Source organism: Malurus melanocephalus, unplaced genomic scaffold (genome assembly GCF_030028575.1).
Source record: "Malurus melanocephalus ecotype Western Australia unplaced genomic scaffold, MMel_1.1 scaffold_62, whole genome shotgun sequence".
NCBI lineage: Eukaryota > Metazoa > Chordata > Aves > Passeriformes > Maluridae > Malurus > Malurus melanocephalus.
The window spans coordinates 2,030,321-2,102,409 of record NW_026623294.1 but is presented as its reverse complement, the minus strand read 5'-3'; the positions used below and the strand labels follow the sequence as shown (position 1 = coordinate 2,102,409).

The window sequence follows — 72,089 nt, the reverse complement described above, 5'->3', positions numbered from 1 at the left end:
AAGTTTGGGGGGATTGGATATCCAGATTACGACACATCATTTATGAACACATGGCACCACACCTTTGAACTGGCTTCAAGAAAAGATACTGTACTGAGCACTGAACATCTCATAGAAAGATGAAAATCTTATATATGGGAACATTTGCAAGGTTYTTGCTCATTTCTGGCTAATTATGGTCATTTCCACTAGTAATTACCCAAATTGCTCTTGCAATCAATGTAATTGTGCTAAGTTGTTTAAAAATCAGCTTAATTAGATTTTGCCTGGTAAAATGTACTGGTTTTCAAAACCTAAATTTTGATCTTGTATTAGTTGTCAACAGGCCTTTAGAAGTAAATACATTTTCTTTTGTCTTCCTGCTCCCTTTCTTGCATGCTGGTGTGAGGTTTTCACATTCATTACAGACTAACTGTAGTCAGAAAATTGTCTATAACCTCTTGTAAAAAGCTATTAAGATTGTCTGCAAATTATTGTATGGTTCTCTTTCATTTTCAAAACCATAGAATCTAAAGCCTTTATGGTTTGGAATTAAAAGAATATTTCATTCTGGAATTAAAAGAATATTTCAGAGTGTGAATATTGAGTGTTTAGGTAATTCTACCTTGAGTCTGCGGTGGGCTGAAATAACAAATAGTCTCACAACAAGCAGAGCTGCTCACTGACTCCTGCTGCACCCACACAACCACGCTTTGGAGGAACAGAGCAATGTGCCAGAAACACGCTCCCTCCCAGCAGTTTCAATTACATTCWGTCTAGGATATAACACACCACCACCTCTCCCTCTCTGACCCCACATCTCTCCCAGGCCATCCACCTAGCTGCTTCCACGTCCTTCCCAAATGGTTCCTCTTTATTCAGCCATTTACAAGGAGAAGGTGTAACTGCAATAAGGTGCCCTCTGTGTCCTTCACTGAGCTAGGACTGTTTCAYAGGACCTGCTCATGCTGTTAGCAAGCTTTTGGATTGGCATCATAAGCATCTGCTGCTCAGGAATAGTGAGAAGTTGGGCTTATGCTCTGGAGAGAGAATGGTGCTGGGGTGAGAGGGAAGAGCAGCACTGAGAGGAGGCTGAGTCTGCCCACAGCTCTGCTCCAGTGATGCTGCAGAAGGATGTTCCCCCTTCAGTGGCACATTTAACCTCACTGTCATTCTCTGTGGTGGGAAAGCCAGCTCTGTACCAGCTTAGCAGCCCTGGGTTTTCTGGAGGTGGAAATTGTCAATAGGGTACAGCAAATGCCGAGTGTGAACATCCACTCGTACGCTCCACAATCCTCTGTCYGAAGCATACTTTTTCACATCATGTTTTCTTTTGGAATAAAAGCTWTTTGCTTATAAGTAGCAGGTAGCTGAGTCTCTCTTCTCTTTGATTTCAGCTATAATAAATCTCTTGTAACCCTAGGACAGGGTCACTATTTGTTCCAGAGAGGAAGACAGATACAGAGAGAATTTCATTAAATAGGACCTTGMATTTGGAATGGGACACAAACTGGGTAGCATGAAAGGGACTGCAGTATGAAAGGGGCTCTCCCTGGCTTCAGTGCTCAGAGGTGAAGGGGCTATCAGGAGGCAGAGCCCCAAACAGCCCCTCAGAGGTTTGTGTGGAGACAGGCTGAACCTCTCAACTCTCCAGCCTGCAGCAGTCTCTGGGGTGCAAAGCAGGATTGACTGAAGACTTCTTCTGAAAAAGTAAATTACAAGCCCTAAGCACAGTTTCAATAGATTTTTTTCTCTTATCTGAAAATCTCTTACTTTCCGTGCCTCCCTTTCATTGTAAAGGAGATTATGTCAGAGCCATCTGTAACAGCTGCACTGTAAAATACCTCAGTCATGTGGCTTTAAAGAACCCAGAGGAAAAAACACCCAGTTCTTTAAATAAAGATACATGTATTCTTGTGACATTTCCATACAATTGCAATTTTCAAGGGAACCMAACACTCATTACTACACAGTTCTTGAGAGGCCAAACCTGACCTTCAGTCAGAACAAATTCCCATTTGGCTTGGCTTATTCATACAGCCTACAGTTCTGTTTGAATTCTACATTGAGAAAATTTCARACTGGACTGGAGAAGTAATTAGATTAAGAGTAGGACTATTAAAAAGGCCTGCATTGCCAGAGTAATGGAATAAGATCCTTAGCCTCAGGTATATATTCACATAATGTCCCTGGGGCAGSTATATTCATTATTTCCAGGGAATACTATTTCCCCTCTGCTTTTACTGGRAGCTAGCAGCAGGAAAAGATGAGCAGCCAGCAACATATGATCAGACAAGTCTGTGGGGACCACCAGGCAGCTCTCCATAGCCACAGTAGGAAATTTCTAGACAGTTTGAAAAGAATTGGTCTCACCATTGCTCTGTGCATTGACACTGAGGCATCATCTTTAGTTTTGGCAGGAAAAACATTTAGTAATTATGTGAGTTAAGTTATGGTGGGTCTTTTTCCGAATTTTTCTATTAATAGTTTAAAGGCAGGTACAAACAAGAGGCAAATGAAGGTCCATAGCATGCAGTATTTCCAAAGCTGTACTGAAGTCTTGGCCTTTTGGATAAGCTATTAGTAAGCATGATTACTCCACTGAAAAACAAGAAGGGACAGGAAAAACCTGCAAAACACAGGGGAAAATAATCTTATTAAATCTTACATAGGAGTTGGGGAAGTGAGCAGAGAACTGGGAGTGCATGGCAGGGCTGTGCTCCAGCAAACTCTGGCCAAGCCAGTTGGAAAAAGTCCCCATATTTCCCAAAGGAAAGTAAAAGTCATCAACACTCTCCTCCAAGCCTATCTGTGCAAATGAAAGAAGGGAAGGAAAGAGTTTTTTTCCATGTAACTATTTTTAAASTGTATCATTTACCTGGCTCTAGAGGATGGCACTAGGATTAGATATATACCAAATGACCAGTTTTATTTGTTGTTTAAAAAGTTGTCAGTTTAAACATTATAATGTGAAGATATCATTGGCAATAGGGACGAAGGAACCTTGAAATGGAAAATGCCCAGAAGATAATCCAGATGCTTTTCTTTAGCAATACAAGCACTAGTCAGTTTGRACACCCAAAGATTTGCCTAGCTCCTGTTAAAATATTACACATGGTTTTCTTGTTGCCCTGCTACTTAATTCTATGTATGAATTATTGTGACTATTGCTTTGACATTGGTATATAAGTACCTTATATTCTGCCAGTATCCATTTCAGTTTCAGGAAACTTAATATTTAGATATAACTGATTATTTTTCTTGCACCTAGACTAGCTCAACAGGTTTAATTGCTTGACTTGATTAAGCTCAACTCCATTTGTGGCATAGAACTTCTCTCTTCTCTCCAACACATAGCATACTTTAGCAATGTTCCACTTGCCCTTAACTTCCCTTTTCTAYAGATAATAATCTATTTTCTCTAAGCATTCTGCTTAAATTGATTTCTCAACTGAATGCTGTGTTTTGTCATCTTCAGAATTCTGCAATATTGAGATGGCCAGAACTGACAGCCTCATTTCTCTTGTTATGTGTGTCTATGTGTAAAACAGAACACTAGATCTTGCAACAAAAATATAAATTCAAATTACAGATTCACTGGCATCATGTCTTCATACAGTGCTAAAATAATCTCATGCAGTCTATATTCAGTGTTTCTATTTATGCATCCTGTATTTTASTTAGCAGTAAGACAAAAAGAAAGCAGGCCATCATGGGCACAGCATTGAGAGGATGTTAACACTCTCCTCTCTGGGCTCTTCCTAACCTACCAGTATTGAGGGTGATTCTATGAAAAACAAAAATGACAGCTCAGTATGGTGCAAAGACCTATGATCTTGTACTTTCTCATTCTACTTATTCTAACCCTCCATTAGTCCTGACATACTTTAAGCCCACATGGGGCACTCTCAATGGCTGAGAGGCCTGGCTGTACAAGTCCTGTGGCTTGACCCTTACACATCTCTGGTCCAGCAGAAGCACTAAATCAACGTTTCATATGGAATAAAGAGGAATAAAAACTACCAACCAGCTAGCTCACATCTTTGCACAGAAAAAAAAAAAAAAAAAAGAATCCTGCAAAGAGGATCCCTCACTATTTCCCTTCAGTTGCTTGCTGTGATTTGGCTGACAGAATACTCCTGCTGTGGAAAAACTGGTTTAAGGGTCTGAGAAATGGGATAAGAGTCTATTTGCAAATTAAACTATAAAGATATCATCACTGACTAATCATAGCACTTTGCTTTTAAGTATGAGCATTTGTTACATCAAATAATTCTGCAAGAATCACTACCAAGATTTTTAGTAATGTGGAGGGAGGAGAAAAGGAACATTTGATATATTTTCTGATATTTGGCTAATTTCAGGACAGAATTCATTTTACCTAACTTTAACTATTCAAATGGCAAGGTTGAACCTAAGATCATAATCTCTGCTTTCTCAACACCAAAAACAGAAAGATACAGGAAGCCAGGAGATGATTCATACAGCTTCTTCAGAGACTAGCTGACATGAGGCTACTGTATGTCACACAAAAATGACCTGCCTTGTATATATGATAAAATGTTTACACTAACCTATGTCTTCAGTATCAGAATATAAACTGTTTAGGTATCTCCAGTCTTCAGAACACTMTGGTGCATCGTTCATGTCCTAATTGCAGGTGCTCAGTTTCCAAGTATTTTGTCTTACCATGGTGAGTAAAAAAATATTTAAAATTAGTCTTCACACATAATAGATGATTTGAACCCAGTTTGTGAGATTTTTTTTCCTTTTTTTTGTCAACAAAACTAAAATAAGCAGCATTCCTTCAAGCCTATGATAACTACATTAAATTCAGTTTTGGGATAGGTAGGTATTTCACTGGTGTCAATTGAAATCTAGAAAAATCTTAATGGTGACACTAGTTTCTAAATTCTAGCAGCAYGTAGAAAGAATTGCAAACAGGAAAGCAATCACATCAGAGCAACGGGAGATTGCACAGTGGAAAGATTATCCCAATAAATGTAGAACCCTGCAAAAAGGAAAATTTTAAAAATACAGAAAGCAAATAGGAGCTAGCAAAGAATCCAAACATTTCATAAAAATTAATTTATTGTCATTTTTTCTTCCCTTAGGCAGTGAAAATGTTTTCATGTAACCAAGCAGTACAGTTRTCCCGACGCAGGTGGGGAATCAGAAGGAGCGTGTCATGAGATTGCTGCTGTCAGGCTGTAATTCAGCACCATGARAAGGATTTCCACTGATGTCATTGGAGTATCTCTCGTCATGACTAAGGTAATCACTCCACAGAGCCCTCTCTCCAGTAGCAGGCAATATCAGAGGCTTCAGAGGAGCAGCTCTCCTATGAAGACCGAATACATGTGCAGAGGTGCGTGTTCCTCCCATCGCATCATTTGCTTGTTGTCTTCTTCAGCTCTGTAGTTACGTTTATTTCTTATTGATCATAAATTTATCCAGCATWTTGTATATGTCAGCTAAATATCTGGGTGTAATTAAAAATTCCAGTCCAGTAACTTCAGCTTCWATATTACATGGCCCAGACCTGACAGATAAATAGGTGGTGAACTGGGATGACCTAAAGCTGAAAACACACAGCTCTGGCATTGCAGAAAGATGTCCACATAAGCAGAGATGCGTGTTGCCACTTACTGTTGCAGGGAATAATTTTGCACCAAATCTCATAATCTCCATATTCCCTAAGGAAGTGAAGGACCAAAAAAAAAATAAAAATAAAAAAGAAAAATCAAGCAGCAGTGGCAAGACTAAGATCACAAAATCTTGACCAACTCAGTGTCAGCAACAACAACAATGCTGCAACAACACAGAACACTTCACAGCCTGGAAGGCTGGTGAGCTGTTGCTCTTCACTGAGCTCTGTGCTTGCCCAGCCAGCTGAACCCAAGTAGAACTGGCTCAAATGCATCTACACACCCTGCATTATAGATAAACCACACAATGACATCAGAGAGCCTGCCTACTGAGCAGTATGGCTGCTCTTGTTGCTTCAAACAGAAACCTGGACTATTTCAGTGGTTTAATGTTATCAGAACTTGAAATTAAAAAAAAAAAAATTAACAAGTTTCCAAATGTAAATTCTAACCCTTTAGGGGTAAATGTGGCGCAGAAACACCTTCCATAAAGCGATGAATAGCACTGCAGTCTTCAGGAAGGACTCACTTCTGCAGGTCTTATAGCAGAGTGCATCTGCAGTGAGTGCAGGATTAGGAAAGGGATCTGAAGGAGAAAATGATCTCCCAAAAGGCAGGTGAAACCCTAACCCTTCCTTCTAATCATCAAGACTTTGTGACTCATTGCCTTTGGGTGAGAGGAAATCTCTGTCYGTATATCTTGGCCAGAATTGAGTGCAGGGGGTGGAGCAGGGGGCACAGTGAGTGTAGTCTTAGGTATCATGTGTTTAGTTGATCTAATGCAAAAATAGAAAGGAATCAAGGGGAAAAAAAAAAATGTAAAAAAAAGCCAAAATAAAAGAAAAAAAAAAAAAAAAAAAAAAAAAAAAAAAAAAAAAAAAAAAAAAAAAAAAAAAAAAAAAAAAAAAAAAAAAGAAAAAAAAGGAAGCAACACCAACACACAGAGTATCTTTTGTAGAACTTGAGGCAGACACAGCTCTCAGAGAAGCCAAGTCCTCTGATCCCTGACGTGATTACTTTGGGACAGTAGGCAAATTCTAGAGGAAAATAAAAAAGGCTAGTTCTTGTGCCAGAAATTAACAATATGGCCTCAAACATGTGTTATATATATTTTAAATAAATTCTGCTTTCTTTTTGAGAAGGAGAGGCACAGTCAGCACACCATCCAAGAGCTGTAGCACTCCACTTGTAGCATGGCAGAGGTGAAGCCAGATGCAGTACCAGCTCCTGGGGACCTTGTTGGACAGCAAGGAGAAGAAAAGACGTGACAGCATTTTCCTAATTTTGACATCAATGCAAATGCATGCAAAGTCCCCCATGCAGRGCCATGAGGGGAAGRTGTACGAGGAGTGGCTGAGGTCAGTTGGGCTGTTCAGCCTGSARGAGACTGAGGGGWGACCTCAGTGCAGTTACAACTTCCTTGKGAGGGGAAGAGGAGGGGCAGGCACTGATCCCTGCTCTGTGGTGACAGTGACAGAACCCGAAGGAATGGTCTAAAGCTGTGTCAGGGGAGGTTTAGGTTGGATATMAGRARAAKGCTCTTCACCCACAGGGTGGYTGGGCACTGGAAYAACTCCCCAGGGCAGYGGTCACAGCAYCAAGCCTGACAGAGTTCAAGATGTGTTTGGACAATGSTCTCAGGCACAGGGTRTGACTCTTCTTTGGCTGCTTCAGACACTTCTCTTGCACGAGGAAGGGACAGTTGAGACCAGCAGCTCTCTTCCAGTCACATTGCATCATGGCCAATCTAGGCATGTCCTGGTATGCTGCCTACCATGAATCAAAACCATTTACAGCTCTCTGTCAAAGATTTAATTATATACCATYCCTGGGTAAACTCACAGCGCTGCAGTCACTGCCCTCTTTCTATGGCCCAAAAGAGGCTTGAAGTTGGAAGCTGTTGGAGAGTGTATTGGAATTGGGTGCTGCTGACCACAGGAAATTGCTGTTATTAATTTGTGTCTGGAGTCAGCTTCATGCAAGAAAGCAAAAGTTTCACACTTCTGGAAGGCCTGCTTCTGACTAGCCTGAGGAAGGACAGAAGACAGAGGAGACTTGTGGGCAAAAGGTAAAGGCCAAAATTGCTGCTTCATGAGGGTCATGCTGAGAGAAATCACAGTAAACAGCAAACTTGCCAGTGACATTGGCAGGAAGGATGGTAGGGTCACAATGCTCATGGCGAAATGGCCACCCAGGGCTGTCCTCAGTGCATAGAGGAGAGCACTGTAGTTGTAGGATTCATCTGCCYGTGCTGGGGAGAACCAAGCTGCATCAGAAGGCCCTGCTCATGTCCTCTGCCCTTGGCAGTGGCTGAGGCTGAAGAATGTTTTATTCTAAGTGGGAATTGCCAGACAATCTGGCTAGTTTTTGAGCAGTTTTTGCAGCTCCCCATGTAAAGCAAGAAACTCTCTTAYGGCTCATCTGCCCTGGTGAGGCCAGGAGGGCTGACACACTTCTGAAAAGCTCTCTGTGCTCTGAGGTCCTGTGTCCTACTGCTGCTTGTTGTTGGGTCTCACAGCCTTAACCATGGTATCAGGAAATAGGTGTTCCCTAAGCAGGGGCTGAAGGCAGCCCCTCCTCACCATCTCTGTCCTTTCCATCCACCAAGGTGACTGCACACAGCCAAGCCCCTGGGACAGAGCTCTGCTTGTGTGAGCTCTTCTTGAAGTCCACCAGAGGCAAAGCCATGTGGAGTTTCTCCATAAGGATGTGCTGGGACCCTGAGGTGCCCACCACACCYCAGCACCCTATTTCAGCCCTCTGGAGCCATCAGCTTTGATGATGGGTCCTACTGAGCCAGGCACACCTGTAGGCTCATGTCCCAGCCTGGCCAAGGGGAGTCCCTGGCCTGTGCTGCTCCCTGACAAGACGGTTTTGTGGCCACAGGAGGGTCAGAGGTTGTACACTCCATGCCCAGTCGAGAATGTCACCTTGCTCACTGTCTGTCCAATGTGTGCTTATGCTGGACATGTAACACCCAGCATGATTGCAGGTGACAGTGTGTGATTATGGGTTGTGTGGTGTCATGCCAGCCCAGAATCCCGTCCTTGTGCTGTCCAGGCTGGCAGCTGGTACCCTGACTGCAAACACATGCTGCCTCCAGGTCCACTGATCTCCTGGCCAWGGACTTGAGCCAGGTCAGCAGGCACTGGAAGGTGCTCTTGAGGAGAAACAAGAGCTTCTGCACATCCCACAGAGATGACAGAGGTCCCTCACTGTCACACAGACAGTTCGTATTTTTAAATGCCTGTGAGAGATAGTTCACTGTGGCACGAGGACGTGCAGAGAGAGGTCTTGGCCTCTTGGGACACATTTGGAGGTCTTGTACTGCCAACAGCAGACTGTGGCCACAGTGTGTCCTGAAGTRGGGGCCCTGTGGGCATCAAGCCCCTTCCTCACCAGCATTCCCAATCCCAGTTTATTTGTAAGGGAACCTGTAGATACACTGCACATGAACCACCCCATGAAGAATTAGGCAGTAATGAGGCCGGACTTTGGGGTGGAGTCAGTGTGTCACCATGAAAATATGGAGGAACTGTTTGTRACTCAAAGGACAGTTAAATCTGAGCAGATACTTGCTCTTCCTCTCAGGAAAGGTCAAGTCTAAATGTTCCCTGGCTCTGACAAAGATGGACTGCATATGCTGATTGAAGAACTGATTTGAGACCAAATTTAGAGAAAGTATAGGTCTTYCCTGAGCAGGGTTATTTCCAACATGACTTTCATCTCTTCATATCTCTTAATTGTGATGAAAAAGTTAYTTAGAAAACCCTAAAGCACTTTTACCTTTATGCAACAGTTCCCCCTACCCCACTGTTCTCACATTTAAAYCCAGCAAAAACATTCTTGCTCAAGCTTTCCAGAAACAATTTCACCTTTGGGCAGAGAATAAGCACACAACTTAGGAACCCAGAAAAACAGAAGTTTCAGGCTGTTCTAACAGAAGAGGAAAGCTCAAGAGACTAGAATGGAAACAGTGTTGTGCAACAAAAATGATAGTCTGCTGCTTTTTGCAGCGTAACTCTTACTTGATTTTCATTTATTTTTCTAACAAATTGAAGTTCCCTAAGGATACTGACATTAATAGCCAACTGACCTTTAACATGGCTAAGTCCAAGAAAATACACAGGTATCACTTGTGCATCCTGCAATTCCTTACCTCCAGAGCTTAAATATTACATCTAGGAGTAGAGTTTTAGGYATTTGAGAAATKTTAAGCTCACCTAGCAGTCTTTTGCAGACTTTTTTGAGTCTTRTAAGTTGAGTGACATCTTATAGGTGTTTAGGAGCCCTTTGTGGATTCAGGCACCCACATTTCTCAACCTAATTTTATTCTCTGTCATTGGGGCTGGAAATAAACCTATTTTATTCCCTATTTTATTTATTTAGACAGGTTTTCTTTCTTGCAGTAGGCATGTTTTGGGGACTGTAGTTCCATATATTATATCTACCTATGCTTTTTCTTCATTGACTACTAAACAAACAGATTAGATCATAYGATATAATTCTAAGATATCTGAGATTGTTGAAATGGCTATGGAAGCCTTCATCTTTAATGTTTTATGACATGCCAAAAGTTTGGAAAGTTCTCAGCTTGCACATTATTTACTGGTATCTTGCCACTTTGCAACTTGGATCAGAGAGATTGCATCTACATTAGATAGCTCTATTTGTCACTAATCCATTATCCAAGCCTTGTCATCATGGTACACTGGTATTATTTTTTTTTTTAAATCTACTGCAATCAATGCAATTCATGACGAGCAGTGCATGGCAAATAATCTTTCACAATGGTTAAAGAGAAATCTGATGGTATTCAACACTTATTCCTGTCCTGTGCAATTTGTCTCTTAGCTGAATTAATATACAATATTTATCAGTCATATAGTGATATTTATTAATATTTCCTATTTTTGCATGCCTGATCTCTGTTTTGCTCTCCATGGTTATTACACATATTTTAATTCATCACAGGCTTTTATCCTTTCTTTTTTAGTTGCAAGTCAGAATGCATTTCCATACTACATTTTTTCCAGTGGCAAAATTGATCCAGACAGTTCTCTTCCTTYCCTATGCCACTTTTTCCTGCTGCCACATCAATCTTCTGAAATGCTTTTTGTGCAAATGCAGCCATCTGTGGGGCAACAGTGTAAGACAGATCAGTAAAATCAAGGGTGCTAAAAATAAAGTCTCCAGGAAAAAAAATAAATTGGCGAGACAGTTGAGCTGGAAAATGTAGGAGAGTGGTGAATCTTCCAACAAAGAGTGTTCTTTCGAACAAGATGAAAGAAAGATCAAGGACAGAAATGTGTGTGTCAAAAGGAGAAGRGTTGARGACATGKTTTTCCCTAAAAATGWTGGACTGGAGACCAGATGATCACAGACCCTGCAGAAAACATGAAACTACCTACACAAAACTAGAGTTTGGCTTTGCCAATTTTATGTTGCAGATGATGGTTGAATATTCAGACAAAAGATTTCAAAGGGAGACTCAGATGTGGGATCAGACACATGGCAACATTTACCCATCATATTTGATACTCTTCCAACATTGGTTTTAAAGAAAAGACCACCAACACAAGAAATTCTGGCTCAAGGTGCTGATGTTACACTACCACGTAAGATAGCAGTGTTTCATATGTAAATATTGAAATTACATTGGGGCCTGCAATCCAGATAARCAGAGATTATGAGATAGATATACAAAATTGAGATGAGGTTGTCCATGTCATACCCTTTTCTCCATTCCCTACCACTGAGAGAAAAGCCCTTTCCTTCCTCAGCCCTCTCTGCTCACCTCTCTTCATGCTGATAGGATTTTTACCCTTCCACATTTGACAGCAAGATGTGTGTGCTTGAGCCTCCTTAGAACATAGCAGACACTTTGCTTGGAGGGCAGTATTTTTGCATTGTGATATAATACTTTGTACTTTTCTGTCAGCAACTGAATTAAATACCCACAAAGGTTAAATTCTAGATGTTCTTCAGAMAGTACTTTGGAAAGGCAGGCTAGTTTGCATTCTTAAATCTTGTATGCCTCACCAAATGCAGTGTGCATGAGGTATTTCCTCTCTGCTAAAGAGTTTGAGTAGCCTCTACTTTTCCTTAATACCTCTTTGTCATCCTGTTGTATAATAATAAGCTAACAAGCAAGCAAACAAATATATCTTCCTTACATATCAAAACAAACAACCGTCAGTTTGTACAGCTTGTGCAGAAAAGATTTTCTTTCTTTCCTATGCTTACCATTGTTAATTGACTATTTTGAACACTTCTGATGAAATGCGCCTATTTGGCTGCATTTGGCAGCCAAAGGCTCTGTACTGCCAAGCTCARGCGGGTGGCTGGCTGGAGGTTTGCTTTGTCCCTCATCAGCTTCAAGGAGAAACCATCTGACCACCACAGTGACTGCTCAATGTCCCAGTGMAGAATTTTAAAACACCTGGGTTCCATTCCTCTCCTATTCTCCAACATTAGCCAAGAGATTTCAGAAYATTTGTACTGATTTGCCAAATCCCTCTGGACATTTAGAAAGTAATACGTTACTGCATTGCCTTGCTGGCTGTTTTTTGTTTTATTGGTAGCTGCATATTTGAGCTGGTACAATGGATTGCTGTTGCTGTTCCAAAATTTGTTCACTAYCCTACTACGCTGTTCTATATGCTAATCTTTCTGTTTCTCCCTTTATTTTCTTTCCCTCACACACCTCCATTCTTGTCTTCCCTTTTTCTCCTCTCATTTTATGAACTAATTCCCTTTCTCTAATACTCTTTTTCTGTATCAAATCTCGTACATAACAAAGTGTCCAAGACTTTACTCTGCAAGTGGTTGTATGTAATCAACTTCTGTGCATTTTATCCAGCTGAACACAATGGCACCACTTACCTGCCCTAAGCAACATGTACATGTTTGCASTACTGGAGCCTGAACAGCTCACCTAGCCACTGGCTTTTACAAGCAAAGAGGGAACTGCCGTGGTTTGTACACAACATGCCAAAATTCCAGAATAATCTCATTGCTGTTACCCTTATTTTCCACTTCCCCTCCCTGTTTGTTGTAATTGCCTATTCTGTCATTTCAGATTAAGTATCTCACCATAGAATGACTTGTATTTACTTTTAATTTGATGTACTGGAAGTACCTATTGACTGAAACGGAACTATGCACATAAATAAAGGTAAGTATACGTGCAAGGCTTTAACTGATGGTACACTGCAAATCCCACAGGAAAAGCATGGCACATTTTATTCATTTTACTATGTTTGCACACGTTAAATGCAGGTTGGATGATTAATAACTTTTYCCAGAGTAAGTTTTCAGGTTTCATACCAGCTTAAATGAAAGAACCACTAATCATAAGCACAGGATTAGCTCCAGTTCCACAGAATTTTGAGATGACATGAGACAGTATGAATGGTTAACTAGGAAAAAAAAAAGACAGCACACGATTTTAACCCAATGTAATAGTAATGTATGCAGCGAATTCTCAAAACATGCCAGAGTAGATTCGGAATTGGGCCAGAAGTGGAGGTCAGGAGCAGCGAGAAGTCTGTGGGAGAGGGCGGCATCTAGGATAGGGCTGCAGAGGGAGGGAATCCCGTGGAAGACGGCATGAAGGTCGGTAGTAAAAGGAGACGGAGAACCCGAACTCAAGTCAAGGACAGGTGAGCGATACAGGTYGGCCGGAGGCAGCCCGGGGCTGCGGCTGCCGGACGCCGGTGCCCCAGGAGCGCGGGGCTGACCGCAGTTTAATGCAGAACAGGGACGTGCCACCAAGGAGAAGCTTGGTGCCACCAAGGGGGCTTCGGGGCAAAATCTGAGGCGGCTTCTGTTTCAAATGGCAAGGGGGCGTAAAGAAGGTAAACCTGTATCTTACAGCAGGGAAACAGGGTTTTGTCATTTTGGCGAGTGAATCAGCTTTCAGCAGCAGRAGCCTATTGGAACGCACCGGCAGTTCATTCTTCGCCTCGCACTTTTCCATTTCYATGGGCGTGAAGCCCACGAAAATTTTGCATACATACAACGCTGTACCTTGTGCTGCTATTCCAGTTRGCAGCGCAGCAGCGTCCCCCGCCAGGGGGGCAGAAACACCGCACCCACCCCTCCGGCTCCGAGCATGCCCCGCACCGCGGGCGGCAGCGAGCGGGAGCACGGAAAGGCACCCCCGGCCCCACCGCGGGGTGGGCAGCATTCCCTCCCGCCGGGGCCGCCCTGCCGGGGGCGGGCGAGGGGCGGCACCGCCGTGCGCGTTGAGCTCAGCGCGTCGCGGAAACCGACGGCTCGGCGCCGCCTCCCTCCCCGGGCAGCCCCGGCCCCGGCCCCGGCTCTGGCCCCGCGCCGCCCCGCCCCGGCCGGGCGGTGCCGCCCCCTCCGTTCCTCGCTCACACACAGACACACACACACAGACACGCATACACACACACATACAGACACACACGCACGGAGGCGCTTCCTGCGCGGCGCCGGGCTCGGGCGGGCGGAGCAGCGCCGCTTCCTCCTGCCGACTCGCAGGTACCGGGGGGTTGGGTCGGCGGCGGGGCGGGGGGCGCCGAGGGGCCCGGCSGTGGCGGCGGCGTTCCCCGGCTCGGGCCTCCGCCGGCGGCCGCCGCCCTGAGCGTGGCGGCGGTGAGGGGTGGAGCGGAACCTCCGAGCCGGAGCCGCCTCTGGGCGGGAGCCTGTRCCCGTGGGGGAGAGGGCCCGGGAGCGTCCCGGGGGCCGGGGGAAAGTCGGCGGCGTCCCCCGCTGCTCCTCACATTGCTGGAGGGTGAAGTCATCGTGCCCATTGTCTCCCCCCGGGCGGAGCGAGCGGCTGAGGACGGGGGTCGGCCGGCCGCGGGGCTCGAGAGCCCCGGGTGGGTCCCGCTCGGCCCCGGCGCGGCGGGCGCGGTGTGCGGGGAGGAGCTGCCGCACTCGGCCAGCCCGGGTGGGCCGCGGGGCCCCTCGGCCGGCGCCGCGCTCCCGCCGCCCGGCAGCGGCATCGGGCCAAGGGCCTGGGAACTCCGGCGCTTGAGCTTGCGGGGCACGGGGCGACCTGGCACAGGGAGGAGCGCTCCCGGGCCTCCAGCGCACCCGGGGGCACCGTTCGCACCCTTACCCCTGAGAGTTTCTAGTTGACCTCTCTGTGCTCTGCTGCCCACCCCGGATCCGGGGTTTGAGGGTGGCGGAGTTCGCGGGGATACTGCATCTCGGCTGTGAAGGTGGTGGGGGACAAGCAGTGGGAAYAGCCCGCGTCCTGCCGGACAAGCAGTGGGAATAGCCCGCGTCCTGCCCAGTGTTTTCCTTGCACAGGTCCTGCAAAGGAGTTTTCCACCTGGTAGTTTGCTCTACACACACAGCACCTACTGCCGGCTCACGTTCGAAAGATAGAGAAGAATTGGTAACAAATTGTGAAAGCCAGCGTGCATCTAAGTGAGCGGAAGAGGTGATGGCTGGCAAAGGGAAGGCGTCCTTGTGCCTTTCTCCTTTTGCTCCAGTACTGCCTCTTGACAGAAAGAAATGGGGCTTTGCCAGAGCGGTAGTAGTGTAGTGGAGTTATGGGGACATGCCAAACGGACAGTAGTGGAATGGTGTTATTKCTGAGCAGAGAAATCAAAATTTGAAACCTTAATGCCCTTGTGGTTACATATTGGTTATGTGCCTGTGTTTCTCCATAAGGAGCACAACAAATCTTGTTTCTSTTAAAATACTGTAGTTGGCATTCGTACTGATTAGTGCTTTATCTCAGTTGTCATCAAGGATAGCATTTTATTAAGGGCAGTTTGGTGAAATATGTCTTGTAGAGCTTAATTCTGGWGACAAAACGAATCATAAATTCATTTTTTAAAATTAATCCCCTCCATGGTTTTTTAAAGTAATTAATCTTTTTGTCAGTCAAAGAACTGTGTTTCAGTATCCAATTAAAATTTTCTTACTAAATTCATAGGAAAATAAAGTTTTTAGTATAATATCCAGGTCAGACTGAAGTAAAATTGTGAATTGTCCAGCTAACAGAATTAATTTGAATGTTTAGAAATGATGACTGTGTAACATTACTAGACAGTTTACAAAATCTGGTGCTTATTTAACTATAAACATTTAAATGCTTGTACTTAAAACTTTCAGAAAGCYGAGAAAGCACTTGTTTATTTTTAATTGCATATGAACTCGGCTTATTTGTTCAGAAAATGAAACTTTCACTTTTGCATAATGRCARTAATGCTGATATTAAAAATGAGTTCAGTAGAAGGCTTGCATATGTGTAACTCTTCTGTGTGCCTGTTTCTTGAAGTATGCCAATTTCAACTACATTTTATACAATTTAGCATTTGTAAAATGCTGAATTCTAGCTGTTAGGTTTATGTTGTCAGCTWTTTTTGAGTTTGTGGACATCAGATCATCATTTCTAAAAGAAGGAGTCGAAATGTTTTAAGTGTGGTTTTCTTCTCTCCCCTTCCCCTTAAATCTGTCAGATAAATGACACATTCCATATGGAGAGCTATCATCAGATTTTGATTAATTATGCTAGCTGAGGCTCAGGAGAAAAGAAGATGCTTGACAGATGTATTTGTTTACCTTCGTAGTGTGTACAAATTCTGGTCTCTCCATTAGTWAATGAATCATTAAAACTCCCTTAGCTATGGGATTCCCAGTTAGCATTAATAAATGCATTAGAAAAGTTGTTCTATGTGAATATTATCAACCTGTGAAAGAACACAAGCCCTTGAATTCTTCTGGTAGTTGGTTAGAGTCTTTTGTGGTGGAAAATCTGGTACATGCTTTTTTTTTTCATATTCTTAATTAACAGCATTTAGCTACTATCCCCCCTGAGAGAAACTTCAGACTGAATTTGTTCAGTGGATGGGTGATTCTTCCTAAGTAATCTAGTATGTAGGGGGTTTTCCCCTGTTTACTTATGCCTCTGCAATCTTGCTTAGTATTATTAAACGATTCCTTACAAAGATCCAACACACACACCACCCTCCTTCCTTCCAGGATGACAAAGTAGGATGCCTAAATCTTTTCACAGGACTTCTGAATCCTGSTTTGGAAGCACTAAGAAAGATCTTCGAGCTCTGAAGTACCAGTTACTGCTCTGGACTAATGTCCTCTGATGGCCTTTAGCCAAGCTTGTGGTCTCCATTATGGGTTCAGTTTACTCTGGCCCATGRTCAGACATCCATATTAGTTTTGTGATTTGTTTTCTGAATTGTACGTAAACACCGTGTACCGGCCTAGTAGAATAAATTTTAATACCTGAATTAAACTAGTTGATGGATACATGTTTTAGTTTCTACTSTTAGTGTGATTTCTGGTTTGTAGCTGAGATTGTGTCAATCCGATTGTTTCTGAGGGTCAGCGAAAGCTCTGATTGATTAATAAAAGTACTAATTCTAACACTGGCTTATCCATAAAGAAGTTGATTTCAGATTTTGGTCTTGTGTTTATCTTAGGTCTGTTTCCATTGTGCCTTCTGTGTTAGCTGATGGAAGATGTGTAGCTGAATGAATCAGTGTACCTAATACAGCTTCAAGAGACTGGGAATAGTGTTGGATCGTACTGCTGGAAGCATGTGAATTGTACCTGGAGGTAGACCTCTACCAAGCAGGTAAAAACTTACTCTTGGTCTTAGAAAACTGATTGTTTTTATTGGTGTTGCAATGTACCATTTTTTTCCCCCAGTATGAAGAATGTGGAAGAGGTGGTATCAGTGCCTTAAAGCAGTTGTTTGGGGTTTTCTCAATGTTACTGTTTTTCACATGAGKAGACTTCCTTTTATTTCTGAATCTCTCAAGTGGAAGTTTTATCCCTGTTTTGTTCTGATTTTAGTTGATTTCAAGTAATTTATATTTTAAATCATCTATGAAATAATCTTCAAGGAAAAATGTGTACCTTTTTGTGTGGCATACAGATTTCAGATACTGTTGTGCTCTACTTTAACTCAGAAAGAAAATTAYGAGTAGAATTTGAAGTAGAATTACTCTTCCCTCTTAAGTATTCACTGGAAGGATTACTTCAGCAGATTTCTTCAGGTACTTTTTTGGATTTATTTAATTTCTTGGTGTCTTGTGATAATAAGTRGGTATTTAGTTTATTGCTGATACTTATGGATTGACAGATTACTTCCAAACTTCTGTAAACTAATGTTAACCTCATTATCTAAGATTTTCCTGTAAGTTTATTTTTTAGTTGATGAAAAGAAGCTTTGTGGAAGAGACTTTGCTCATCTGAGTTTTAAGGTGGCTTAGTCTTTTCTTCAGTGATCTTGATTGTTTCATGTACATTTCTGGCAGTTCTCTGGCACTTCATAAYGGTGTTTTACCTTGGTTTTGGTTGCTGGTCCTTCTCTGGCATGGGTTGCTTGTTTTTTCTGTTGTTTTTTTTCTCTTAGTGTGTTGATTCAAGGATCSAAACCAAAGCAATGGGTATCTGAAAAGGTCTGTAAATGTTGTGTGGGACTAGAATATTACAGGGCTCTATACAAAGTTTTTTTCCTGTTGTGAGCATGTCTTATGCTAGCTATAGAATGGTCTTTGAGTTCTTCAAAGTAGAATTTGGAGAAGGAAGAAAAGGCCCATAGGTGAGTTGTGAGATGTCATTTGTGATMCTACCCTTAGGTCTTTTGTCATTAAGATGAGTGAGAAGGGCTTTGACYGTCTGTTTTGCTTTACCTTCATTGATGTCGTAACATACTTCTTAGAAAAATTAACCATACCTTGGRGCTTATCCATGGAACAAGAAAAAGTGGGAGTACTTCCATTTTAGGTTACTTTTTTTAATGGAAAGATTACTGTGGGCTTTTCTACTCTTAAACTGTGGATTGAAATCACTCAATCACCTGCTCGGCAACTGGTAGCCTCCTGTTGGACAAGTAACCAAAACTGTAATTGCCATTTACAAAGTAAGAATAGTTATTGCCTTTTTTTTTCTTCCTTTTGAAGGGCTAGTTTCCAAAGATCCACTTTGCATGTAGACATATTATACCAGTCTGGAAAACTGATATAAGAGTTATTTTAACCTAAAGCAACTTAGCAAAATGACCTTATGAAATTAACTTAAAATTTCATATATACAGGTGCTTCCTCAGGCATTTTAACTTCCTCTCTTTAGAGGCCRGCATATCCCCTAATGATGTCTTCAGCAAGACTTTTGAAGGGCATCTTGCAGAAATAAATGTTTGTACCAACTGAGTTTGGTATAGTCACTTGTGTTTGCTTCCTGTATAGAGCACAACTCTGTTAATGCAAATATCCTGTTATTGTTCAACACAGGCTGTCATTGTGGGACTATGTCAGTTCTGTTCTGCTTCCATATGTAGTTGAGACAAAGTGCTGTTAAGCAAACATATTTCCATRGGTCCTTTAGCTGCTCCCATAAGGCAGATTAGAGCTTACTCTAAATTGGAGCCCCTGGCTGTCCCCTTCAGTTATTCCATTTAGTGGATGAAGAACTGCTTCAGCAAAAGGACTAACTCTGGGGAAATTGTSTGCAGTAAGAATCACGTTGCTTTGCTCTCATTTGTGTTACACTGATGCTGCATATCCTTAATAAATAAAATTTTCACTTTTGAGTGTCTTGGTTAATGATTAGATTTTTCACCRAACTCTGTGAGCTACACCAAGTAATCAAGTTCTATTTTTATCCTAAAATACTTAATCTGTCAGACAGTTCCAGCTGTAGTGTTGAGTGCATTGTGTATGACTTAYGGTGAGAAAAATCTACCTTTTGCATGTTTTCAAGGAATGTGTTTTAGGGAGTGCAAAGTGGTCATGCACMTTGTGGGGGTCTTCTGAACAGTGGAGGTTCAGGTGGGACTGAAGGTTTTAGCTGAGGCGTGGGGCTTTTGCAGTGGGCCTGGCTAGGGTTTTGGATATGATAGCACCATAGCACTAGTGTTGCTGTGCCTTGTTTTTGTTTTTATGTATTTATAAAAAATAGCCTTGTTAACTGCTCTTAGATAAATAAGAGTCTTTCTTAGCACCATAACAGTTGCATTCCAGAGGAAAAAGCTATTGGTGTTTCCATGCCTAAATGCGTCATTCATCCATTTCCTTTGCTAAAAGTACATGGTGCTCAGAACTTACTGTATATTTCTGTGAAGCTGGACAAGGGAGGGATGTTTTGGCAGATCTTCTGCAGTATTGTCATTCAGAACTCAATCTGGGGAAGAAACATTTATACTTTCTTTTAGGAAATAAAAGGCTTTTATTTTGTCTAAATTAGGTAGTTGAGGAGTGCTTTGTGGTTTTTATGACTTGAAAATTTGGGGCCAAATGCCAAGCTCATATTCAGTGTTACAGCTCTTCCTTTTATCAAGATCTAATAGACTTTCACAGTAAATGTTTTAGTGAGTGTTAACATCTGTACAGGAACTGTGCATAATAATTGAAGATGCTGACAGAGAGTGTTTGTTGCAACATACTGTTTGGCTATCTTCTTCATATCTAAGTGCATTATGTAGGGAACTTCCAGGTATCCCTCAGACTTCTGATAGTACAACATTTGGATGGGAATAGTGATTGTAGTGACATCATCCTGCTGGCACAGGTGAAGCCTGATAGGAAACATTTCCTTCTGTTCAGCCACTGGGAAGTACCTTACTCTGGGTCTGCCTTTCATGTTTCTGTAATAAGCAATATAATAATACATTGATCAATGCAAAGAAATGTGTCTGGAAGGTGGAGTGTGTTCAAGGTTACTTTGGTTTTAGATTGTGTACTGGAAAAATAACTTTAATCAAAATCTTCTCCACTGTGTGTCCTGATAGASGTGCACTGATTTTGTGTTGTGCTGTGTTATTAAGAGAAATGTAAACAGAATAAACCCTTTTAAATTACTTTTTTTTCCCCTGAGTTGAAGACCTTGCTTCAGTTTACTGAGAAGAGCAGCTACCTTTTCACTTATATTTTACCTGTGAAGCTGTATCTGATACTTACTTTTTGTTTGACTCTGCTTTTTCAAGAGAATAAATTAAGCTTTCCTTTATACTGCTAAAAATATGTCTCRGGAGACCAAGAGCACATTTACTCAGGGTCAGAGATGGAGGTATCAAACTTCTAGCTCCTTTTTAAGCAAAGGGAACCTTACTGCTTTGAGTCTGTGGAGCCAGGCTGTTCCTTTATTGGAATGYAAGATTTTGGAGTCAGTGTGAGTTTTATCTGGGACAACACAGAGGAGAAACCTGCAAAGCTGTCACACTTATTCTTCATTTCACATTACCATGATTTTAAGCTATCTGTATTTTGATTGARGGGTTTTAGTACTTAATGACCAAAAGTATTTTCCTCTTTAAGTTCCTACCTGACTAGTTTGGTTTTTTTTTGTTTTATATTCTGTCTTTCTTCCCCTTCCTGTTCCTATTTCCTATTGCATTTTTTTCCCTTTATGTGCCAGTATGCTTTGTTTGGACTTTGTGGTGGTTGTGCATAGCTGAGGAAAGTAGACTTTGCCTTCTGTGACCTGACACCAGGCAGAAATTCAGCCAGGGCAAGAATAGAAGAGAGCCTGTAAACTCAGCACAGGAGTCTTGAGTCTTTCCATTATTAACAATTAAAGATGATTCCAAGATGAATTAGCTAGTGGATTAACTAACTCATGAAAAGAGAACAAGGATCAACAAAGAGAAATATCCTGCTTTGCAGGAATTTAGATTATTAGGACTACCTGCTGCCTGCATGTCTGGGAAAGGAAGAACAAACTTCCCTGTTTTCAGTGTTTAATTTAGTTAGTAGATAAGGTATCTGATGTGTCAGATTAATTCAACAGCAAAAAATAAGTTTAATCTTTGCAGGAGGTATTTTTTACTGGGGAATGGGTGAAGAAACAGAAGCATCCTGTTTAGTCCTACCCAGCAATGCTACAGCATTTTCTGTAAAACAGTAAGCAGTGAAAACGGTTTCCTCCTACCTCCTACACCCTGTCCTAATCAGCATAATATCGTGGCTGGATCTAGACCAAGAACTGTTGATTGAGTAAAATGTGAAGACAGTGACATGGTTTTGTTTTGACTGTTCCTTTTTTCTGTTTTGTTTCTGAGGTGTGAGGTATTGCTCTTTTTTTTTTATTAGGGCTAGACAGTCATATCCTTGTTCTTATCTCAAAGGTCATACAATACTACCTTTTTGTTTTAAGGGTAACAAATAATTTGTAAGTCACAGTTGCAACCTAAATTATCTTTCACAAGCTGTAGGGGTCTTTGCACTGTATACTTTTTTAAAGCCACTTTATGGAAAATTGCATGCGCATAACTAATGTAAAGCACGTGTGGAATGGATTCTCTTAAACCATCTGTAAGTTTGCTTTTGTTTCTCTCTGGTGAATAAAAATCAAAATAATAAAGAATATTGGTAATAAAGAATATTTATATGGTTTGTATTCCTCATGAAATGGTGAAAATGCACCTCTTAAGTATGCAGACGGATAGTTTTAGTGTGCTAAAAATCATTCTGTGAGAGAATAAATTAGAACTCTGAAAGGTAGGAGCTTCAGTTGGCAGGACMGTGAACAGAAGTGCATCACTTTATGGGAAGCCTGAGTAGATTGATGCTTTTATCTGTTAAAGYGCTGTGTAGGTAGTGAAACTCTCTCTAAAATTTTGTCCTTTTGAAGCGAGAGCTATTCACCTTTAAAGTTCATCTCTGAAATATATGCTTTGTATGGTGTTACTATAGGTTAGTGCCTGGATATGGTGATTTTGGAGTATTAGGTAATGAAGTCTTGTTTTGGTGATCTGATTTCCTTAAAAAACGGGTGTTTATTAGATTCACCTTCATTATTATGAGTGTCAGTTCATGAAAACAGTTGACCTGGAGTATGGCTTTGAGTATGTATTATTGAAGTCAGTACSTATTTGCAGTAACTTTTTACTTAACCTAATGTGCATTCTGCAAAACGGTGCATTTTGTAGGTGAAGAATGGCTGAGGTTTTCATAGTGTAGAGAATGCAAGAACTCTGTCTTTTGTAAAGACAGGGAAGATAGCTTTAGAACACCGGTAGTTTAACTGTTTCTCAGAAGCYATAATAATGAGTAGACTAGAAATATTAGAAAAGGCAAGGTATGGCTTCTGCAGCAATTATATAGCTTGTTTGCCCAGGCTTTGTGATGTGAAGGATTGCAGTAAATGAAAAGTGAGATTTATTCTGCCACCGCATGCAGTTCATTGTAATTTTAAGGTTTTAGGTAAAATTCTCAAATGTTAAGAAATGCCAGAATTAAAGTTGAAGAATCAACCATAGTTGGATTACRTTTTGTGCCTACCTTTATTAAGTTACTATTCTTAATTATACAGCTGTATTTTTCTGGTTATGTCTTCCCCTGCAGAAGCATTCCTCAGAATACAGTTGCCCTGTCTACTGGGACATCCATCTACACTGGGCAGAAATAAACCTAGTCTCTAGGGCAGTTATTTCCATTGACTAAGAGATATAATGCAAATAGTGCAAAAAAAGATTTTTATCTTGTCTGATAAAGGCATCTGAATCCTGGCTGTGTTTGGTGGGGGTGGGGATGTGTGTACACAGTTGATTCTGCAGTTATCTTTGAACATATAATTTGCTGCAAAGATGCCCAAGAACTTAGTTTCGTTTAGGCTATCTCAGGTCAGGCACCTGAGGTGGTAAATAAATTAATCCTTAATCACATTCTTAATCACATTCTACTGTTGTATCTGTTAACAGGGATAATAACCATGCTATTTCAGTGAAATTAGTAAGTTTTTTGACTATTTCAGCAATATTAATCTAACGTATTGATGCTCTGCAATGACATATGAGGAAATAAATTTCTGCTTTGAGTGTAGCATTATGCAGTAGTTATTTGGGATTTTTTTGGGAGGGGTGGGGCACAATGAGTAAGRACAAACAAAATCCTGACCAGTGACCTGTTAAGTGTGTACCAGGCAAAGATACTTCAGGGAAGAAAAGCGATAAAAGCCATGCAGTTAAACTGTCATAATGTTTATGACAGCAGTCCTTTCCAAATGTAACTTTATCGAGTAAAGAGAATTATTTCTAATGTAGTTTGTGTGTTGTTTTCTAGCCATTAAAAATAATAACTGCAGTCATATCAGGAGGTTTGGAAGCTACTCACGAGGCAGACTGCCGCTATTTGAGCTAGTAGTATCTAATAATGCTCTGTCGTGCTTTTGGGGATTCACCCTAGACAGTATGATCCATGTGCTTGTCTAGAGTGTTTTATGGATGTCTTTGGACTGTAGAGGATGGTCAGTATAGGAAGGTTTGCTTTGACAGTACAAGCTGCTTTTGCTGCCTTTTTTTTTTTTGCTCGCCAGCAATGTAACTTTTACTTTCTCCATAATTAATGGTGCTATATATAAATCCTATTCATATTTACCCAGTTCAGATTTTTGTTAGATGATACCTTAGCTGATCTAAAATCATACCCTTTTCAATATATAATCTGATATATATGGTTTTTCTCTCCTGGGACTTCTCTCTGTCCCCTGTTCAAGTACTTTGTGGAATCTCTTCCTTGCCTTTGTTGGCTTTTTTCCTCTAGTGTTTGTGATCAGCCAGTCCATTCTGTCTCTCATACATAATTTCTTATTACTTGTGCTGAAGTTCACAGAATACTTCCCCAAACAACAACTGTTGGTTTCGTCACTCTGTAATCCCCTTTTTTTTCTTATATTTTTCTCTTTAGCTTGCTCTGCTGGAGTTGCTGTTCAGCCATCCAGTTTTGGTGCAAATTTCAGTCACCTTTCTGGCAGCCACCACTTAGACTATTGTTAGAACTACAGCATGGTTTAGATTGAAATCTCACCCCGCTCCACATTTGTTTGAAGTTTTTCCTACATTTCTGCCACTTATTAGTTACATGTTGGAAAGGAAAGTCASTTTGCTACCTTTCTTTTCTGGTACTTTGATCCAGTATATTATTCACCTGGAAGTGAAAGGAAGATTCTTCTGTTCCAGGCTGGATCAAGTTTAGTAGAGATATTAGCACATAAAATATATGCTCTTTGCTGAAAAATTGGTCTCTTTTTCTCACATTCCCAAAACTTGCAAGCCTAGATATATTCACATTACTGGAAGAGTGAWAAAATGTACATCCAAGATACACGGGGTAGAATTCAAATTCTAGCTTCAAAGTGTGCAAGTGCTAAACACTTTCCAGAGAAAATACTGCAAATTTATGATTTATTTTCTCTTCTAGGATAATTTTCTTCATTAGATTGTTGTGGTTTTTTTAAGCTGTGGTGGTTTATTGGTATTGTCTTAATACTTTGGTTGAAATAAGAGTTCTGAAGAAGATTCTAGTATATAACTTTCAGCCCAGTTTTCTTGAGAAGATTATAAACCGGTTGGAAAATAGGATGTTGGGGTGGGAAGTGCCAGGCAGTCATAATAATAACTAGCCTTTTCTTTTAACAAGAAATTTCTKTCTTTTGAAGTAAATTACTTAGTAAACTGTAAAAATGAGGTGAGTCACAGTGCATTTAACTTACTATATTTCCTGTTTTCAATAGCATGGTKATATTTGTCCAATTTGACTTAATCTGAGTATGCATTTACATTGTCCTCCTCCATAACATCTGCTGTTTAACCATGAGATGCTATATCCATCCTTGCTTTAAAAGCCTGCTGCTGCCTTTTGTAGGACTGCTATACTCTTTTGGGTGCTGCTGGTATCTGGCATCTGTGGAGTGAGTTCTGGTAAATGATTGCCTTTGGGAGTTMGTTCCAAAGAACAGTGTACAAGCTAGTTGGGAAACTTGGCTGCTATTGGAAGGATGTTGGTAATTTAGCAAATAGGCACAGTGGTTTAAAAGGTCGTACTGGTTACAACCTTCTRTTTATTAATGCCCTTCTCTTAGAGTTTACTAACCTACAGCCATCAATACAATTCAATGAGTGTCCTTGCTCCAATTCAGATTTAGCTTAAACCTCTCCTCGAGGCAGTTTATATCAAGCACCTCACCTCACTGTGAAGAGTGAAAGATGGTTCTGTACTGGATTTCTGTTTCAGTGTGGGTTAACCTGCAACAAGAAATASCATGGGCCGCTGCTTGTACTGATTTAACCCTTTGAAGCTAATTCAGTGGGAGCTGCTTCTGTAGGATTCTGAAAATACGTGAAGCTTATTCTGAAAATACTTCTGAAAATAGTGAAGCTTACTGAGCATAAAGTCTGTCTATACCAGAGCCTCTTTATATGTTGGAAAAGTTGTATTCTCTTTAGTATTTAAATATTTTTATCTTTTAAAATGCATCCATATCTGTCTACCTACCTACATTCATGCACGCTTGCCAGTGTCTCTGTCCACACCGAGTTGCTTTGTGCATTGTTGGAAGAAATTATATTTAAATTAAAAAATGCTGCAAGCTTCCCAATTGCACATTAATATAATTGTGTAAATCTATATTTTTCCTGCCAATGCACTTCTTTAAGCTATATTTAGCCTAATTAGTCTTAAGTCCAGATGTTACTGTAACTKCAGTGATAACTGATTTATAAAATAGGTATGTTTGAATTAAAACTAAGGGCACACTGAAAATGAGTGATGTAGTATCTCGTGGAATTAGGCAATCTAGCGTAAAGGGGGGGTTGTGTTATTTGTTTGTTTGTTTTARCTGTTATGTCCCTAGGTATTTTACTGTCTTACTTTGGTGATGCTAAGGTTTTTCTTTATATACTTATATCTAGCAGTGATGTTGGTGTTCTCCTGTCACTGTGACCATTTTATTTTTGTGCTTGGGGCCATAGAGCAGTTCTTGCTAGTACTGTGAAATAATACCCTGTGGTTGCTTTTTAATAAAGTAGCAAGATAAATATTAAACTAAATGTTCTAGCAGGTAACATAAGGAAATGCCTCAAAGATCTCGTGTGCTGACATAAAGTTCATTTTTCAGAGGCTGAAATGGCTTTTCAATGAAATTATACACCTGCTTCCTCTAATGTATTTGTGTAACGGTTTTCTTTGGAACTGTAGGAGGAAATAAATGGTTTCAAGTAACAGTGAAGCTTTTGACTTCAAAGTACTTCCTTCAAAAGTGAAACATCTTCACTTTACTTTCTTAAATAAATAAAAACCAAACATAYCTTCCCATCTTGCATTTTTTATTCATTTATGTATAAATCTGAAGATATTTTCATCTTTACTCTTTCATAGGAAAAGAACTACTACTGTAAGACACCTCAAATTAGATTGTATAAGGGACATGGTTTAGTGGTGGACTTAGYGTTTGGTTGACACTTGGACTCAATGATTTTGGGTGTCTTTTCCAACATAATTGATTCCATGAATTCGCTGGAAAAGGTTTACTGGACTTATTCTAATTTAGCATATTTTTRCTATAGTGGTGTAAAAAGAAGAGTTTTCCATGGAGATGAGCTCCCTGGTTGAAAGAGGCAATACAGATAATTTTTTTTGTACTGATGCTACAGTGTCTTTTCTTATTCAGTGGCTCTTTACCTAGAGTATCCCCAAAACAGACTAGATAGCATCTGTCTCATGCTCTGCTTAACCAGGACATTACTGAAGGAATATAATTAAATATAACAGTTTTAATGGCAAAGGTTGCTTAATTAGGATGTCTGCAGATRCTTGATTTTCAAATAAGACGATATATGCACACAAATAGGCAGAACTGTTGGACACCCATTTGTTTTCATTTTCCTTACTACAGCGACAGTTTTGAATGCTCCTGAAATTCTGTCATATTTAGATTTCATTTCCAGTTCATTTCTTCTGCCAATCTGATCTGTGAGGACTGTTTCCCCAYGTTCTCTTGGGATGCCATGTGTTTAATATTCTTACTGTGTCTGTATAAGCGTGTGGTTAGCATTTTAAAAAACATGATGCGTTTGTTTGTTTTGTCTGTTACCAAAACTTTTTATTAAGTGTGCTCCTTTAATATTTTGCTGAAACTGAAATACTGATGAACATTTATACGTCCATAAAATTTTAACTTCAAGGTTATGTGTGTGTTTTAACAGTTAAAACCAGCTTGTCCCTTAGAAAAAACCATATACGAATACTCTTTTCAAAAGTCAGACTTTGAGTTACTAGAGCATCTGAGATCCAGGGCATCAGTTTAAAAGTTTTCCTTCTTGCCAGTTGTGATTGCAGACTGTTCTATAGCTAATTAATATATTTCTGAGGCATTTAAAAGAATGAGGAAAAATAAGATTTTGAATAAAAATAATTCTTTTGAATAAKTGGATTGCTATTACAATATTAGATTTTTAAAAATTCAATAACGTGTGGGCTATTGTAGATGTTATATGTAATGAGAAGGAAATATGGAAATAGGAAATTTCACCATGTGCTGTAAAGAAAAACAAAGAAAAGTGATATGCAGAGGATCAGAATKCTCCTGTTGTATTCCTTTTTTTGGGTTGCTGATATAGTGATTGASAGGARTTCAAATTTCTCYTCCATTTTTAAAAGGAAACCAATCTGAATCCAAGTCCCTTCCTCAGCCCAAACTGGGAAAGGATGTAAATTRTACGTTGGTTTTGGGAGACAAGTTCGTTTCTGACCCCCTATGGGTGGCTGGTGAAAACTTTGCAGCCTGGGATTAAATCTGTGAAACTGATACTAATGTTAGCTGAAGGACATCCAGCATGGTCCAAGGTGATTCCATCACACCTTTAATAATGTTTCCCAAATGAGAAAAAAATACATTGTCAGTTTACCATTAAATTTATTATTAAGGCAAAAACTATCTGCTCAGGATGCAATTTTGTTCATTTCCTTCCCCCACAGATAAATTCTGATGGTGGGGGCTAGGAGGTGGGGAGAGTATTTTGGTGGAAAGTTGGAATTCAGGTGATAAGTGTGATCTCTGGTTGGGGTTATAGACTGATTCTGTTCTTCTGTATATGCAATTAGACAGCTGTCTGGCTGTTAACTGCCATTTAAATTTTTTTGTGGAAAGTCATTTTCTTGAATAGTTTGCTTCTCTCTTTTTTTTTTTTTTTCTTTTACATTAACATGGTTATTTTTCACTCCTCTTAAATAACAGATGGGAGACACGGACACACCAAAAGAAATGGTGCTTAAAGATGACAGGATTTTGTACTAGCATGGGAAAGTGGTTTCAGAACTCGTTGTTGTCATTGTATCTTACTTCTCAGAGTTCATTGAAGGAAGTCCTAGTGAAATGTAAATGCATTATTAACAGCATGTCTGTAACACAGAGGCCCAGAGTTGGTGGAAATAAAGYTTGTCATGTAGTGTGGCAAATCTGGAAAGAAAATGAAGGATTCACTGTAATTTGGCACTGCTGCTTATTTGGCAGCCCTCCCATCATTCTTATCTTTGCTGGTATTCCATCAGTCAGTGAACTTGTATATGACAGGTCAGAAAGGCTGTGGAGGACACCTGTGATACAATTAAAAGAAAAATAAGACTCATATTTGTTTTCCTTTTCTGAACAATCTATAGTTGTTCTGTCTGTTATTCTACTGTCTGTTAAAACTATGATTTTTAGATCAGTTTGTCGGTTGATGTTCCTGTCACTTTAAAAAATCATGAGTCTTCTGTAAGACAAAAAGATTTCATSGTGTTTCTTCTCAAGATTTATTATTTCAGCCTGATTAATTTCCTGTTTTTCTGCTAATCGCTGACAAAAGCAGAAATTAGTATCCTCCAACTGTTTGTTTGTAAATGTAAAAAATACGTAATTTACTGTATTACAGGTGGCTGTGTTTGGCTGTAAATGATGCAGAGATTTATACAGTACTTCCCTCTGTCAGTCCCTGGTCATGCACTCGTTTCCCTGGCTAACACTTCTGTTCAAGGCTTTATATCCTTTCTAGGTGGAGATTCAGTTCAAATATGATAAAGATGAGGGTAAGTTAGAACTTCTGTCCTCATATAATAGTGTGAGAACAAGAATAGTAGCAAATTAAATACTGACTTTTGAAGGAGCAGATTTTTGAGCTGTGTTTCATTAGGCTGTTTGGCTTATTGCCATAAGTTTTCTTGGGTATTCATAGTGCTGAGAGACAGATTTGGTATTTATATGGATGGCAGTATAGAAGGTACTAGAACATACTGGCAGAGACATAAATGTATTTTTTGGATATGTAACCAGTCTGACAGTTAAAAGTTCGTGTTTAGTGCCTGGGACCAATAGAAGATTTGTTTCACCTGATATTTGCATCATGGAGTCTTACATATGTTGGAGACAGCATCCAGAACTCAGTAAATCGGGGGCAGCAGTTGTCACTTTCTGGTGAACTTYGAGGTGGTCAGGAATGTTGATTTATTTAAATAACAGCATATGTTTTCTCATGGTTTCTGGTACCTTGAAATGTACTAATATGATAACATTTTAATACAGTCTTGTATGATTTATATTTGAGCAAAATATAGATTGGTCTTTAAGGGTGTATCAGAAAAATATGTCTTACACAAAAGCTACATCCCCTCCCTTTCAATCAAGTGCCCGAGGACTTACAACAGGGTTTTTTTCATGATACTGTAGTTCATGCTGTAATTTGYAAATTTATGAATTAGGAGACAGTTGGAAGTTTGCTGTTTCTTTTACAAAACATAATCAAATTAAGTAGTTGCCCTAATACCTTTTCTAAAATTAAATTTGGGAATACAGTGGTATATTTTTGAAATAATTTTTGAACTTATATTTCTGAATTCATGTGAATGTTAATATAGCTGTCTTGGCCTTTTACTTATTTACTTCTCGGTTAGGGAAGATTACTTYGGAGAAACAAATCAAGGCTTTCAAGCTTTTAAAATCATTTTATCATGAGCTTTTCTTCCAAAGGTATCAGCACTTTTCTGTTACGATTTGTGGAGTCAGTACATTAAGTTCTTTGAAATAGCTTTTGTCCTCTTTTTATCAAGTGYTTGTCTTCTAGATATGTATGTCCTTCTAGATATGTGTGTCTTTCCTTCAAGGATGAGAAAGACGTGCTGCTGAATGGTACTAAAAACCTCCAGAATGCCATTACAGACTGTGTATTTTGCTGAGCAAAGGAAAGTAAGTGGTCTTTCTCCAGTGATGTCAGTCCTGTGGAGATATTATACTGTAAAATGAGCAGATGATGAAGGGGAGAAACAATCGTTTGTACTGACATAGTTTGTGGGTATTTGAGACAGACGGTGGAGTTACATATGAAGGAGGAAAAAACAAGCATTATTTCTGTTCCAAATGGTGGTGGGATTTATAAATGTTTATAAAGACAGCCCACCATGATGAGTGTACTACATATATTTGAGTAGAAGTTGTGAAGTTATTGTGGCTTAATGCTTAGCAGCTCAGAGGAGGGTGATCATTGCTGTGATCCTAGTCTGGCTCTGAGGTAAGACACGTTCTCCTCTGTCTATTGTCAGCTGTTCTGTGCATTGTCTCTGTGAAAGTTTGGAAAGTCACATTATCTGTCTGCTTCAAACATCTGCCTGTACAGTGAGTGATGCATCCTTTCTCTTYATGTTTTGTTTTTAGAATTTATACTATATACAAAAAAATGCACTTACACATGTGCTGTAAGTGTATGATATAATGGAAATGGTCTTAGTAGCAATTCACTTGGACTGGGGCTACTACATGAAGTAAACATCAAAGAATTCCTCTTTTTMGGAGTTTGTTAGGAACTCCAAGTATTATATATACAACTGTGCATAAAATACTTGGAACTGACAGTATCTTATATAAACAAGATTAATACTTCACATTATGAAACCAGGAGTTCAGTTTTTGGGTTATATTTCATTAAAAATCTAGCTGGTCTGAAGCATTTATATTTTACAGCTCAGCTTGGATGGGATGTTAGAACAGAAGCCCCACCAAATACCRTTTCTGAGAATGCAGAGGAAAGGTTTCTTAATGTTTAAAAATACAGTGCAGTGCGAGTGGTCTGAGTATGTTATAATGTCTTTGTTTTGGATCAGAGGTTGGAAGGCTTTTTAGTTTTCTTTTGCTTTTATTTTGTTAGCGAAAACTTGCTCCATCTTTGTTGTATATATGTGAAAACTTGCAAGGAATGGCAAATTTTTAGAAAGTGGTTTTAAGCATTTTTTTAAAAGACTGACTGATCGCTGTGGCATCAAAATTCTGAACATTTCACATACAGCCACACTTTTTCAGCCACTGTAGCAAGTGGTGAGATGCTTMAATTTTGTATCACAGCTGCCGGACATCCAGTTAGTAATGAGACCCAAGTGAGAAGGGAATGCGTCCTTCTGCTCTTGATTCTCTGCCAGGATGAGAGGCTTGAGACAAAGGGGAGCTGTCTAGCTTCAATTCAGATGAGGTACRGGAAAATGTGATGGGTAGAGGCAACAGAAGAGGTAGAATGAAAAAGGGTAAGTGAGGAAGAGCAGGAAGAAAAGGTTGCATGAAGCACCTGAGGGTGATGTACACTGAAACAGCTGCTTTTAAACTAAACCTTCCTTTTTATGACAGCTTTCCCTATTTCTTATTTTTGATCTCAAACTTGAGCACCTACAAAAGAAAATTATAAAAAAAAAAGAAGTGACTGTTCGCAGGTCCTTAACCCCTGCTAATTATTGACCAGCATCTGGGGAGGAGGGATGAAAAGATTTAAATGAAGCTTGGCCATGCACAGCCCTCTCAGCTACCACCTGTGTCTGCTGTTGCAGCAGCATGAGTTTATTTCAGAGTTCCTTCTATAACCTTCAGATACATTCTGCAACCTCTAGTTCAAAGCTAGTGTAGCAGACTGCAGTGTCCTTGAGAGAAGGCATTCTTSTAGATTTGTCGTCCTCTTTAGAAACCCATCGGCCAGTGTTAATCAAATCTTTCATGGCAGTAGAAGTTTCAAAGAAAAAGTAATTGTATTTAATGCTAGCTAAGCCTTGTCACTTGGTGTCTGAAAATCATCAGATTGCAAAAAATTTGTGAAAGAGAACATTCTCATGCTCTGACAACGGAAAAACATACAGTTGGCGTTTAAATCATTAGACAATAGCCCTATTATTTGGAGTGTGCTGGAGTATAAACTTAAGGTAGGGCATGCTAGAACAAGGAGTCTGGCACCTCATTTGTAGTGTTTGGTGTCGAGCAAGGCCCTTACAGAGTAGGTACATGTTTCCCTATATGCCCATCTTCAGAAGTTCAGGTGTTTATCAGCAGGTCAGTGCTCAGCCCAAGTTTTGAACCTGTACAGTCCTGTATTGATGCAAAAAGCCATCCAACTTTGGAAGCCCATCAAGATTTCACAGGACTACTTTGAAGACTGATTTGTTAATGTTTTTTAAGCCTTCAGTCTGGTAAAAATACCTTAAGGACTTGTGTAKTATTTGTGAATTCAGTGTCGTATAATGTTGCTGTAAAGCAAAAAACATACAACATGTAGATATGGAGCCTCATTTAATAGGGAAATGAGAAAAAGCCATTGCTGAAACAAAGCCAGCTCCAGAAAAATCAGTATGTCTGTGTGATTCTACAGGAAGTTCAGAAGCTGGACACAGCCTTTAGGATATCCCCAAGGCCTGGAAATGTCTGCTAGAGCACTAAGTGGCATTCAGCAGTAGACTTCCAGTTTCTCTTACTGGAGCTCACCTCCTTGGTGCTATTCTCACCACTGCTTGGGTGGGAAGCAACTGGCCCCACTCAGCCTATCCTAGGGTTGGATCTTTGTTGTGGACATGGGAAGAGATGTCCTGATGTCCCTGGAAATGGTGACATGGATCAGGTATCACGTCTAGCCATCACAGGTGCTGAAACTGGACCAGCATCTCCATTGCCTTCCAGTGTATCTACTACACTGTCAATTGGCTGGATGAGGGATGCTGAATTCAGTTTTTATAGACAGCTTGCATTCTGGAATCCTTGAACACTCGAATATGCAATATTAAATGTACTAATGTTCTTAGTGTAGCTTTGTGTGCTTCTGTTACCTAAAGAGTATTTGATAATATCATAGGTCACAAGCACATAATTTCTTGGGGAAGGGACTTTCTTGGGGGCAGAAGGATGATAAGATTTTGTCTTTTATAATCATATTAGCAGTGGTCTGGTTACAATAGCTTTCACTTGTATTGCTAGGTATGGCATGGCTGTGTAGAACCTTTATATACTGTAATTAAGTACACTACAGGAAACAGTTGTTTCTATATGAAAAAGTAGTTTAACACAGTAGTTTTATTGTCCTATTGCTAGAAAAAGACTTGGTAGCTCAGTTGTCTTGGTGGATCTTTATATTGTAAACAAATGTGAAAGGATTATAAAAAGTGTTTTTACTAAGGTAGAAAGTTAAAGTAGAAACCGGAGTTGTCAGGAATGCTGAAACATAGACATGATCCAAACTTTTATATTCATTTCCTTTTTTGTTATCAAGCCAAACTTGAGGAAGGAGTAAATGTCACTTACACAACTATGCTACACTAGGCTGAGTACCTAATAAGGAGAGGGCAACGTCTAGATATTTGTGGTGTTTTCTCTTACTATCCTGAGAACAATTTGTGTCACRTCCTCCTCTTTCCCTTCTCCCAGTAATTTGTATACTGTGTTGGTGAGGTCAAATTAGTGAACAAGCAATACTGCCTCTATGTGTCAGTTGTACAGACTTGTACCTTTTCTGGTAGGTTAACTATCACTGCACCCATTTCATATTAATTTTCTCTTTCTCATTTTTCTTTTCCCCCCTTCTGTCTCAGCAGAACGGTCTTCTAGGATTGTGGCTTCTGACGTTGCTATGTGACTGGACATTTGGAGAGAAAGGAGAGGGATTGTACCATGATAGGGAAACCTCTTAAGTTTTAGTAATGGTTTGCTCTTCCATTGAAAAGCCACAAATGCAGCTGAAGGGGCTGTAGCTTCTCTAATGGGGAAGTGTGGAGAGGTATAACCTACTTAAACTATATAAAAATTGAAATTTAAGTGCCATGATTTTTAGTGTAGCTGTTATCCTTCCAGTATGGAAGAGCAGCCTGACCAGCAGGTATTTAAAAAGGCTGCAATCAGCATACATTTACTTACACTAGCAAGTCTTAACTTAAAATTAAATAATGTAAGTCTTAGAGCTGTAATAATCCCTTTTCGGACGTAGTGTTGTGACATGTGAGTTGATCTAGCAGATTATTCTTCCAGTTTATCTGCATTTATTATTCATATGCTCTACCTGTTTTGATGTCTGAATCCTTTTAAATGTGTCTTGGCCTTTCAGCTCTCTTAAGTTCCATCATGCAACTCTCACAGTTGTACCACTGTGATAGCTGCAAGGTGACAACAGATTTCCTTTTCAGAGGAGGGTTCTTTAATAATACTGGCTAAAACTTTGCAGCAGAGTACTTCTGTAGTTGCAGACAAGTTTAAGAGAGTGAGGAATCATTTGTGTTATTTCACACAGAATTTGATAATTTTCTGTCACTGGAATTATTTGAGGATGAGTGGTGAACAGTGGGATGGCAAATCAGGAAGGTCAGAAATAAGGACAGAAAGTGAATTGTTACAAATACCTTTGTTCAGAATGGTGATCCTAAAAGATTCGAGCAGGAAAGAATTGAATGAAGGAACAGCTAAAAGAACTTCAGAATTAATTTCTGAATAATTTTTCAGTTACAGCTTTTTTTTAGTGCTGTGTTTTGTAATTGTTTAGAAAACCGAATAAGCTTCCCTTATTGAAAGCAATATAAYAGAAATGTTAAGAAATTGCATTTTTTTCAAAATACAATTTGTTATTACCTAGTGTTTTTAATCATAGATTAGAAGTTTCTAAATAACTGTTAAATCATAAAAACTCCTGTTTTATCAGCTTACTTATGTTAAAATGGTGTGATTAAAACGTCTCACTTTTAGACTACCAGAACTTTTTTGACATTTTATATGCCTTATTTTTCAGGCCAAGTCACTGAAAAAGTTAATCCTACAGTGGAAACAGATGTGCAACTGACATTTTTGTAGGGGACTTTCGTTCCTCAATAACAGTGATTGCGCTTGTTTTATTCTCTGTTCTGGCACTGGTACAGTGTATGATTCATTTTTGTCTCATGCTAGCTGTAGCAAGGAAACCACAYACATATTGCAGTGTAACAAGGCTAGAGAAGTACATTTCAGACAGAATATGAAACAATCTTCAAGGATATTTATTCATTCTGTTGAAGTTTCACCCTGCACTATAAAGCTGACTTGCAGAAAATAAAAAAATCTCTTGCACAGGTGCATGCCACGTTTGTTGTAGGGACTTCTATGCTGCCTGAAGAATGGAACTGGTGGTAACACTCCATTCTTGAAATCCTAAATACTTTCAGAGTTTGTTTACTCTGGCTGTTTCTTCCTCCCCACCCACCCTGAGAAAACATACCACATTTTTTAAATTTGTTTCAATGGCTAGAAGAAGGATCTGGTTCAGACTAGAGCTGAGGAGTTATACCTGTGTAGTAATCCTTACAGTTGAAGGGAAGAAAGCTGTGATCTCTGGACTTTCTAAAGAGCAGCCGGCATTGTGTTCAGTATTTTGTACTGATCTGGTCTTACARGGAGATGGCAAATAAAAATACAGGTTTGTCCAGATCACAGTCCACTGAGTTGGAACAGGAGTTCTTAGTAAACTACAGTTAACTCAGTAATGTTTGATAGTGTCACCAGGTTATCCAGAGACAAATGGGGTCCTTTGTGTATATGAAACTTGAAACTCTGTGTTTGGTTTTCATTCAGATGTCAACATCGTCTCTGGTTTTTCTGGTGTTTCTGTCAGATGCTCAGTTTTCTCTCCAAGATGAGTTTCATTAACGAACAGACTCATGTCAGGGGCCATGTAAACTAAGTGTCATTATCTTTGAGTGTTCAGTGCAGGTTTATAAAATCCWTGTTACAAACCTGTTTCAGAAATGCTGTCCTCAGGGAGGGTTTGTCTGTTCCATCTGGCACTTGCTGGATGTCAGGTGGAAGCTCTGACTGAAGTGAGGAGCCTTATATTATTGTGTTGGATTGGAGCAAAGGTGAGCCCGAGTCACAGTATAAAAAAAAAAAGTAAATAGGGGAGACTTTTGAGTATTTTTCGAGATCTTTTTAGTATTACTGTTCATGCCCCAAGCAGCCAGTGTGAGGTTTCCTGCCACCACCACGGACCAGTGTCTGCAGGCAATTTCAGCAATCCCTTAGTCTTCAGCGATCTGCAGAATGTACAGACTGTTAGCTTTGGCTCTGGTTTCTGCTTTTAGAATAATTCAAATGTTTTTAACTTGAGGCATCTGGTTTGTTTTTGGAAGGTGGAAAAGAAGGCAGATGCAGTGCCGTCTGCCCCCSTTCTGTCTGGGTCAGGCGGTGTGGCCCGAAGGGACAAGGTGTGCAGGTGGGGGCTCCCTGCCAGCCTGGCCGGAGGATRGGCACGGCTCTCCGGCCACCGCTGACCTCTCTGGCTCTTCCTGCCACGGCTTTGTTCCCTTCCTGGCTCTGGCTGATAGAGAGAATTTACCTGAAGCCTGCAAAGCGAGCCAGTCACATGGACAGACTGTGCCAGATACAGCTGTAATCTCGGGCTGAAAAATTGAATTTGTCCTCCCCCTCTTCCTGCTCTTTTGCATTCGTTTTCCGATTCAGGAATGCAACCTCTGAGTTACACAGCACAATGGAGACTTAATGTAACTATTTCTAAAGCGTCTGCTGGCAAGAAATCTCTGACGTCAGCCAAGTTWGGGTGAGGTTTTGCTTTGCGCAAATTCAGTCTCTCGCTCTGGAATAATGGCATTCTGGAATGGAAACAGTGTTTGGGGGTGTCACTGGGAATCSTCCTTGGAACCCGCTACTTGCTGTGTATCTTTGTGGGTAGAAAATGTTCTTGATAAACTTTGYATTGTCCTATTTGTTTATTACAGGCATTTCAGAATATTCTGTAAATATTTGTGCCTGACACTACTGGCTGGCAGGATATTGCTTTTAGCTCTGTAAACGGCAATTACAGTAACGGTCCTTCGCTGGTGTTTCAAGTGAAAATATTTTTTAGAGGCACACTAAATGTATTGCTCAAGGGCTGTTTTTTTTCCCGTGGTGTAGACACCAGGTTTAGATAAGCAAAAAGAAAATAAATCAGTAATCACCTAGTGCAGTTTGAAATTCTTAATGCTTAACTTGCAAGTAAAAAGAAAACAAAGACTTAAAGGCACTGTGTGAATTTATGTTCCACTGGAGAAACTGGTATTTTATTTTTAAGATGAACAGAGATTTGACTTCTGTTATTGCTGATTAAACAAATATCTTCGTCTTGAAAATTAATRTGAAAGTCTGTATGTTACGTTCAGTTTAAGGTACTTGTTTCACTTAAGATTTATCTGGATGCAAACAGCTCAGGAAAGCTATATTTAAGGCCATCAGAGTAAACTGGATGTCACTGTCACAGTATTCAAAGTCAAGGTGTAGGATTRCAGCTGATTTTGAAAATAATCAAGAGGCTTTTGTAGTGTTTGCAAATTATTTACTCTGATTTTTAATGGAAAATACCACCTCAACATTTGAGGGCTTTATCTCTGGTTGAGGCTAACAAGTACTCATGTCTGGAGGCAGCATCTTCAGTACTAATTCAGTTTACCAAATCTGATGTTCCTGTGGTCTGGGAAGCTTTTAAATCTGACTTAAGGTGTTAGGTTTTTTTAAAGATTTACTAAAAAGGGTACAGTTGAAGGCATATTTCCAGTATTACTATTYAAAAACCACATGGCTTTACCTCAGAACCTGAAATAATACAGGTTTGTTTGGAGACTATWATTAGGAAGTGTTTAGCTGTTCTAAATAATGGAGCAAATAAGCTCAGTAGCTTTTCTAGGAATTGCATTATGCTTGCTACGTATTTTGTGCCTGTAATTGTTGGAAATAGATGATGTGTCACAGTCTGTTGCACAAAGAGGCCCAACTAATGATCCTTCCATAATTATGTAGAAAGAAAGAACTGTTTAATATGATGCTGTGGAGGAAAAAAGTAACATCCAACACAGAAAGAGTATGCCAGTTGGCATGTGTGAATGTGAGGGGGTGCGTGGAGGGGAATAGGCTTTGCAATCCCTCCTTAAAAGCATGAGGGCAGGGGAGTTTATTTCAGAAATACTTACGTGTTGTGAGGCCTGGTAATGGARGTGTTAACTCACTAATATAAAAGTAATGGAGTAAGTGGAATAGTGTATATACATCTGGACACACATTTTTGTCACTAAGCCCTAAGAACTGCTGCAGCATCTTCAGCTGGCAGAGGAACATCACTGTAGGTCCTGTGCAGCTTCTTTCTGACTTTGTATTCAGTTGGTAAATGTGTGAAGCACAGCAGGGAACTTTTGAAAATATAATTTTATTTTTAAAAATTTGGTGTGAAGCTTTCTGACCATGTGGAACGTGGCAGCACTGCCAGGGTCTCATCAGCACTGTGTGACCCAGTGCGTCACCTGACATGAGRCCTCTGGCTAATGCAGTGGCTTGCAGGGGATTCACAAACTCCCCTGTGTTGACTCACGCTTGGACACCAGTAACAAGGCAATAAAGACTAAGACAGTTGCACAAGGTTAAGTTTTTAAAGCCATGAGTGGGTGTGTTTGCGATGACTTTTCTCCCCGTTTGGTGCAGCAGTTGTTTTGTGTAGAGAAATTCTGCTTTCTCCTCAGTCTGTGTTGATGTCAGTGAAAAATATTTGGAAAAACTCCCATCAACCTGGCTAAATCCTGCTGTGTGCTGACATAGCATTTTTTTGGCACAGTAGGATGTTGTTGTAGGTGGGATAATTGYGCTGGCAGAATAACTCCTCCTATAGGCATGTATTGTATTTCAACATCAGATGTACTTTAAATGACTGGCATTCAGCTTTTTCTTTCTGCTTTTTAACTGGTGTTTACACTATTTACAATGCTAGCGGAGTCTGCCTGTTAATGCTGCTAGATCATTCCCCCTCTCTTGTGCTGAATGACCCCTGTCTTTTCAACCAGGTCTTTTTATATTTTTTTATTCTCACCAGGACTAGAATAATCTTTTCCATTAATTCTTTCCTCCAAAGGCACATCAGTAAGATTTGAATTTTCACTGAGTGTATTCATAAGCAAAGATCTGTGGCTAGTTGGTTTGTCTTTATCTTCCTTTCCTAATGTTCTCCTTTCGTTTTACATTAAGTTCAGCTGTGAGATAAGTTTCATGGTACTTCTGCCATTTCCTGACGCCAATGGTTTTTCTGGAGGCAGTGAGTTTCCTGTCTGGAAGCTACAGGCAGTGTTCCTGGCAAGATGGAGTATTTTTGTTTCCCTGCTTAGGCCTTTCCCTGTCTTTGTTTTTGTCTTTTTNTTTTTAATCTTGGGCTGTATTTGATAGTGCAGCAGCTAATTTAGAACTGTCATTACAAAATACTTAGTTAGTGATTTGAAATATATTCATGCAGGATTTTTCAGTTAACATACAGACWGAATAAATTAATAGGTCAGGCTGCAGGAGAATTGGATGTGTTTTGCTAGGTTTTGCRCTGATCTCACCTCTTGAGTGAGTAAGAGCGGTTGGTTAGGCTGGTGCAACTTTGTACCTGATRTGAGGGCAGTTTCAGAAGTTGTGGCATTATCCATAACAGAGTTCTGAAAACTGTCATAGTTTCTGTCTGTATTGTGAACTTGCTGCTGCTAGAATAGAYAGGCATGGATTATTCACTCAGTCATCCAAGCTTTTCTGAAAGTTTTATATTGAATTATATTTACCAAAATTATTTGTTTTCTGTGAAGAGACATATCAAAGGAGACCGATGCAGGGCAATTACTCAGTTCTTAAGAGCTGAGGTACCGGCAAAGTAAGTTACTGAGTTGTCATAGTGACTTTTAAAAACTGTGACCAAGTTCTTATCCTACCCCCATGGTAAGGTCTCATTAGTCTAACTTGATGCCACAGGAAGAATTCAAAACTCTTACTAACTTGTTCCCTTTTAATTAGTTTACTTTAAAAGTTCTATGCAAAGTATATGTGTATATGGGGGGGGGGGGTTAAATGGTAAAAATAGCGCCAGATGTTAAAAAAAAAGTAATACATTAATATCTTCTAGCATTTCTTACTTTGAGGCAAAGCTATTTCAARATAAATGTTTGTGGGGCATGTTGGTGTTTGTGAGTTGTTTTTCTTTATTTTTTATGTCTCCCCTGCCTTCAAAATAGAGGTTGATTATGCCAGAGATTTAACAGAGCTGGAAGATGCTGCCAGTCAGACAGTCAATAATATCTTCCCTCAGTGCAAGACAGAAAATCTGGCTCTTGCTGAATTTAAAAATCATTAGGAGCCAGGAACTGTTATCTGTTACCTCTTATGTATCACCTCAAGCTGCTGTCTCTGGTATGCTGTTCAAATTCTGTCTGTGTGTTCTCTCTGGAACTCCTCATGGTTCCAGATTGCTCTAATACAATATTTGTCCCATCTTAAATCTTGGCATACTTTACRTGGTTTGTTTTTATAGAGGGGCAAACTTGTAAGCCTGCTTGAAAATAAAAGCTTGACAGAATTCAGTATGTATCCATTACTGTTTGACCAGGCAAAATTACAGACCTGAAATTAAATCTGCTTATTCTGGAAATTTGTTAGTATTGGTTATTTTCATTTTGGAACAGTTTTTCTGTAGAAATGATCTCAGCATTCAGGAGTGTTGCAATGTTTTCCACTTGCAGGATTGGTGACACTGCAGGAAACAAAACTTTCTTTTTTTTATTTCACCGGTGTATATATTTACTGATTATTTTGCAGTGTATAGTGTAGAGTAAAAAGCAGCTGCCGGAATAAAAGTATTAATACAATTAGATTGAACTTCTTTTTTTTTGATACACAGACAGAGGCAGCTTGTGCAGTTTCTAAATCCCTTAGTGTTGCTTTCACTTTTCAGACCACTAGCTAGTCAAATATTTTAGAACACTGGTTATATATCTATATATAGATACAGATACATAAAAATAAACCTCTCCACATTATTCAGAAGTGAAAATATATTCCTGTCATTGCACTAAGAGAATGCATTCSCATTACTTTTGCATTGTCCTAGGGTGAGGATTTTAATGATTAAAGGATTAAAACAGTTATACGTTTTGGTGATTTTTGTTTTGCTTCCTGTTTGGTTTTTGGGTTTTTTYCCCCTCAGTGTTTCCAAGASTTTGGTTTCTGTTGGCAGAGTTTGGTGTACATTTTTTTAAAGAATGCACGGCAGTGCATAGGAGAAGCTTTTGGCACGCAAGGGAGTGCATGGTTGAGCTAAGATKGCTCTGCTGAGTTAGATAAGGGAAAATTGCAAATAGTCTTATTTGCAACAGACACAGGCCTGCAGATACACTATAGAAAGCATCTCTCCACTGAGATCTTAGCTTTGGTCAACCAGCACACACAATATACCCAGATTTAATGCTGCTGGTTTGGAAAATTACTGTTTTCAGAATTTAAGGAATTCTTTGCCATTTGCCACCAGACCAAGGGAAGGCACTTTGAATGTACTGTCTTCWTTACAGGCATTATTTGCAAGGGGAACAGTTTTGCTGGAGTTGCCAATCATTTGTTCAGAGACTTTCAGAATGAGTTGAGCAGCTTGCAAGACTTCCTTTCTTAATAGCAGCTGTCATGGACACATGATACAGGATGTATTGCTCATAAATTTCTAAGGAAGAAGCATAACTTCTTTTTTTTTATAAGCTGTTGAAGATTTTTCTAGCTGTCAGGATTGGTTTGTCATGTGCTGCATACCATTGTGAATTTTTAAACAGAACATTGTATATCAGTTCACTTTTGGTTATTCTGTGGGCTTCTCTGTATTTTAAATACTGTCAATCTTTTGATTTTTGTGCCCAGTCAGTCTGACTCTCTCAGGCCTTGAGCCCAAGCGGGTTCATAATCAKTCTGTTTGTGTCATTGTTTTACAAACAATATTGCTTTGTTCTGTAAGTGAAAATAGAATTTCCAGATAATTGACACAGGACCTTAAGGAAAAATAAAGTGCAGTCAGAACAAACAGACATAGTAAGAGTGCAGTAGAGATAATTTAATCTCTGTCTCACAAATGCTTTTCTCTTAATTCTTGTATAATATTATCCATGAATATCAGGGTTTTTTTAAATAACATTGAATCACARAATAATGTGGGCTGAAAGGGACGTTAAAGATAATCTTGTTCCAGCCCCTCTACCCTGCATGGGCAGGATACCATCCACTAGATGAGGTTGTTCAGGGCCCCATCCAACCTGGCCTGGGAMAGGGATGGGGCATCCACAGCTTCTCTGGGCARYCTGTGACAGTACTTCATTGTCCTCTGAGTAAAGAATTTCTTCCTAGTATCTAATGTAAATGTCACAATAAGAAGTCAGGAGAGACTAATTATTAGAAGACTTTCCCTAAAGTAAACTGGCTCTGCATTGTAGAAACTTCTGTATGTTAAAGCAAGACTTTTTGCTCCTGGGAAGACCCCTTGTTCCTGACTTGGCACTGATCCAGTAGCCTACATGTGCCAAACTGTCTTGTTCCAGAGGGTTTAACTTCCTCTCAAATTAGGGATAAGGGCTCTACTGTATTCTGCTTATCAGTKCTGTGTTGGTATGGGCATGTCCCAGATGTTGTCAGCACCTTCACTGAGCCCGCTGTGAGCTCCAATGTGAAATTAGTGAGTGAATGTTTGGTATGGTACTTGCTGGGAACTCTGYTCCTAGTCTTTTGAATTTACATAAATTAAAGAAGGGATATTATTTCACTATATCCATTCTTCTGTCATTTGAAGATGATATGTGAAGTTTGACACCCGACATAGCACATTTCTAAAGGTTTTGGAAAACTTGGTTTACTTGTGTGTTTGGGATTTCTGTTTTTGAAATAATGGCTTCTGCCACTCTGGAAAGGATTTACTACTACTAGGAGCAACTCAGGTAACTTTTGTAATGAATGTTCTTTGTKCTTTAAGAGAAGCATTCACGTATGTGGCTCTCGAAAGTAAAGGGTACCTTCCTGCAGAAGTGTCTGAAAGGTCAGACTTACATTCATAACATSTGAACTACCATATTGAAGGAGAAAAGTAATAATGAACTAAAATCTACATGTGTATATATTTAAAGTAGTTTCACRCAGTTCAGTTTGATTTAAGTGAATTATTTAAGAGGCTTTGCCAACTTTTTTTTTTCATCCTGTACATCACACTGTAACAAATCACTGTAAAAGTTTGATAAGTAYCTGTATGTCTGTGTTTGTGTTAATGCTTGACAAATCTTCTGATATTTAATTTAACTTTCTTCTGTAGAATTAGCTTTTCAGTTTAATCCAAATACTATGAAACCTATATTTCGTCTTTTATTAGAAATCAAAGTTAGAAGACATAAAAATGCCACACAAACTGAAGTATCTTTACAGTCTTTGAAATATTACATGGAATACACTGCTGTTCTTGATTTTAGTTTATGAAGGGAAATGTACTGAAGGAGTCATAAAGGCATTCTGGTTATTGTTGCAGTTAAGCATTTCACCTGCACAATCCGCATTTGCTTAACCCAATATGCTGCATTATGTTACCGTTAAAGGATTTTATTTTTCATCTTGGTGCTTACAAAGGTTCTGCCAGAATGATTGCTGTATCATCATAATCTCCCAAGTTGCAAAGTGTTGGTTCTGCTTGCATAAATGATCTGTAATAAAACCAAGTAACAGTCCTAACATGCCCTGATACCATGTGCATTGACATGACTATGATGAGATGTTTTTAATGGGACACAGTGTTGCAGAAGCACATAGATGTCACAATTGTTCAACTTTTTCAGACTATTCCTCACTCTTTTAACTCAGCAATACCAGATGTATACTTGAACCTGAGGCATGTGTAAAGCAAGTTGGCACATATTCTTTTAGAAATTCTCAGGCRAAAGTGTTTGTATTTTTCCTCCAGTTTTAAAAACTGTTGTGGAATGAACTGACATTTAAAGAAYGGTCATTGAAATGAGGTACTTGTTTACCATTTCAAGATCCTGTGCATTGGTATTTCATTTAATAGTTTTAGCTTTTGCATATTTTTGTTCTACATTTTAGTGTACTATGTTTACAGTTCTTAGATCATGGATTAAATGAAAAGGAAAATTTATTTTTGATGCCTTTTTTAAATGGTTATAGATGCCTCTGTGCTAAGAACATCACAGCTTAGAAATTTTAGGATGCTGTGTGATTGACAGGAGATGTTCATTGGAGGAGGGAGGCAGAAGTGATCTGTGATGATGGTGGTTGAAATTCAAGCTCTGAAGGTGTTTTTTTACAGCTCTCTTTAAGCTGTATTTCCAAAAGCACATTTCCAAAATGCACTCCATAGTGCATTTTCAAAAGTAGCTACAGAGAATAGATGTTGGAAATTGCAGATGTCAGAAAGGAAGCTGTTAGTAGAGAGTTTTAATCAAGAATAGCTTTCAGTATGCTAATAGAGTTGGTGCTTGGTTAAGTCATTGGAGGAGCAAATGCCTAAGATGARGAGAGTTTGTTTGGAGCAGAAGCCTAGATTTGCCTTTTAAGCACCAGTTACATGAGGGGATATTTAAGGGGTTTTAGTGAGGATGTTGCTACATTTATGTTTATGATGGGTTTTCTCCTTTCCTACACACATGTTTAAACCTCCCTTTGTTTTGTAAACATGTATGACACTGTCCTGATGACAGACTCTGATTTTTTGCCGCTGTAYCCCAGGTTGAATATGTCAAGGAAGAGCAGGCAGCATGCTGAGCTTGTGCCTCTGATGTGTTGGGAGGACAGTTAGGAGCATGAAGGAGCTAATCACCCCCAGCRGCTTGCTTTTGGAGGTAGGGCTTGGTCTTTCTTTTCTTGCAAAATCAGCAGGGTTATTCWCAGTTGCCCTTAGGGCATTTCCAAAAAGCTTTGAAATTGGTGAGAGAAGCAAAGATTGTACCATGGAGAGCCATATTAAATGACACTTGTCACCGCAGTTGTCTCTGATTTGAAATCTTCTCCCTTTGCAACATTATTCCCATTTCCTTTCTCTCCCTCTCCATTGTATAGTTAGCAATAGCATTTACTTAGAGGAGCATGGTCAAAAAGAACTACTTAAGSAAATCAGCTGGATGCTCATTAGATWTCCCTAGCAAACAGTTTAGGCACGGTTGCAGAGGGAACAGATAAAAGTTTAATACTGAGCTTTAGGTGAGTTGCAACTGTAAATGTCATTTATCCATCTTCAGATGATGAGGTGTGTTTGTGCTGTGGCAACTGGTGTTTTGTGGTAAGACTATGACATGAGTAGAATGCAAAGCACGGCTGGAATTTGGATTTGTGGTAGGGCTTTGGGCATGGCGGGAAGCCAGAAATACGGTTTTTCTGTAGTCAGTAAGTGCTTTTGAGGAAATGTCGAGAACAGTGATGAACTTAAATTTTTAGGATTTGCACTCCATGATTTTTCTGTCCCTTTGCTGTTGCCCATATTAGTTTCTTCTGTGTGTTGACAGAGTTTATACTGGTCAGTGAGCATAGTGCAAAACTTGCAATGGATGTTGCCTTGAAATCAGATTGTTTATTATTACCATAGTTGTGTGTCTCAGCTCATTTCAAGTAGTTGGATTTCAGAGCTTCAGTTTGCATACAGCATATCCCCTTCATGTGAACTCACTGTTACTGGAATAATGCAGTCATTGTGTTCTCTGGCTGTACAGAATCAAGTATTTTTTTCCTTCCTTTTGTCAGCAGAAACATGCAGATGCTGTGTTGGGTTGGGCAACATRAGAACTGGCCAGTGCTCCAGATTGTGTTAGTAAAGCTTTTATGATTTTGTACAGCTCTGATCATTATTAGCATTGTAACATTTGTCTTCATTTTTTCCTGTAGTAAATCATCTGCTGAATCTTTTGACTTCGGCAAAGTCGTCTTTGAACGTCACTAGAATGTCAATCCAGAATTACTATATAAGGAAAAGGATGGCTTTTAAAAYTAGTTTTATGCATTTAAATCTAGAAAGCATAATTGATGATTGTCTGAAATAGCTGGCAAGTTTTCTATTCAGAAGTCCCATCAAAGCTTAACTATTTTCCTTAGAAGAGCAATCTGCTGTTTTAGAGGGACTGCTTATCAGAATCCATTACGCAAAGAGAGCTATGGGACGTACTGGTCTCTTTTTTTACAGCATGGAAGAATCTTTGTTTATTTAAAAAGAAAAAAGTACAACTAGTTCACCACCAGAGCTGCTATTTCTTGATTTTGTACATCTGTTGGAACTGGCAGAAATGCTGTAATACGCATTCTTTCCTCTCCAGAGAARGGGAGGAGGGGAAGGCTTGTAATTGTAGACTTGGCTGTGTTACTGTGTTTACTTCCTACCTTTTTCTGTTTTATTTTTAAAAACAAACAAAACCAAAAACCATCAAAAAASAACCAAAAAAGCCCCACCAAACAACCTTTTGCTGAAAAGAGTGGTTTGCTTGCTGTTCATTTTGTTCATCAGTTCTCCTGGTACAAGAGGAGGGCACTTTCCACTGCCCTGGTAGTATCTGTGTGAAAATACCAATGTTAGTAATTATCCAATTATAATAATGCTTTTAAGGTTATTCTTACACTTCTAAACATGTAAATTTAATTTATTGTTAGCCATGGGCTGTATCTGTAGTATATTTCATACACACAACTAGTAGATGATGTATCTATGATACAACATCATACCAAGATCCTGTAGGGGGAAGGATGTTGTCTTCTGTCAAAATTATAGAGCAGGAYTTTTTCAGTTTCACCTTTTCTTTTTTTAGATGCATGAATGTTCTAGTCCATTTAATGAGAAACAGCGGTTGAAAAATTATTAAATTTGTTTTGGGAACAGGAGCAGGTAAAGYATCCAAGATTCCTTTCGACTATATTTTTTAACTAGAAATGTTCCCTTAGGAGGGAAAAAAGAGTATGTTATGTTCTTGAAACATTCAGACTCTTTATTTTAGATTCTGGGAGTAAACTAAGATTATTTTTTAATATGCTCACAGTGGTAAGATTTGCCTTTGTTAAAAAAAAAAAGAAGTAAGCAGTAATAATTCGGCATTTGAAAAATAGAATGTAGTGGCTTTTTTTTATTTCTAAAAGAACTGTAGGGGCTCAAAATGTAAGAACTCTTTTTATCAAAACTGAGAGATATACAGGGTGTTTTTTTGTGGTTTTCATGTGGGGTTTTTTTTTGGTTTTGTTTTTTTTTTTTTTTTCCTTTTCTCTCTTCTCTTTTTACACTTGAGGAAAGTAGTATTCTTGTGGAGTACTCCTGTCCTGGATGGTAGGCTAAACTGAGTAGTGTTGCCTTAGCTATCTGATGGCACATACATAACAGCTCCTATGGTGGTCTCAAGCGGGTCCAGCGCTGGGTCTGCTGCACACGTTGCTCTAGTGAGATGGACAGCCTGTGGGCTTCCTGTGTGTTTACTCTTTGGAGAGGGATTCCTGTTTCTGCTGCTGGTCAGCCATCCTCTGAAACTTGCCTARTGTTGGCCCAGGCAGCTCAGTGACCCTGTTCCACAGACATACAGTACATGTTTGGATTTGTGCCTGTCCCTAACCAGTGTGCAGACTGCTTGGCTCTGGTAAACAGAGGCATTCATCTCTACATTCCTTTGTTTCTACCTTTGCACTTAGTTTTAGTATCCAGTTTCTGATTTTATCCTTTAGTGAAGTCATAGAAACCCATTCACACTTTTCTGGGAGGTAAGTTGGGAAACACGGGAGGAAAGAAAGGATGTTGACAGTAGTTGCGTGCAGATATGTAGCATTGGTGTCACATAAGGAATGCCTTCTCAATCGTCTGTTACAGAAGCAGTTCACCAAAACTTTTTAAAAAAATTCTCTTTTACTGTCAAGCTTCCAAGAAGTGGGAATATCTGTATGTTTGGGGAGAAGTTAGTTTTGGTTGGAGATGATGTGCTGCTTTTTGTAGCAGTCTCCCCCGTCTGAGGAAAATAGGAAAAGTTCTTTTTTTTCTCTCTCTTCTTGGAGCCAGTGAGTTAAGCAGCAGGGAACAGAAGGAAATCCTTTTTGTCGTGTTGTACATAGGTAGCAACTGAAGCTTGATRCGTGATGGGAATCCGGTTTGGGGGCTTTTTTTTAACAGAGATAAATCTGATAAAAAATTCAAATGTTGTCACCTTTACTATAGTCTTTGCTTTTTTATATAGAAGGTGAAGGGCAAGGCAGTGTTGGCTGTCACTCACTCTGCAGCTCTGCTCCCTGAAATATTCAGATGCATTGTTATAAATATGCATACTTCTCTGAGAACCCTCTGATTCTGAGAATATCTTCAGTTGTTTAGCCACAGTGATTTAATTTCTGCTGTCAGTCTAAAAGGATTCAAAACACACAGAGAGATCAGTTTTTTAATTAACTGTATTGGATTTGTAATTGACCTTATCACAYGTGCAGAAAATGTAAGGTGGAGAAAACAGACAAGTTTCCAATGCTGTAAGCCTGTTGCTAAGCTTTATAGAAGAATTTGTGCATTTACTTAGTTGTCACCTTGAGTTTTGTTAATTTGTTCCCATGTATAGAAATACAAACCCCCCTACTCCCTTTAAGGGCGCAGGGGAGTGCAAATGCCTTGCTCTGCACTCATTAAGTGTAACAAAGATAGTCCTTGAACTAGAAGGAAATCTCAGGCTTGTTAAGATAAGAAGGATGTACAGGCTAGAAAAAGCTGACAGAAAGAGGTGTTGGGTCAGATGGTGAGAAAGAGATGGTAGTAATAGGAAAAACATGTCACTAGAGTGCTGTGACCTTTCAGAACCAACAGTGATGGGTGTGATTCTAATCCTGTCTTTTTTTCATCTYTCCTCCTAATACAGGGAATTCTTCTAAAGAATTTGCTGGAAGCAGATACATGTGAATTTTCTGCATGAAGACTCTCAAACTGGATTATGTAATAATATGCCTGTATCCTCTGCCTCTGTTTGATCCTTAAAAATGATCAGGACTGTATATGAAATTTAACCCCTTTCTGATGAGTGACCTAGACATGAGTTTACATCGGCAAATGGGCTCTGATCGGGACCTCCAGTCTTCTGCTTCCTCTGTGAGCTTGCCATCGGTTAAAAAGGCACCAAAGAAAAGAAGAATTTCATTGGGCTCACTTTTTCGGAGAAAAAAAGACACAAAACGCAAGACTAGGGATTTAAATGGAGGTGTTGATGGAATTGCAAGTATTGAAAGTATTCATTCAGAAATGTGTACGGACAAGAACTCTATTTTCTCTACRTGTACCTCTTCGGATAACGGAACAACCTCTAGCAGCAAACCAAGYGGAGATTTCATGGAATGCCCCTTGTGCCTTTTGCGGCACTCCAAGGACAGGTTCCCAGAGATAATGACTTGTCACCATAGATCYTGTGTGGATTGCTTGCGTCAGTATCTCCGGATAGAAATCTCAGAGAGCAGAGTTAATATTAGCTGCCCAGAATGCTCAGAACGTTTTAATCCTCATGATATTCGTTTGATATTAAATGATGACATCTTGATGGAAAAATATGAAGAGTTTATGCTTAGGCGATGGCTGGTTGCAGATCCTGATTGTAGGTGGTGCCCAGCTCCAGATTGTGGGTATGTATTTTTCCCGTATTTGYAAAAAAGTGACAGTGTGAATATATTATAGCATTATGACTTTTCCTAGCATTATGACTTTTTAAAAGTTACTTTCTTTACTTAGTGTGTTGTTACAGTTGTGCAAGTAGGTAGAAGGCAGAATTCTCTTAAAAAAAAAAAGTTAAGAAATTAAACAAAAATTGCAACCACAATAAGAATCACCCAAGCCATAACCACCTTCCAAAATAAAAATGTTTCTCAAGCAGGTTTTTCTTTTTGTCTGCACAAAGGGAATTTTAGCAATGTCAAGAAACTTGTATTGGTAGATGTCTGCCATTTATTTATGGCAGGCAAAAATAATTTAGATGTTGCACAACGGTGTAAAGTTCGAACTAAAGAGAATTGAAAATTTGGTGACTGTACTTTTAATTTAGATTATTAAAGCACAGTGGATATTTTGGCATTTTGACTGTGAAAAATTATTTAAGTTATCCTTTGATTTAAAAGGCCTCTCCTGCTTCAGATATCTCCCATCTTGTAGCTGGTTGAGACTGCACTTGTTGCCTGTCAGCAGGATTTTGATGTAAGATAATCAGCTTGTTCCTGCWTATTATCTGGGGAACATAATGTTGTAACTTTGCTTTAATACTTTAAACAGTTCTGAAACCATGCTGAAGTGTAAGTAGGCGGAATAGTACAGAGCAGCTCATCGTGCCTTTCTGCTGCTGGTGTCTCATAATGCCATTCTTCAGCAAGCTGCTTTTTTAGAGATTGTTTGTGTTATTATACTGCTTAAAGATTATAGCCATGACTGCAGTCCAGATGTGCAGTGCACACCAAAAGCTCAGAGGACGACAGCTCTGTTTCAAAGCCTTACAGATGGGCAATAAATAGAATGAAGAAAAGGAAGAATGTTGCAAGAGAACAAGCAAGGTAGGACTGTTAGGTAGATTAAATACTCCAATATTAATACCCAGGTGCTTAATGTTTAGGACATATTTCAAAYACAATTTTCATACTTCGAATGAAACAGCATTTGCTAATGCAGTTGAAAAGCAGGGACTGGAAAGGTTATAGTTTCATATTTGATCCAAAGTGGATGGCATTGCTGTGGCGCAGTTTGAGGACAGAAAGAAAAATAACTTGAGGTATGTTGTGGTTTAATGAGCTTGTAACAAGRCATACAGACAAAGCAGTTCAGTTCTCTCTTAATATTTTGATACTGAAAAAGAAGACCACTTGCTGATTTACTATAAGGTATTATTTGATAGGCAGAGGTGTACCTTGCCCTGAGTTTTTTGTATTAYGGTTGTTATTCAAGCTGAGGAAAAGCATTTAAGAACGGTTAAACTGTTCTCTATTAAACCATGTTTCAGTGGTTCAGATATTTTTTTAGCACTTAATTAAGTAGATTAAGGCAGGTTTGTTTAACCTGCTTTGGTTTTTATGCTTCAATTTTCTTACCTGTTTTAAAAAATAATCCTAAGTATCTTTCAATGGTCAGAAACTGTCRTGATAATTGCTATGGATAACAACATTATAAAAATAAAAAGCAGGTCCTCAGAGCAACGTTRAAGTTCCATGGAATCATGTGGGATCACAGCAATGTATTAGTGTGCAGAAAGTATTTCAGTCATTGCTCCAGAACTGTTTGTTGCATGCTCCATATTCTGGGAGTGGAATCCTGTGGAAAACATAGTGCATTGCCAGGCAGATAAATTCTGCCAGTGTCTGTGTGAAAGGAACAAACCAGTACTGCCTGTGTGAAGGGAACAAACTAGTACTGCACGGGCAACCTTATGTTGTACTTTTGATACCATGATTTTTCCTAATGTGCTTAAAGTGGCAGGAAAGTGCTAGATAGTGATGGATGATAGATGTTCACAGTGATAGATGGATTCTGTTTTTAATGCACAGATAGTGCCTCCTCACTGAATTCTCATTACTAGTTGAAAGTGAAATAAAGTTGGTTATTTGGGTTGTTCTCAGGAGGATCACTGTTTCTGGTTGTCATCCTAAAGAAACAATAGCTCTTGCAATCATGTTTTGTCTTCATCGGATCCTTCTCCTGATTGTTTTGAAACGTYCAGAACCCTTAGATATATTGGGCAGCGGGGATTGAGTATTCAGCAGAAGTTAGTCTAAGAAGTTTAGGAAAAAGAACATACTGCTTGAACAAAAGAAAGACCCTCAGTAGTGCYTTCAGCAAGAGTAATGCCAGTGTGTGAATCCTCCAGTTAAAAATTTTAATTTGGCTTTCAGGCAAACACCACAGCATTGTCTGATAAGTGTGTATGTGCCTAACTGAGGGAAAACACACAGAGGGAGGTAGGAAGAAGTGGGAATGGTATAGAAAGTAATAACATGGTTTTAATGTAGTGGTAGAGCTTGGAAGGAAGATGAAGGAAGGAACTGCACAGGTGTAAGGTTTGGGGAAGCAAAAACTACTCAGACTTSCACAGAAGAGCCTTTGCTAACAAACACTGTTCAGAGAGGATGCATGACATACAGTACACACAAACTTCAGATCAGGAGACATTTGCTTTAATAATTACGTGGTGCAACAGTAGTTGCAGTTTCTAATTGCTTTGGCAACTAATCAGGTTGTACAATAYGCAATTAAAGCTGAGGGTTTTTTCTTTTCCTGAACAGCTTTTGAAATGTAGTGCCGGCGGAATGCCTTAGGGTTGTGACCTTTTAGCATGGATCAAATATTTCATGAAGGAGCTGGATTGAATGCATTTACTAAATTTGTAATTAATCCCTAAGTAGKATAAGTGCAGTAACTTCAGAGGGTAGCATCATTTCCTGAAACTGACTTGAASATTTGAAACAAGTACTGTAAGAAATAGGAAATTGGTGCTAAGTGGAGCATTTTGGTGGGAAAAAATTACTGCACAAGTAAGTAAAAAATGGATCGTGCACAATAGTGGTTCAACTCTACTCAGCATTGATCAAACATCCCATGTAATATTGTTTCAGGGTTTGGGCATCACACTGAGTCAAAAATCTGAACCAGATAAAGCGCAAATAATGATAAAAACTTTGATCCCTGAAATGAAAAAAATGGAGGGAAACTTGATCAGTCTGTTAAAACATTTGAGTTTTTTTAATACCATTGTTCTCCTGTTGCTCTAAGGAAGCAACAATTAATAGTTAAGAAGTAAATAACTTTTTCTGCTCTGTTTCAACTTTCTTTGGGTAACAACAAGTCCTAGGGATGGCAAAACACAAACCAAACAGATCTTGAAACAAAGTTGTCTGCATGACTAAATGTACTGCTATTACTGCTGTCTCAGTGGAGAAAAGGACAGATTAGCCTGGAGGAGAACCTCTGCAGCAGTAGCTCTGCCCTGGATGGGCTGCCTGGGAKCTGAGGGCTCCTGCCCACTCCTGCCCTACAGCAGCCCAGCACCAGAATGGCCCATACCACTGCACCACAGACTTTCTGACCCTGGACTGCTTCATCCTCAGCTTTTGTTGCAAGCTCAGATGCATCCTGATCTTTGTTGTTACCTGAAAYACTATAAAAGTGTGGGCCAGCTGTAACCTACCAGCAGTGGCTTGATAGGAGACACTGTCACACTGGTGACCCTTCCCTAGGGAAGAGCACTGATGAGGAAACCCCTTGAGCCTTCTCCTAGATCAATATTTTTATATTCTGTTTTTCATACCAATTCTCCCGTGTTATTTTAACAAGCATTACTGAATTGGTATTCCAAATGTGTTSTGTCTTTTCTTCTATTTGAATTATTTAATGGTTTTGCTCTGAGATTGTATTGCTGACATCATTAGAAGAAAGCAGCGATTTCTGAATTTTAATATCTTTATCAAGCAAAAAGGACATCATGCACCAWAGCAGAAATTCTTCATCTTTTCACTGTGCAGCCTTCAATTAGTTGCTCACATCCTCTGGTTTTTGTTTTACTGGATATTACTTTGAGTTTGGTTGGTTGTCCCTTCTATCAGCTTAAAGAAGGACTTTTGGCTTTCACATCTCCTTTAAAAAGAATGCAAATGTTAGAATTAAACCTCTAATCTTGTACCATTTAAACTGAGATTTGCTCTCATCTAAAAAGTTACTTTATAAAGGTGTACCAACTACAYCAGTCCCAAATAGGGAGTGCTTTCAGGGATGTGCCCATGTTTTATTAGCAATAGGAAGGGGGCAGGATATAAATGGATATTTTATTCTGTGGCTTATACTTGAGATTTTTTTGATAYAACATTAGCAGGCCTGGAATGTATCACTGTATGTTGAAGAAACATTTGGATCAGAGTCTCTTTGTGTACATGCAAAGCAATTATCTCTTCAATTTGCAGAAAGTGGGGAAAATGAAACTGATTAACTTGGCAGCAATGTGGAAGAGTCCTAATTATTCAAATAAATCTACTTGGAAAGCARGAAATGTTTGCAAACAGACAAGCATGTATTTCATTTGTAACTGCATCATCTGTAAGTTAAAGGTTGAAAGCTCCTATTTGTTTGCAAAATTTCTTAAGGAGAACCYCAAACATGCTGTTTAAAAGCAATAATGAAAGGGATAAGATTTGCATTAACTTTGCAGAGCTTCAGGTCTATCTTCTCTTAAATGAAAACATCTAAATTTTAAGCTAGCTTGTGGGGATAAATTTTTAAGTATAATTGCGGATAAAGAATACTTTTAGTTAATTTAGGCAACTTCYATAAAATGGACAGGGGATAAAAATAAGCAAATGAGTCTTTTAAAATAAATTACCTCCATTTGAACAGAAAAAAWTTAGTCTTGTTGCATTTATAAATCTGTTGAAGTCTATTCAGGGGCACTGTTCATGTGAATAAAACCATACATCTGCTTTAAWTGTTCATACCAGCGGACTTAGTATTATATATTTAAAAGAAARGTATTGCATAAAATCATTGAAAAAAAACTACAATGGGTCGAAATTAAGAACCATACATATATATGTTTGTATTTACTGTTAATATGAGCACATTGTCTGTGATTTTATCACGTGAACTTTGAAATACAGGTCTAATGAAGGAATAGATTTGTCGCTACAACTCCCATTGTACAGAACTGTTCATGTAGTAACTGATTACAAAGCAGTGTAATACAGTTGTGTAAGTCTCAACATTCTTAGAGGTTTTTGCTCTGTAGTATTGTCAAAGTAAAGGTGGYAGCAAGGACCTGAACTCTTACCAATTTTTGCATTTAGAGAGTGAAATGTTATTGAGAAACCAAAATAGTATTTATGAAATACTTGGTTTGTTGTTTWGGCATTTTAAAATATAAAGAGGTAACAAGCATCTATTTAAAGTGAATAGTGGTATTAAYGATAAAAGGCAACTAATAAAATCCTAAAATGTCTTGCAATGCCAAATCAGTGTCATTGAAGCTATAGGTTACACTGCAGATCACTTAGCAGGGATCTGGCTTCATTATAGACAGGGTCAACCTTAGTGCCCATAGTGACTGGGACACTTTTGAAACTATAACTTTTTATAATTGTTTAAACACCTTTTTTGGGGGTTTATTGTCCCACTCTTCTAGACTGTGGTTTGTAACTGTAAACCTTACCGTATTGCATTCAGCTTTAAATACAGTATATTTGAGTTCTGCATGGATTAAATGTGAGTGAGTATCGCAGTGATTATAGTATTTCTGTACAGTCTTAATYTAATGCAGTGGCAATGGAGTTGTGGAAAGAGGTGCTCAGGAACTGGTGCTGGCCATCCAATGTCAGCTCCTGATGTCCACTGCCTTTGTAGCTGCTCCAGTGACTCTGACAGCTGTCTTGTCAGCTTTGTTCATGCTTAGAACTGGTGTTATTAACAAAAATCTCTCTTGCCCCTCTTGATTATTCCAGATATGCTGTGATTGCCTTTGGATGTGCCAGCTGCCCCAAGCTAACGTGTGGCCGAGAGGGCTGCGGAACTGAATTCTGCTACCACTGTAAGCAAATCTGGCATCCCAACCAAACCTGCGATGCTGCTCGCCAGGAGAGGGCTCAGAGTCTGCGCCTGAGAACAATTCGTTCTTCATCTATTAGTTACAGCCAGGAATCTGGAGCAGCAGGTATTTATCATTAGGGTGCTGTGTGTGTAACACATCTTTTTTTGTACATTTTTACAATTAACCTTAGGTAAGGAAAGAACGGAATAGTGAAATGGTCGATAGACACTAGATACTTTGTCTTTCAGAAACATGAAATAAAAATTCTACATTTGAATTAAAATTTTTAATGTTTTACTTTGAAGTACTCTGTGACCACAACATTTACTTAGGTCTTAAAAGCTTGTCAATATTTTAAGTTCTTACTTTGTACTTGAAACAAGTGAAATCAAATGAACTTGGTGCAAGACAWCCCACATGTTTAACATGTTGACTTCTTTAGTTGTATGACTCACACACTTGTACATTTGTTTTCTCCACTGTAGGTGAAATTTCCCAGCTGTTAAAATTAAAACTCGTAATCACTGATTTTCTGTTTTCAAAAAGACTGTTACTCTGTTGCCAGCTCTGATGTTTGGCACCTTTGTTAGTACTAATTTGTGGTTTTCTAGGAAATGCTCATCTGTCTTGTCTACCAGAAAGCAAACAATTCTGTGTCTTAAAGCTGAGCTTGTTTGTAATTCCCTTAAAAAGAGGATAAACTATTCAGAGTAGTGTTTAGCACATCAAGAATCCAGTTTGCTGGATAAGAACTGGCTCTGAATTACACCAAACTCTGATTTATTTGGCAGCTTTTGTGTCTGCCTGAACAAGCAAGGTAGATATTTAGAGTCTTACTTGCACATGTAGTTAGAGCTGTTTTTCTCCAATCTAGCCCSAGACTTGAGTCTCTGATTTGTAGTTTGCACTGGCTTACTTTAAAATGTGTCCAGTCTTGCCCTAAAAATGGTCATCTTACTCTAGCTTTCAAATAAATTTTAAAATAAGACAAGTAAATTAGCACACTGCTCCTTTCTTTACCYTCCTGAAGAACAGCCTGAAGAGCAAAGGCTCTGCCTTTCCTGTGCTGAAGAACTTGCTCAGTTTACTTCCTGCCCTGGAGGTTGTGCATKCACTCCCAAGTGGGAGTAGCTAGTGAATCCTTTCATTTGCTCCATACTCTTTGTGCACTGGAGTTGGTAGAGATACTTTTTTCTGCTGGTTTTGCACCTCTTTAGAGGTGTTCTTCATATGAAGTGTGAGCTCTCTTTTCCCTTTGTCCTACCGAGTAGCAGAGAGATAGTAAACTTGGAGTTCTGCGATAGGAGCTGCAAGGTGTTTCTGCTGCTGTGARTAAATAGCTTGTCCCAAAGTGCAGGTGCTAACAGGAATGAAGATCACAACGGTGGTGTGTCAGTACACAACTATTTCACCCTTGCTCTATGAGCCATTCTTTGACAGAACTGGTCACTTAACCTTATTTTTCCACATTTGACTTGGGAACAAGGAGTTTCTCCAGAGTTTTCTTCTGCTACAGTATATTTTTCTAGGGAGTAAGTAAGAATAAACTAAAGTAGGGCTGTGCAAAGGATCCAARAGGAAGTTGGCAATGACAAGTTCAGTAATGTGAATGGAGAGATGTATTTAAGATAGGTTAGCGGCATGAAGACTGAATAGTCAGGTGTAAGATTCATAATAGCATGAAATGTAAAAGAGGATTATATTTAAAGAGACCATATTATCAGTCCTGTGTTAGCATACATATTTAATGTCAGACTCTTAATATATATTTCATCAAGCAGAGAAAATCCTTGAACAGAGAGTATGCATTAACTGTTCAATTACTGGAATGTGGTCTAATACACCTTGTTTTCATTAGTTTTACTCACTCCAAGGTTYGTAAAAACAAATTCAATACCAAGTCATCGCCAAATGAAGATTTGTAAAGCAACCTTGTAAAACTTCCTCATTTTTTCAGATAATGGTTTTCYCAAATGTGTGTCTCTGTTTTGATTGTATTTGCTTTTCTAAGGAACTGATACGATTTTAATATTCATTTTTAAACAGCTGATGACATAAAGCCATGCCCACGCTGTGCTGCTTATATAATAAAAATGAATGATGGAAGCTGCAATCATATGACTTGTGCTGTCTGTGGCTGTGAATTCTGTTGGCTATGCATGAAAGAGATCTCAGATTTGCATTATTTAAGGTACATTTAAGTAAACAAAATTCTATGTGGTTGGTAATTTGTTTTCTAAATTATAGCACTTGGGTGTCTCCTTCCAAATAAGTCTGGCTTTCTTCCTCTCGGAGTAGAGAATCAYAGTTGAAGTATCCATATCAGAGAATTAAGTTAGTTTTTAATAGAAGTATTTAAATGAGTACTTTATTATTTTTTATTTTAAAATGTTTTCCAAGTTTTACRCATGTAATATATTCTTAGTACAAATCAAGTGTTTTAGATGAATACACCCTCTTTACTGATGTCTTAAAACTGCTGTATTGTCTTTATATTAGGCAATAGACAAGCTCTGATTATATAATTTACTGTTACCCCTAGATTGGTGTATGTCAATATGCAGAATGCCTCTCTTTACGTTACAAAATGTGCTGTCAAGGCAAAAAAAAAGTCCTGAAGAAATAACTGATGAGTTGGTATCCATAACATCTGTAACTTAAATCTAAGGACAGTAATTTTCTGACTAGGGAAACGTTCTGTACTGTATAGCTACATTGATTTATTTACAGTTTCTTTACAGTTCTCTTATTTCTTTCTATTAGCCCATCAGGTTGCACATTCTGGGGGAAGAAACCATGGAGCAGAAAGAAGAAAATACTGTGGCAACTAGGGACACTTGTTGGAGCTCCTGTAGGAATTGCCTTGATAGCTGGCATTGCTATTCCTGCCATGATCATTGGTATTCCTGTGTATGTGGGACGTAAGGTAAACAGTGCTTCAGTTCCCAGCATGCTTCAGGTTTTACCTTCTGTTGTATGGTTTGGGTGATACTGTGTTCAGTTGGGTATCTAAMAAACAGAACAATCTCCAAARAAACAAACCAGCCAACCCCTGCTTTTTTTAAGGATATTTGTGTCAGTTGTACTGGAAGGAAAAGCAGTGTTTTTACAAATCAAGTTTTTCTTGAAACATGCAGAGCAAAACACTGAACAATTTCCAATTTCTGCATCTTGCCATGAAAGCTGCTGCATGCTTTTTCAAAAYTGCTCTGTTTTTAATCTCTGGTTCCCCTTGTGTCCCTTAGAATTAAACACTATTTAAATAGARGACAAGGAAGACAAAAAGGACCTTTTTCTTTTTTTCTTTTTTTTTAAGCAGATAGTTACCAGAATTTTAGTATAAAATTATGTTAGGTCAGGTTTGTGCATGGACATACTTAAGCCAGCAGCTTGTTCATTGCCTTGAGCCAGTCCACCCTGTGGAGCAGTGTTCAGTGCCTACTAGAATGTTTCCATTTTACTTCTGGGAAGGAGCTAGAAATGATCATGTTAATCAGAAGGGAGTTGATCTGTTTCCTCTTAAAAATATAATAGCTTTTACTAGAAAGTAATCAACAAAGTCTTTTATGTAATCTAGGATAAAATAATAGATTGTCTAGATCTTTTGGAAATGATTTGGAAGATTTGTTTTTCTGCTTTTGTCAGCATGGATTCTCACAGTGACTGGCAGAGACACATAATCCTGCATTTTATTGGAGAGAGAAGGGGGAGTGTTATACAAAAAGTTAAAGGGTGCAGCTTTYCCACTGTATTTATTTAATCTTTTTCTTTCAAGCAAGTACCTTACTTTGTGCTACAGTTGGTTTTTGACCGTTTTATTCTGTTATGGCTTAGTCCCATACAGTCATTGGAACCTTCTAAGTGAGGAGAGAAAGAAGGCAGCAGTTATGTGTTTCAAATTACATTTGCACAKTTTGCATTTCTCATTATATTTTGGGATAGGACTCCATCACTGAGCACCTTTCTTGTATTGAAGTCTCAGAGCAGTGCTCTGTGAGGGCAGCCTCATGAGAATTTCTTTTGTACCCCAGTGTTTAGTGGTCATTTCTCTGTGGCCCATCACATGTTTGCACTTCATAGCATCTGATAATGGCGATCCCACAGGCCCTTCGACTTGGTTTTCTTAGAAAAAAATTGTTTTTAGCATTGGTATAGGGAGAGAATTTACATTAAATTCCTACTGCCCTATTCTTCAGCTGATGTAGAAAATCCTTCTGTTTTGCATTAAGCCATTACATATTTAATGATATTTTATGTCCATTCTTAACAAAACTAGCACTTCCAGCTTTGGTTGACAAATTGTCAAGAAAACACACTGATTGAGGTTACTGATTCTCCTCTTATGAATTTCCTTGTAGCTGTTCATGCCACATTTGTTTTTGTCAGGTTTGAATACAGCAGTGCAGCTGCAGCATCACTACTGCTAAGTTAAATGAAAGGGTGATCCTGTGCCAGTAACTAAGTTACCTCTTTCTCAACAACGTGCTGTTTTCATTTTGTGTGCTCAAAACACATACCCCTTCCCACTGTACTTGTAATTTAGGCAGTTGGCCTCTTCCTCAGGGTAGTCTTGAACTCACTGCCATTCAGCTTCATCCTGGACGTGTCAGGTCATTTCTTCAGTCTCTCAGGACTAAAGTGMATTCTGGAATTCTTGCAGCCTTGCCAGATTGTATTGTCCTGAATTTCAGCACACATTCTTCTCTTTCCATCTTCCAGGTTAATGAAAATGTTCAATACTCTTGGATCCAAAACATATGTCTTGGAAAAAGTATGGACTGAAGAGTCTCAGTTTGGGTAGTTACAAAACCTAATGACTATTGACATGTTTTCTGTAGTTTCACATGAAGCTTAGTAGATTTCTTTCATCCATTTTTTGGTCTGGACCCTTATAACCTGCTTGAGTGTCATAGAAGAATGTAAGAATTTCATTAGTCAGTGTGTGACATCTGTTTCTCCCCATCCATTAGGATAAGTTATATGTTAACCGGAGAAAATTAAATTGATGTGATTTCTACTTAAAAAAAATTAGTGTGACCTCTTTATTTCCTACCTTTGCTTTGTTGCCTACAAATTTCCAGTTTTCAGGAAATTAAAGTTCAGTTCAGTGGTCTTTTACTTCCTCAGCTTCTTGCTTTATATCTTTTTTAAGATTATCATTGCCATTTAACCTTTTCCAGTTTCCTGGAATTTTTTTTCAGACATCTACRAATAATGATTTTCAAAAATTACTATTAGTGACTCTGAAATTGGGCCTGTTGAGATATTTTTCATATCAGCTCATGAAAGTACACTCCAACCTGCTGTATTTGTACAGATCTTACCTCTTTGTTACCAGTCATCTGGCTCGCAGTTGATCTGCAGTGACAACTGAAGGGAAAATARGAACAGGTCTCCAGTTTCATCTGCTGCCTGTCTCTCATTTTTGTTAAACAGCAAATGGATCCAATTTGGTCTTCCTCTTACTAGCACTGTACTCGTGGAATAATTTCTCTTTGRCTTTGATCCTTTGCTTTTTGTCTCCTCTGTTTTAACCTTTCTGATTTTGGCTTAACACCCTCATGCTGTTCTTCTATACCTGTTCATAGTAATCTGACCTACTTTCTGTTTTCTTAATGCTGCTGCTGCCTTGGTAAAGGAAGCTTCATTTTTCTTTTTCAATATTCTACCTGTCCTCTGCATTGGAAGAGGTTGTGCTAGTGCTTTGATAGAGTTTCCTTGAGGAAGTGCTAGTGCTCTGGTTTTACAGATATAGGTCTTGTAATCTAATAGTTTTCTATGTTTATTGAAATCCCTCTTCTGGCCCAGTAATATTCTTAGGTTATCCTTGATTATTCAGTCAATATTCAGAAGTTTCTTATTTCATATTAGTTTCTATCAGTGWAACCTTCTATCTTGATGTTTTCAATTAGTTTCTACTCTATAAACTCCTCCTTCCATGCCTTTTTGTTGCTTTAYGTTTAAGGAATCCCATTAGCCTTTATGGATGTCTGTTTGTTGTATTACGCCTTTTGTTTTGGGATTTATAATTGTCCATAGCAGTAAAATCCAGCGCCTGAGGCAATCCTGCTAATTGYTCAGAGCCCCATGAAACCTGATCTTTCTGGATTTGTAGTTCTTACACACTCATGCTGTGAGAGCGTTCATGTTCAATTTTTCCTTTCTAATCCATAGGCATGTTCAATATTCAAGTGCTCCCTCACTCTGTGTTTCTCTCTGTGTATAATGTACCTCAGAGCAAGTAAGTGCATTCTCTTTGCACAATGCACAGTGCCTTCTCTGCCCTTGCCTTGCCTGTCTTGCCTGAACAAGTACAAAGACTTTGTTTATTCTAAAATGAGAATAACCCTACCAGATCTCTAATTGAAATTATATTTTAGAAAGCACAGCATTCAATAACATGATCATTTAGAGAGCATGACATCCAGCTCATTTTTTGTCATTATCTGCTTGTATACTCATCTTTTGTGTTCTTCCTTAGATAGAGTGAGGATTAACTTGGCTTTGTGACAGCCATTAAGATACCTGTTGTTCCTTTGTAATTACATCTTAACCAAGAATGATGACAGATGTAGTGCATATCTCTGAAAAACCATGTTTTAGAGAGAGTAAATGGAACACACAAATGTGGGAAATACCTGCAGAGCAGTGCTCTTCAAAGGCCTTTCAACTTCATGTGTGTTTGTGGCAGATAAATTTAAGGCAGTTGTATTTCAGAATTATTGCAGCCTGGAACTATCAATAAGAGGTTTGGGTAGCAGATTCCTCAATAAACAGTAGCAGAACTAAGACTCAGATTTGCAAAAACATTTCCTGTCTCAACAGCTTGTCATGTGGGGGTGCTGGAGCAACAGAGTTCTTGCTTTTGCCTCCTTCCCAGCTATGTTTGGTAAAGGCTCTTTCATGGCTCTGTTATGTCAGCCTGTTTCCATAGATCTAGTAATCTGTTAAAGTTTTACCTCCATACTGTTAAGCAAAAAGATGACTGGAAATAAGAAATGTCAATTTGATCATGTGGCAGTTTTTATTTTGAAATTTTGTCTACTTTTCCCAGGTGTGTAAGCTGGGTAATGACTGAACAAGCAAAGCTCTTCAATTACTTAGTTCTTCAAACTTGAAGCTCAGAATAAATGCTTAATGGCTGGATGGGAAGACTTGTTAGAGGTTGCCTGAAATTAGGATATGTATAAACTTTATTTTCTTTTAGATAAGAAATAAATCATGAGATAAAACGTGGTCTCTCTGGAAGAGAACAGGGTACAGCTCCAAACTATGTCAGTTCTTCCATTCTTGTGGCAATGTATTATTGATGTTGATAATACTCTAAACTCCCTTTATTTTCTCCTCTCAAGATTCACAATCGATACGAAGGCAAAGACATTTCAAAGCACAAGCGAAACTTGGCTATAGCAGGTGGTGTAACCTTATCTGTAATTGTTTCTCCAGTTGTAGCTGCAGTGACTGTAGGTAAGCAAATCTTATTCTGTGTCTTGGTAGCGCCATCCAACCAGAACTCCATAAACACTGGTGAATAGCACAGCTGAGATAAGTGCTGTAGGTGAAGGAACCAAGACAAAGAGGAGTCTGAGGTTATATTTATTGGGGCAGAATCAAGAGTACAGTACTCGATTTTMAAGCAGCATTTCCTGAAGAATTAGAAGTAATTTTTGTCTTGAAAATTGAAGTTTCCTCATAGTCATATCATTCCATTTCAAGATGGAAGTATTTAAAGGTTTTTGAAATGACCAAGAAAAAGCTGTTGYCACAGGGTCTATTCATGTTTTAATAACTACATATCAAACTTTTCTTAATGCAGAACAAAAATAGTCTCTTGCACTTCACATTGCAGTAGCTGACAAACCACTTGTTTTGCTCTGGGAGTCAGTTCAAATTGCATCACACTCTTTCTCATGGTGATTGGTGATGGTAACATTTAAAGAGAATTTTGCCATTCCTTACAAAATAGTTGTCTCATCTTTCCGGGTAATTTCAAGATCGCTGTAAACCCAGATTTTTTTTGAAAGGAGGGGATTTGCCTGGCACTCCCTTGGTTTTTTGTTGCAGCACAGGCATCTTTGCAGTTGCACAGTAAGCTGCTGTGGGTAACTGATCACAGTGAGACCCACCATTTAGTTTTAAGCTGGATCAGCACCCTGAACACAGTTTTGTCTGTAGTGTTTCTCCTTGTGCCAGGAGCAGTGCTCAGAGAGGAGTGAGTAACCTCAAGAAGAGAGGGCCACTTTTAGCAAGTGATGGTTCAAACTGGCCAGGAAACTGTGGCTTAAACTGCTTGTTATCAGTGGTGGACACTGTGCAAATGAGGCTATGCCAGCCATAAAACTGGCTGCATTGCATTGTTCTCATGTGGCTGTGGTGTCAGATCCCTGCTAAACAGGTGGTGGGACACAAAGTCTCACAGTTATATTTATAGGTCTGCCTTAATTTCTCTGAAGCTGTTTCTTATTCCTGAATAGAGATGAAATGTGACTTTTCAGGTCAAGAGTTGGGTTTTATTTTGTGGAGTTTTGCTCTTGCCGCATTGCCATTAACACATGGCCTCCAGTCTCARAGCATTGTTGGCTTCCAAAATAATAACATAAGAATATGGAGCTCTCCTTGAATGTGACAAATTTCTARTGAAGGGGATTTCATATAATTGGAGCCCTTCTTTTAGATTAGACTGAGGAGCCTTTCTATTAGGTCTGCTTCTGACCTGGCTTTTTCAGAATGTGCCAACTTTCAAAACAGACGCTTTTCAGTCTGCTGGGTTTTGTACCTTCTGTATACTTCCATCAGCAAAGCCATAGGATGATTTAATTCATATATCAAAGGACCAACTTTCATAGTCCACTCGAAGTGGTGGGATGGACGTGTGTGAATCTGTGTGTGCTTTATTTATGGTTCCTTTAACTGGTTTCCCTTAATTCCTGCCACCCTGTTGCACAGAATTGTTTACTTTTAAGGAAAAATTATATTGAAAAATCCCAGAGTAATAATAATGTTAAGTCCTATTAAATTGGTAGCAAAGCCATGTCTGTCTTCAATGGATGTAAATTGAAGCCCTTTAWTAAAGTAGTAGAGGTACTAAAATTTTTAGTTGAATAACATTTGAAATAGATCTCTGCTATTTCTGCCTCTCAGGTGGAACATTATCACATTTCCCAATGGAGCTTTTGTGAATCTTCAAAGTACTTTAATTTTGTTTGTAAATTTGTTGTGGACATACTAAAAGTATTAATTTAATGATTAAGCTTCTTTTCCTACCGATGCTGACAGAGGACATTCTGCCTACTGAAAGTATTTTCCTGTCATTTCATCTTAGTGATTTACCAATATTTCTTAATTTTGCTCCCTCCTGATCTCTTTGAAGTGTAATATTAATCAAATATTAAGTAATCATKGAAAATGAAATTGCCTTTATGAAAGGCTCTAAAATAAAAGTCACTTTTAATGAAAGATTGTACTTTCCTCTCTAGGTATTGGTGTTCCTATTATGCTGGCTTATGTGTATGGAGTTGTTCCAATTTCCCTCTGCCGAAGTGGAGGCTGTGGGGTGTCAGCTGGCAATGGAAAAGGTGTCAGGATAGAATTTGATGATGAAAATGATATAAATGTTGGTGGAACAAATGCAGCTGTAGGTAAGAAAATTCAGTATTCCATTYTCTATAAATATGGGCTTTGTGACTTGTATTTGTTATCTTAGATACTAGAGTAGTTATTTGCATTTGGGTCTGCTTCTGCTCATTGTTGAAATTGCACCTCTCAGATGATGAGAGCGTCTCTGTCATTTTGTGCTGGGCTGTAATACAAGTAGTAAAGCTGGTTTTGCCCATTTTAATCAAAGTCAGACCCAAGTCTTCTCCATAGGTAAAAGTTTTAGATAGCATTAATTTTAGATAGCATTAATGTTGCTCTTTCAGAATCCTTGTTTGTGGAAGTTAGACTTTGTATTTTTAATTGGGCAAACTAAAGACTGGTCTGATGCTTCAGTGTTTTGATTACATGGCACTATCCTTTGTGATAGGGTCTCTCTGTATTCCTTCACTCCATGTTTCCTGTCCTRTCCATGGTTAATTTTTTGATGTCTTAAGTATGTGATGTCAGGAAAAACCATTATAGCAGCTCCAAGAAAGGTGTCTTTTTAAATTATTTCTGATTGTTTGTGAGTGTTGGGGTTTTTTTTTTTTACAAAGTTCTCCTTTTTTGGCAGTATATTTTATAAATACTCCTCTTTCTCAGAATAATTTCAGAAACAGTTTCCATGAAACAATTAAGTGCTGCTTCCATAACTGATGAGCCTTCTCTGTTTGTGTCTAGACACCACTTCTGTGGCAGAGGCRCGTCACAACCCCAGCATAGGCGAGGGCAGTGTCGGGGGGCTGACGGGCAGCCTGAGTGCCAGYGGCAGCCACATGGACAGGATAGGAGCCATCCGAGACAACCTGAGTGAGACAGCCAGCACCATGGCCCTGGCTGGGGCCAGCATCACRGGGAGCCTCTCGGGGAGTGCCATGGTGAACTGCTTTAACAGGTGAGGGACCTGCACAGCTCTGCACTGTCCTGCTCTGCACATAGGCACAGACACCTCCGGTTTTGGCTTTTGAAACTGATTCCTATTAAAAGGAACTGTCTCTGGGCAATAAACAGTTCATCCCTGAAAAACTTACTGATTTTCAAGAGATCTTGCCTGACCACAATCCTCAAGACTTTGGTTTTGTTTAGGGTAAGTGAGGCCTGAGATCTTGTTCTCCTGTGTTTCCAGGAGTGCTGCCTGTAGCCAGGAGTCAGAGAGAGGTAGCTTGTATCCAACGCAGTTTTGTTCTGTGATGCACGTCACCTAAAAGTTAGAACTGCTGACTCACTCAGTGCTATGCAGGCACCAGGCTGTGCCCTCCAACTCTTGGGTGGAGTTTGCATTCCATTTGGACTTCAGGCAGGAGGGGAAGCAGATGAGCACCTGGCCTTGCCCAAGGTGGCAGCTTCTTGTCATGTGCTCAGTGCCTTCTGTGAGTTTGGACCTTTCTGGTGGTTGGCTCTCCTGCACCTGAAGAGAAAGGGAGCGTGTAGAAAGGATTGTTAGCATGTAGGATTCAGGATRGAATTTGCTTCTTAAATCAGGTGCCAGCACGGCTCATTTTGAGTAATTTGGGAGTCCAGGCTATATAGAATAAAGAGTGCAGGGTAGTATCAGGTGTTCCCCTATGCTGGAACAGGTGAGTCAGGCTGTGACTGCTGAGTGAGGTATACACATACCCTATTCTTGAAAGAGCTGACAGTGAAAAACAAAACAAAAGAATCTATTTCAATTTCACTGTTAGATAAGCAAGACATTTAGAAAAAAGTTTGTAATTTGATTTCTGGCTTATCTGCTAAGCCAAACTTAGGATTGCTCAGGTTTCTGTAATTCTTGTTGCAGTTGATAGCAATACAGTATAATGTACAGAGTACAGAACACAGTTCTCTGCCTCTGATTAGTAGTAATTTGCAGCAGGGGAAACATGGGAGCTATCATGTCTTGAATTTATGTACCCTTCTGATCGTTTTTACCATTTTTATAGTGCACTATCTGCAAAAGAACTGTAGTTGAACTTGAAGTTGTCCTTGTAAATCTCAGGAGGGAAAGAATCCAGAACTTTTGGTTAAAGCCTTTAGGAAATTAATCTGGTTTTGATTTGAGGTGTTTTTGTTTGCTTGCTTTTAACAAAAAATAGTCATTTTTTGACGGTGGGAGTGGAGAACATGTGTCAGTAGAGTAAACACATCCGCACTGGAGTGACTCAGGATATTTATTACTTATTTATTTACTACCATCTACAAGGTGACGCTGATTTTCAGCTGGTGTGCTGTAACTGTTGTGGCAGTATGAGCAACTCTTGTCTCTTTCTCTCCAAGACTGGAAGTACAAGCTGATGTGCAGAAAGAACGATACAGTCTGAGTGGAGAATCTGGCACAGTTAGCTTGGGAACAGTTAGTGACAATGCCAGTACCAAAGCAATGGCAGGATCCATTCTGAACTCCTAYATCCCTTTGGACAGGTAAGAGAAATGGTGGTGAAAGTATTAATAAGCCTTGCTTAATAAAGGATATTCTGAGCATGCCTCAGCTGTTGTGCATTCAAGATTACACTTCGAAATTGTGAATTTTGTTACTAATGTAATTACATGTGACTGCTTACATTTTGCCAGGGTTCTTTCCACAGAGGAACACCATTGCTGTAGCTCAGTAAAGTGTTTGGTCTTTCAGACTTTMTGTTTTCCTTTGGGCCGTTTATTTGGTTAAACATTTCTCTGAAACACGATACATCCTTCTGCCTTTCGCTGTGTATGTTGGAAAGCAGCAAGGCTTTGTTCTGCCTTCTGATGACCATTTCACTCACGGCTTTTTCCCTCGTTCTAGGGAGGGCAACAGCCTGGAGGTGCAGGTGGATATCGAGTCCAAGCCAGCCAAGTTCCGGCACCACAGCGGGAGCAGCAGCGTGGAGGATGGCAGCGCTGCCGGGCGCGGCTCCTCCGGCTGCTCCGGCCCGCCCGAAGGCAAAGCCGGCGCCACCAAGTGGTCCAAGGACGCCACGGCGGGGAAGAARTGCAAAGGTAAGCTGAGAAAGAAGAGTAGCATGAAGATTAATGAGACGAGAGAGGACATGGATGCTCAGCTGTTGGAACAGCAAAGCACAAACTCCAGTGAATTTGACTCTCCCTCTCTGAGCGATAGTATTCCATCTGTAGCAGATTCGCACTCCAGCCATTTCTCCGAGTTCAGTTGCTCAGATATGGAAAGTATGAAAACTTCCTGTAGCCATGGTTCCAGCGACTATCACACTCGCTTTACCACAGTCAGTGTTCTCCCAGAGGTGGAAAACGATCGCTTGGAAAACTCTCCACAGCCAAGTGGAATCCCTGTGCCTGTTCCAACAGCCCCAAGCACTGATGTTCCACAGCTCAGTTACATTGCTGAGGAAAGCAGTAATAATGGATCTTCGGCACGTGTAGATTCAGGTGTTGGTGAACCACTGAAAGAAACAAACAACAACCACTCGCACCATGCTGTGGAATTAAGCACTGCTATTCAGACTGAAATTTAGGTCTAMAAGTGCTGCAAAAATACATTTGCCACTAAAGAACCCTGTCTGAAAGCTGGTTGAATCACATGGGACTTCCATAAGTTTCAGGTGACCAGCAGAAGCAAGGTTTTGATACAACTGCATTTTCTGTATTCTTGTCTGATAAGGCAAAATACTTCATATGGATCTTCGACCCATGTGAAGAGACATGAAGGCTTTAACCAAGTGCATTACAGCAGTACAAATACGTCCATGTTTTGTATTTTTGCCACAACTTTGCTTGAAAGCGTATACTTGGTGTATTTAGATAAAAATTGATAAATTCTTAGTATGTTAAATGCTGAAATGAATAATATGTCCTGCACTGTTCACTTGGAAAATATGGGGTTTGGGATAAAGGATGTTAGCTGAGCATTAGTGACTTAAAACCATTCTTGTGTGAACTCTTAAGTTTAAGGGAAGCAAAGACCTGCAGATCTATACAAACATACTTCACCAGTGAATATTCAGAATGATAATTTTGTTTTGTAACTGGACACACTGTATTTAGAATGCATGTAGAATGAACTGCATATCTTCAGATGGATGTAGCCTGTGTCAGAAGTGTTTGTATGTGTGTACACTTTGAGCAGGGTTATGGCTTTTACATAACTTCAAAACATAAGAAATTGGTACTTAATATATGATGGAATGGAGACATCACCTGTGTAGAACAGTGGGGTTACCTATTTATTCATGCAACCAATCATGCAGCAGATAAGGCTACTATATAGTGTATAAAAACTGTAAAATTACAATCCAGTGATTTATAAGCATTGTAGARAAGCAGATGCAGTCACCTTTCATTAAGGGGAAAATTGGTGCCCCATCCATTCTTGGTGCCTTTGGAAAAGACTGGGTTTGAAGTGCCTGGTCGTTTGAGGATTTTACTGTAATGTTTTCCAGAATGTCCTCTTTGGCCACCTTGGATCACAAAAGAAAATCCTAGTGAATAAAATTACTGTCGTAGATAAAATAATGAGGTATTGGCCTACCAAAGACTCACTCAGGCTTTAGTGGACTTTGACATCTCTTTGCAAGACATGCCTGTCTTCAGTCCCAGAATCTTATGTGCAGTGCAATGACTGCCCAAGTACAAAGATGGGTTCCAAATATGCTGGCTTTTTTCTTTTTCTTTTGCATATGGAAGATGTACAGCTGAACACAAGCTGAAGTTGGCCAAAGCGCCTGCACTGTTAACATTTTTTTGCTAAGTAATTCACTAAAAATGGAAAAAAAAATTGTGGTTCTCAGAATAACAGTTAACAATGTTCTGTCTTGTGTTTCATGTRTTGCCATTATGGTGCTACTGGAAGTTTGGTTGGATGAAAAGAATGCCATGAGCTGCAGTCCTCTTCCATGACTTACCCTCACCAGTTTCAGTAATAGCTTATAACACTAGTGCCAGTTATGTTATTTGGTAATGCTTGTTACAGTATTTGTATATTTGCAATTCGGTTTTGCTCAATAATATGCGTGTACACTGCATATCTGAAATAAATGTCTAAATACTGACTTCTAGTGGTCTGTTGTTCGATGTGCTGATCAGCCCTGTGAAAATGTGCATGTTCCCAGGGAGCCTTTTYTCCTGTAAGGTGCTGACTGCTCTTCTCTCTTGCTGCCTTTAAATATTTTTATTTGACTTGGTGTGCTTTGGAAGTTGAATGCTCTGATTCTTGGAAATGTAAGATCTCAAGTCAGTTGCATTTTGTACAAGACGTAAGCCTTCTTTAAGATGAAAAGAAATCTGAGCTGCCTCTCTGKCAGGCAGGATGGTAAATGGTTTTGTGAGAGGGATGGCATGAGCTCTTTGAACAAAACAGCATCGTCTTGGCACAAGTCAGATTGCTGAGCTAAACTCAAATTTTGCTGTCTCTATCTAAAGCAATGCTCTTCTCAGCTCACATGGCCTGCAGAGAGTTCATTCTGGAACACCACAGATTGCCCCGAGTTTCTGGGTAACACCTGGTGGGTTTTGCTCAGCTGARCTGCCTGTTCTTTAGGCTCTTTTTCTCACCTGCATCTTGAGAGACTGGGCAAATAAAAATCTGAAACCAGTGGGGATGCATTACAGAAGCCTGGGCTGGATTGCCTCATCCCAAACACATATGTAAGTTATACTTCTGTCAGATGGAAGAGCTATTTCAGCAAATTCAAACCTACCTCTTAATTCCTCAGGACCTCAGTTTTACTTTGCAAATAACTGTAAATATGGTTTACACTTTTAAGTAAATTTTATCAAACAATACTGTTGTTTTCACTCACTCTAAAATCACCTGATAATTTTATCCATCACATTAAGAGGCACCGTTGAACCTCAGTAAGTTTTTTCTGGAGATAAGTTTTTAGCAGAAAACTTTTGCTGACTGATTTTTTTAACATATTTTTTAAATTCAGAGGTACTATTTCATATATAAGGCAAACAGCACCAATAAATTTAATGCAGCACCAAATTTTGAGTCTATAAAAAAAAGATACACTTCCATTAGTACTCTAATGCAGAAGATTAAGAAGTTTCTCTTATTTATAAATCTAAGAATTCGATAAAGCAAAGCTTTATCACTGAAATAAATCACAGGRAAGATGAAGCTTACATCTAACCTCCCACCATGGTGGTGTTTTTTCAGAAATTTCTTTTCATGATTCTTGGCCAGTTTTACTAATTTGTATCAGATTGTGGATCTTGAGGAAATTTATTTTAATACCTGCTGTATCTGAGAATATTTGAGATAGTTACAACATTAAATAGATAAAAGCCATCATAAAATGATAATTGCATATCTTGATAATGATATTTGCATATCTTTTTTGAAGGGAAGTCTAGACTTGCACATCTATCTTCTCATTCAATCAATATCAGAAAGTTTTGCATGCATAAGCTAATTACTTTTTACTGTTTCATAAAGATTTTTTGACTGACATCTCTTCCTGTCATTCAGATTGATTTTTAAATACTTGCCTACTTAATAATGCCATCACTCTCGTGGATAATAATGCATTATAAGGATAATCAAGCA

The 72,089-nt window shown here is 39.2% G+C and overlaps 1 protein-coding gene across 2 annotated transcripts; it reads left to right on the top strand.

Moving 5' to 3' along the window:
* Positions 1–13,934: 13,934 nt before the first annotated feature.
* RNF19A (ring finger protein 19A, RBR E3 ubiquitin protein ligase) lies at positions 13,935–70,599 on the top strand. 2 transcript variants are annotated; one of them, XM_057366278.1, is made up of 12 exons: positions 13,935–14,138; positions 17,057–17,211; positions 45,180–45,292; positions 49,304–50,054; positions 55,887–56,095; positions 58,019–58,163; positions 58,736–58,898; positions 63,325–63,439; positions 65,449–65,610; positions 66,290–66,503; positions 67,865–68,008; positions 68,370–70,599. In XM_057366278.1, the coding sequence occupies exons 4-12, from the start codon at positions 49,438–49,440 to the stop codon at positions 69,052–69,054; spliced, it is 2,454 nt and encodes an 817-aa protein (XP_057222261.1). In that variant the 5' UTR covers positions 13,935–14,138; positions 17,057–17,211; positions 45,180–45,292; positions 49,304–49,437; the 3' UTR covers positions 69,055–70,599. The 2 variants fall into 2 exon arrangements, with proteins under 2 accessions (XP_057222261.1, XP_057222260.1); XM_057366277.1 differs by lacking the exon at positions 45,180–45,292.
* Positions 70,600–72,089: the final 1,490 nt, after the last annotated feature.